Source organism: Cibotium barometz, chromosome 11, assembly GCF_041138505.1.
Source record: "Cibotium barometz isolate CiBa-2024 chromosome 11, ASM4113850v1, whole genome shotgun sequence".
Taxonomy (NCBI): Eukaryota; Viridiplantae; Streptophyta; class Polypodiopsida; order Cyatheales; family Cibotiaceae; genus Cibotium; species Cibotium barometz.
Genome location: NC_141056.1, coordinates 44,142,028 through 44,214,116, shown reverse-complemented (window position 1 = coordinate 44,214,116; position 72,089 = coordinate 44,142,028). Strand labels below are relative to the sequence as shown.

The window sequence follows — 72,089 nt, the reverse complement described above, 5'->3', positions numbered from 1 at the left end:
ATGTAACTATTGACTCTACAAAGTTCTGGCAAATAAAGAAAGATAGGCTCGTATTGCCACAACAATGTGAGCAGGTATGCATTTTTTTACTAATGTGTTTCATGTACATATATATCTAAGCTCGCGTACCCCCCCTTGACTTTTGATATGCTAATTAATTACTGTACTATGTGTATTTGAGTAGGTCATCTATCTACCAATGGTGCATGACATCAAATGGTGGTACGTCATCCCTATTGCACCACGTTCCAAAGTGATGTATAATACATTCACTGATATGGAGCATATGGAGGATGTAACAAGCCGCAATGAAGATGACGTCGAACATGCCATTGAAGATGTTGTGATCGATGATCAAGAAATAAGAGATGATCATGATAATGAGGATGAGCATGCCATTTCTCATGATCATGAGAATGACCCTACCATTGAGGATGATGGTGATGTTGATGAGGATGGTCAGGACATCGATACCATTATCAATGGAGTACAGAATATCGATAGTGGAATAAATTTAATCGTAGCCTTACAAATTGATCAAATGGATATTGATGTTGATCGTTTGGCAAGGATGGATCTTATTGAAGATGAGATCGAACCCTAACCAATCCATCACTGTACGTTCTAAATTGATGACATTTCTATCATCTCATATGCATGATTTATTTTTGAATATATTTCATTGTTGTAAATGCATGTAGTGGGATTGTGTAATGATGTATACTGTAATGTACTATGAGATGGTTTAAAGAAAATAGTTTTTAATTTTGTAAAGGAATTCAGTTTTTCTCTGCCATGCGTGTATTAATCCGTGTATAGTGGCGTGTATTAATCCGTGTATAATAGCGTGTATTAATCCGTGAATATTATCGTGTATAGATATGTGTATTACTGCGTGTATATAAACGCGTTTATACACGCATTGATAAATGCAAATATACACGCGAACTTAAATGCTAAAATACACGCGCCCGATTCTATTCAAACACAGGCGCGACCATACACGCGCTCGTAATTTATCGCGTGTATGACACGCGTGTATGGCAGCATTGTCTTGTAGTGATGGTTAAGTGATTAATGTCAAATTTTTATAATGTTTATCTCAATTAAGTGAAAAAAATACTTACTTTAGGATAATTTCAATATTAGTGTACTTTTAATTAGTTTTAAAGATGTAGAAAATTGAAAAATGGTCAGCCATACAAAGGAGATTATGGCAAAATTTTTAGAAATTAGTAAAAGAAAATTTATCTTTTTTTATTGAATTTCATGCATAGAGGTATGCATAAAAGATGATTATTTTATTATAAAAGCGTTATTTTTAGCATAATTGAATTTCACGCATAGAGGTATGCAAAAAAGATGATTATTTTATTATAAAAGTGTTATTTTTAGCATAATTGAATTTCATGCATAGAGGTATGCATAAAAGATGATTATTTTATTATAAAAGCGTTATTTTTAGCATAATTGAATTTCATTCATAGAGGTATGCATAAAAGATGATTATTTTATCATAAAAGCGTTATTTTTAGCATAATTGAATTTCATGCATAGAGGTATGCATAAAAGATGATTATTTTATTATAAAAGTGTTATTTTTAGCATAATTTAAATTCATGCATGGAGGTATGCATAAAAGATGATTATTTTATTATAAAAGTGTTACTTTTAGCATAATTGAAATTCATGCATAGAGGTATGCATAAAAGATGAATATTTTATTCTAAAAGTGTAATTACTACTAAATTGAATTTATGCATAGGAAGATGCATAAAAGATTGATTCAAAAGTATCTTTCTCATCTAAATTGAATTTATGCAAAGGAAGATGCATAAAAGATTGAATTTTAATTCAAAGTGTCATTCTCATTTAAAATAAATTTATGCATAGGAAGATGCATAAAAGATTGATTTTATTCCAAAATGTTAGTCATCCTTAAACAGAATTTATGCATAAATAGATGCATAAAGAAATCTTATATCAAATATAAGAATTCTCTTGTATTCTATAAATAGATATGGGAAATGATAAGATGTGATAAGATGCATATGAGATGAGTTAGGATAGATATTCTATAAATAGATATGGGAAATGATAAGATGTGATAAGATGCATATGAGATGAGTTAGGATGTGATAAGATGAGTTAAGATGTGATAAGATGTGTATGGGATGAGGTAAGAAGTGTATGTGATGGGATAAGATGTATATGGGTTATGATAGGGCGAGAATGGATGTAATGTAAAAGAATAGATGTGAAGGCGTATGTGGATGCATGGATGTGAATGTGGATGTGTATGTATGGATGTATGCATATAGATGTGGATGTATGAATGTGGATGTGGATGTATGGATATGAATGTGGATGTGTATGTATGAATGTGTATGGAGATATGGATGTATGCATGTAAATGTAGATGTATGGATGTGAATGAGAATGTAGATATGGATGTATACATGGAGATGTGGATGTATGCATGTAAATGTAGATGTATGGATGTGAATGTGGATGTGGATGTGGATGTAGACATGGAGATGTGGACGTATGCATGGAGATGTAGATATATGGATGTGAATGAGAATGTAGATATGGATGTATACATGGAGATGTGGATGTATGCATGTAAATGTAGAGGTATGGATGTGAATGTGAATGTGGATGTGGATGTATACATGGAAATGTGGATGTATGCATGTAGATATAGATGTATGGATGTGAATGTGAATGTGGATGTGGATGTATACATGTAGATGTGGATGTATGGATGTATACATGGAGATGTGGATGTATGCATGTAGATATAGATGTATGGATGTGAATGTGAATGTGAATGTGGATGTGGATGTATACATGGAGATGTGGATGTATGCATGTAGATGTAGATGTATGGATGTGAATGAGAATGTAGATGTAGATGTATGGATGTGAATGAGAATGTGGATGTGGATGTATACATGCGGATATGGGATTAGATGTACGAACACGGATGTGTATATAGAATAATGAATGTGAATGTGTATGTGAATTAATGTATCGTCGATATGAGGGAATGGATGAGAATGAGTACACATTGAATAGAATGTGGAATAAGTAATGTGGATTGAGGAAGGATAATGTGGAAAGAGGAGAGTTCGGATATAGAAACTGTATTTTGTCTGTTTGTAAATGACTGTTTTATGTCAAGAATGCTGGGGAAGCATTTTGACCGTCTTATGGATTAAGGTCATGGAGAACTCTGATAAAGTTGAAACTGCTGGAGTTAATGGAGGACGTCTCGCGTAGCAAGGTCGGCCGAGGTCTTGACCAGCCTCGGTTCGATTTAAACGGTGAGCTTCCGGTACGGTGGATGAGGGACCAAGGAAGTGACCTATGAGTGAAGCGCTAGGTCACCTGCGAAGGATCCTAGAGGGTGCTGACCATACGGTGCTCAGGCTCTGGGTCACCGAAGATACCCACACATGCGTCGTGGAAGATATTGGAACAAGGAATAAGAGTTGTTTTCTGAAACCGGGCATGGATCTGGTTGATTGACCTTGCTGGTCCTCAATGGATGAGTCCATGGCTCTTTTATATGGATCTGTGGGTTGATCTTGCTGATCTTCCACGGAGATTCCATTCTGTTATATGAATATATTGCCGGTTACTATGAGCTAGGAACTATGGAAAAGGCCCCTGAGTGAACAGCTGGTGAGCGTTCTGGTTGCCAATGATGCCATAAGTATACCGATGAATGAATGACTAGAAATAAGGATTCAATCAGAGACTTTGAGGATTGTCATCAGTGACATAATGGTTTCAAGGATTGTTTTAAAATTAACTGATGCTAAGAAAAAGGCAATTTCATATTGGGTGTGTAAGTGGTGTGGCTAGTTTTATGTTTGCATGAACTTCCGGCTAGGGGGCCTTGGAACTCTTTTCCTTGGTACCCGAGACAAAACTTAACCAAATTCTTTAATAGCGTAAAAGCATTAAAAAGCCATTATTTTGGCCTTCAATTAGACAAGCATAGAAATTACTTTTGCATTAGAGAAATGCTTCATGAGAAGCTTCATTTGTATTGAGAATAGGTCATAGGAAGTACCTTTCTTTCGGGGAGAGAGAGAAATGCATAAAAACCATTAAAACTAAGCATAAATGAAAATTTATGTGTTTCTTTATTACAATACATCAAAGAACTTCAATAGTATTAAATTCAGCTTCTCAAGCTTGAGAGGGGTTGAGAAGAGAGAAACATTTAGAAATTATGGAAAAAAGATCATAATCCACTCTTTACCTTCCAAATTGCTTGATTGTTTGATCACGGTAGAGGCCCCCAACCAATCAATTGATTTGGTATGTTGATGGAGTCACCAAGGAAGATTGAAGAGAGAGGGAAGCTCCAATTTGTTCAATTTGGAGAGGATTTTTAGAGGATAGTAAAAATTATCATTATTTCAGCATAATATTGGCATAGTATATTTCTCATATTTTTTTACGACGACTAAGGATCTATTTATAGTAGCTGAGGGAGGCCTCTAACCAAGTCCAACTAATTTCTAGAATTTTCTAGGTTCAGTTTGGTTGAATTTGGACAAAATTTGGACCTAGCTTGCTTCCCTTTTGATTTGGTTTGATCCAAGAGAGAGGAGAGATAAAAATATCACAATATTTTTGAGTTTAAAACTCCACCACACAGGTGAAATAGGCGCCTCCTTGAAGGGACCCCTTTTCCTTACACATGTGTCAAAAATGAATTATTATACCCAAAATATCTCATTTTTTTTAGTAATACTCATAGTTTTTTACTAATAAACCTTGTACATAGTCAACTCTTCATCTTATGTGGGCATTTACTCATTTTTGGGTATCTTTCTTTTACAAATTAGATTTATCTCCTCCCCACACATGGATTTATCCTTTTGGCCCATAGGAACCTTAATTGGACCATAATCCAAAAATTTATGAAAATCTAGACCCTTAGGCTAAGGTCCTTTATACCTATTTCCAATTAATTCCAATTGCACATTGGAAAGTTCTTTTTGAGTTTCTGTTTCAGGGGAACCCATTTTAGACACTAGGAGGATTTTTATATCCAAAAATATCTCAATTTTGGACTACCTCCCTCTAGACATTTTCTCTCTCTAGGACAAAACAGGGTAAAACATAATCTTTCTTTTATTTCAGCGAGGGGCATAATTATAAGATCATTAAGGGAGATTCTTACTCCTATATACCTCAAAAGATGGGAGGGAGGAATCTTACAAGATGTCTTCAAGGAGGAGGAATATCAGTAATATTCACATAGTGGAGGTGTTTAATAGAAGAGATGATGAAGGTAATTGGATCCTTGATCAATACAGTAAGTTAAATTGGAATTTAATGAGACCAAGTAATCATGGGAGTTTCAAGGTCTAGCTCAAAGATATAAGAGACCCCAACAAACAATGGAAAGGTAGAATCTTAGAGTTTTGGGAGACGCACTAATGGTACAATAACAGAGGCACGCACCAATGGTACAATAACAGAGGCTTTCATTCAGCATGTTTATATGCACAAAGAGATTTGAGTGCATCATGACAACTTCAGTGTGCGAGACATAAGCCTAACAGTAAGTTTATATCTCTAACTCAAATTTAGGAATTTTGAGAAATATGCACAATTTTGGGACAATTCTTTGTTAGATCCAATACAATGTTTACTGTGCGATATGCAAGATTTATTATTGGATGTTCTCAACAAGCATTTGAATAATGCAAAATGATTGATGTACTATTGTACATTTGTAACAAGTATATATGATGTTGGTGGGATGTAAATTTGACACACATACATGCACACCAAGAATTAAGTTTGTTTATATCACATAGCCTCAAGTTGACCATCAAACACAGAAACTTTAACAAAGAAAGGATATTCAATGTAACTTTAAGTTGTAAGAAAGACTAGGTGATAGAATTAAAAAGATCACCATCTGTATTGAATCAAAATTCTTGAACAATGGGTGAACCATAAATCTAAAAGCTTAAGAAAGCCTTACAATCTGAATAATGATTGAACTATGAGCTTGGTAGCTTCATACAACATTGTTAAAAGATTACGAAGCTGCTAACAAATCATTCTTGCTCAACTGCACTGACATGTGATGGTGCCTCACTTTCATGTTGATTCAATTGATTCTGTTTGGCCTTGAGTATTATAGCCTTTGGAATCTTGATTTTCTTTAAAAGTCGTCCACCCTTGGGCTTCCATGCCCAAATGATGCAGCTAGTGTCTTCCCAGCGCTGAGGATCATTTCTGTTCTCTCGCCAATACTTGTTCCATCAATCCTTATAAACCTCCACATCACTTGCATTCTTCTTCTTTGAAATCGGTGCCCAATATTGTATCTGACGTTGTAGTAGGTAGTTTATCGAGTTGTTGTTTTGATCAACATCACTTGTTGTCACTCCCAACCATATTGGGTAATTTGCATCACAAGGTTGTACAAACACAAAATCTCCTTTAGACACATCAAGAGTCGGGTTAAACTCTTCAGCAGGTCTGTTGTGCATTGGACCACAATAATGGTCCTCATTTACATTAAACCTTTCATCTACATCATCCTCCACTTAAAGGTTAAGAGGCTCAGCTTTTTTGCATACACTCCTTGGCCAAAAGTCTTGAAATCCAATGTCTTCCCTTGCACTAAGGGTTTGCATGTCTTCCCTTGCACTAAGGGTTTGCATGTTTAGCATAAGATTCTCCCAATAGGCAAGAACCGGATTGATCCACTTAGCATAATCACTTTGGTCTCCTTTCTCTTGCAAGTGCTCTTTCCACAAATTGACATGTTTTTTTAAGCCCTCCCAATAGGCAAGGACTGGATTGATCCACTTAGCATAATCACTTTGGTCTCCTTTCTCTTGCAAGTGCTCTTTCCACCAATTGACATGTTTTTGTAAGCCCTCCACAACCTTCTCATTTTCCTTAACATACTCAAAGGGTGGCAATACTTTTGGAAAACCTTCAGGAAGCTTGGGTCCTCCCTGGTCATTTCTCTTCCATAACTCTATACCGCTTTCTGGTAACCAATCAACATTTTTGGGGTGTACTTTGTATTGCATTAAAGGTATTCCATCACTCATATAAAACCTGAATTGCAATGGCTTTCAATGTCCAATCAAGCTATCGGCTCCATCATGTAAGCATCCCTTGATGACAAAGCCTTTGAAGTCTGCCACCTTTTGTAGGAGAAAGGGTGCTGGATGCATGCTAACACACTCATTAAAGATCTTCATCAAATGTGGAAATGTGAAAATGGTTTGTTTCCTCAACTTCTTAGAGAAGCGACTAAACAATGCATCAATATCTTCATGTGAGTATGACCAACCATAATAAAACCAAGCTACACCATGTCAAACACTCCTCATGGAACCAATAGGGATAGAAAGGCAAATACATAACAATTCTTATTTTCAGAACCACAATTGTCAAGTTGCAACAACAACGTCCTTGGCAACCTCTTGAAAAATGTCCTTGAATTTGATGGCATTAAACTTGAGGCATTGACATTGCCCCTATCCTGCACATGTGTGTTAGTACGAAAGACTGACTGCATATGTGAAGAACAATTTTCCTCTGTATCCACATTTGTTTCTACATGTGTGTCTTTGCATCTGCATCCTCAATGCTCTGCTTTGCAATATGCATTTCTCTCCTTTAGCAGTTCCATATGAAAGACTGACTGCATATGTGAAGAACAATTTCCCTCTGTATCCACATTTGTTTCTACATGTGTCTCTGCATCTACATCCTCAATGCTCTGCTTGCAATATGCGTTTCTCTCCTTTAGCACTTCCATATGCTGATACAGGGCCATAGTAGACAAAACACAATAAAAAAGATCTGTTCGTGGTTCTGCACATCTGAGTTTTGTGAGCTCAAGTCACCATACATGTGTTGCTCTCCTCTTTCTAAGTTTCTTAAACATTTTGAGAGAGATGAAATTGTGAAGTTGGGATCACTTGGCCATAACCCCAAGGCAATGTGACCATAAGCTATTTGTCCATGTCCATGAGTAAGCATTCCTGTTAAGGATAGTGGAAGCCTCTCATTGAGATATTTAGGAACTGATTTAATTTGTGGTATGGCAGTCTTGCTATGGTCCATCTTATCATGTATAATACACAAATACCTCCAACTTCAATGGAAATAACACTTTTATATAAAAGAAAAATCCTTTTATGCATCTATTTATGCATAAAATCAATTTAATAGGAATAACACTTTTAAAATAAAAAGACTTTATTTATGCATCTTTTTATGCATAGAAATTAAATTCAATGAAAATAACACTTTTATAACAATAAAAATTTCTATTATGCACCTTTCTATGCATAGAAATTAAATTCAATAAAAGTAACACTTTTATAATTAAAAAGTTTCTATTATGCATCTTTCCATGCATAGAAATTGAATTCAATGAAAATAACACTTTTATAATTAAAAAAAAATTCTATTATGCATCTTTCCATGCATAAAAATTGAATTCAATAAGCTCGGAGGAGCTCCTCCAAGCATAGTATAGATTTCTACAACAACATGTGTGCCCTTCTTTGTGCCATGTATCTGGCACGCTCCTCTTGATTTTTTGTTGATTCCAACTTAACCTTGATTGCCGTACAAATGTCGCATTTTGAGAAGGTGCTGGTTTTTTATAAACTAACTGTCTTGAACTCTGTGTTCCACAATCTTGAGAATGATGGTTGTGACAGTGGCCGGTATTCGAATGAGACAAGTGTGTCATTCACTTCACGCAATATGTCCACCTGTTTGTACATTGCGGGTAGAACACGTTGGGTCTCGCAGGCTCCATGCATAGTTGTCCTTGACCTATGTGGCATTTGATCAGCATTATTATCTATGAAGCCCTGTATGATTGATTTTGCCATCTTAACATGTCATGCCCTTCTGTATTATCCCACTATTGCCATGACTGACATTACATGCACCATTCAAGAACTTCTTTCTAAGCCTATAGAATGTTGACTTACCAATGCCATGCATTACATACCATGCTTTACTACAAACCTTCTTCCCATCAAATGGGAACTCAAAGCACTCATCATCTTGACCTTGTCTATAGGCCATGCCCATGCAATCCAATACAAATGTGTATCGTGTACTATAGCTCTATCCCCAAAAGTGTATCCTAGCTTGCATGATTTTGGATCTATCTCCAAATTGACAACATCACTTCTCGCAACAATCAATGGTTGTGACATTGTGAATGTTTGCAACATCACATTTTTTGCTAGCTCCATGGGTTTTATCGTAATTTTTCATTATCCTTACCCTATGCACATAGCTCCTTTTCTTATTTGTCCCTTCAATGATATCATAGTTAGTGATCATGGCATCATGGTGTCTTCAGAACTATCGCCATCATTGCCATCTACATCATTATCCTCTTTTTCATCACTTGAATTGTTTAGGCTGTCAATATTTTTTTGCATGAAGTGATCTTGAATACCCTCATCAATAGAAGAAGATTCTGTGTCCTTCACTAATGGTTCACCATTCTCAAATGTGAGTTGCCTGATCGGCCAACTAACCAAATTCAGACTTGAAACACAAGTTGAACTTGGATGCAAAGATCCTTCTATAATGACACCCAAGCTACTCTCCCCTAGTTCTCACCAATTTATGGCCTCGTATGGGTGGACCAGCAATACTACTCCATTGCCAAGTTTTGTAGATCTGTTGTCATCCTAGAGGATGACACTTTTCTCTTTCCAGCTCTCCCTATCTATAAAGTGATCTTCTTGATCAACAAGAAGTTTCGCAAAATTATCCTCTTTGGTATTAGTAATGTCTTTGTCCATAACAAGGTTGACCAATGGCCATTCGATGATGCTTCCAACTGCTTGAGACATTGTTCTTGCATCCATTGTGGCAAATGGAATGAGAAATGTGTCATCAAAGCTTTGTTGAACATGTATTGCTGCACATGTCTCACCAATGAATTGAAAACCACATGTTTCAGATGCATCAATGGAATGAATAACCCCGCATGCCTTCCTTGCAGAACCATCAATGAGAAACACTGAAACACCTTGTTGTAGACACCTTGCAATCCCTGAGAAAATCAAGATCTCAATAAGAAAGATTGAAGCGACGTTTTTACGGTAGTACACAAAACTATAAATGTAATTCAATCTCAACATGAGTTCAGGCTCCAAACAAAGTTTGAATCTCACCTATCAATGCTAGTTTGCTAGGAGGCTAGGCTCCATCTAAAGCTTGAGCCTTGCCTACATATGCTAGCTCGTTAGTAGGAGGATCCATGAGCCTCACCATCATATGTTAGTTTTCTAGGAGACTCCACTTAAAGTTATCATCCTCACTTGCATAATATATTAGTTTGCATATGTTAGCTAGAAGGGTGGGCTCCTCCAACAAGAGTTTGAGCCTCACCCGCGGGGATGCTAGTTTGCTTCTAGGAAGCTGAAAGTAAAGTCATAGGAACCTGAACGTATATTTGGGTGTATGGGGAAAGAGGGAAGAAAAGAATAAATCTCAAGCTCAAGCTCAAGGCTCAAACTTGAGTTTGAGCCTTGTCTATTACACAAGCAAGTAGGAATAGAGAGGGAAGCTAGGATAATCCCAGACAACAAGTGGGGTGTGGGTGAAGAAGGGTATATAAACAAAAGTGAAACTAACTATAATCAAAAAACCTGGGACCTGGGGCCTGGGGCCTGGTCTTGGGCTTGGGCTTGGACTTGGGGAATGAAATCGAAATCAAAATTTCTTTTTGCATAACGACACATGCGCCCCCCCCTCTCTCTCGCCATTCACCCCCCTCTCTTCTCTCGCCATTCACCAGCCCCCTCTCCCTCTGTAGTGTCCCTCTCTCTCTATCGCAGCATCCATCGCTCCCCCTCTCTCTCTCGCGCCATCGCCAGTCCCCCTCTCTCTCGCGCCATCGCCAGTCCCCTCTCTCTCTTGCCAGATTCCTCTCTCTCTCGCCATCGGCCCCCTCTCCCTCTGCAGCGCCCCCCTCTCCTCTCCTCTCGCAGCCGCCCCCCTCTCTCCCTCTCGTGCACAGCCGCCCCCTTCTCTCCTCTCCTTCTCACAGTCGTCCCCCTCTCTCCCTCTCATGCACAGTGGCGCCCCGCCGCCCCTCTCACCCTCCGCCCCCCCCTCGCGTGCAGCCGCAGTGCCGCCCGCCCCCCTCCAAATTCAAATTTCAAATTTCTCCCCAACTATCTGCTCGGTGCCCGTTTTTGAAATTCAAATTTTCCATCCACGTTAAAAAAAAAAGAATGACCGACCTCACACGTCTCTTTCATTAAAAAACCAACCTCGCGTTTGAACCAACCCAAAGGACCTGCGAACTCTAAACGTGATTAACATGATTCTACACCCAAAGCACAAGCGATTTTGTGTGGTGAGCGTACGCTGCTTGTAATCGCCATTGTATGCAATAATCATCTCTTTTTCGTGTCTCTGAAGTACTCGCTGAGCCTTGCGTCCTCTTGCATTTCAAACAGGTTCTTTTCCTCCCACAATCGACACATCTGCATTGGTTCCGACCTCTATTTCCTACAAAACCATCATGCCCATGCGCCATCGAAGACTTCAAGCATCCATCACATCTGTGTGACATCAGAGACTTTCGTGCGCCCATCTGCGTTTCGTGTGTTCCCTCATCTAATTGAATACTTTACGCAACAAGTAAGTCTTTTAATTGATTGTTTATATCAATATAAACACTTACTTGATTGCATGCTAAGTGTGCCATTTGTTAATCGTTGCTTGTCGTAGATTGTTTGCACTTCTTGCTGCTCTCTTTTGTATCTTCACATATGTCGAGAACCTGTAAAACTGATCTTTGTGCACATTATATAATCTAAATGGCAAGGGTTTCCTATATAAACATGGTATATGTGTCACATATCTGAGTACACAACTTGGATATAGACTCTACCTTAAGTTCGAGCCTCCCCCCATTCTCCCCCCTACATAGAACTTATGTGTCAACGCTCGACCTAGATTGAGTCTTTGTTCTCCATGTTAGTGCACCCTGGCCTTAAGGCTCGAACTTGAGTTTGAGCCTTTGCTCTCCATGCTAGTGCACCTTGGCCTTAAGGCTCGAACTTGAGTTTGAGCCTTTCCTCCTTTACTCTCCATGCTAGTACACCCCAGCCTTAAGGCTCAAACTTGAGTTTGAGCCTTTGCTCCTTTGCTCTCCATGCTAGTGCACCCTAGCCTTAAGGCTCGAACTTCAGATTGAGCCTTCGTTCTCCATGCTAGTGCACCCCGGCCTTAAGGCTCGAACTTGAGTTTGAGCCTTTGCTTCTTTACTCTCCATGCTAGTGTACCCTGGCCTTAAGGCTCGAACTTGAGTTTGAGCCTTTGCTCCTTTGCTCTCCATGCTAGTGCACCCCGGCCTTAATGCTCGAACTTCAGATTGAGCCTTCGTTCTCCATGCTAGTGCACCCCGGCCTTAAGGCTCGAACTTGAGTTTGAGTCTTTGCTCTCCATGCTAATGCACCCCGGTCTTAAGGCTCGAACTTGAGTTTGAGCCTTTGCTCTCCATGCTAGTGCACCCCAGCCTTAAGGCTCGAACTTCAGATTAAGCCTTCATTCTCCATGCTAGTGTACCCCGGCCTTAAGGCTCGAACTTGATTTTGAGCCTTTGCTCTCCATGCTAGTGCACCCTGGCCTTAACGCTCAAACTTCATATTGAGCCTTCGTTCTCCATGCTAGTGTACCCCGGCCTTAAGGCTCAAACTTGAGTTGGAGCCTTTGCTCTCGATGCTAGTGTACACCAGTCTTAAGGCTCCAACTTCATATTGAACCTCCCCTACATGGAACTTATGTGTTAAGGCTCATGCTCCATGCTTAACTTTACATGGAACTTGGCCTTAAGGCTCCAACTTGAGTCGAGCCTTGCCTATCTATGCTAGCGTATCCCTAGCATGAGTGCACAACTTCGATCTAGGCTGCTCTAGCTTAAGTTTGAGCCTCTCTTACATAAAACTTGGCCTTAAAGCTCGAACTCGAGCTTGAGCCTTGTCTCTATATGCTGGTGTACCCCTGTCATATGAGTGCACAACTTGGATCTAGGCTCAAGCTTAAGTTCGGGTTTCCCCTATATGGAACTTGGCCTTAAGGCTCCAATATACTAGTGTACCCCTGGCATATGAGTGCACAACTTGGATCTAGACTCCACCTTAAGTTCAAGCCTCCCATACATGGAACTTCGCCTTAAGGCTCAAACTTGACTTTGAGCCTTGCCTCTCTATGCTAGCGCACCCCTGTCATATGAGTGCACAACTTGGATCTAGGCTCCAGCTTAATTTGAGCTTCTGTATGGATTAAGTAAATGCAAGTGAGGCCCCCGCTATTCAAGAAAACTAAGTGAAGCATTAATAATTGTAGCATGCATTAAGTTTCTTAAGTTTGATAGGTTTTGATTTGATATGTAGCATTTAAATCCATTTTTTTCTAAGGTTTTGAAAATTTTTTTGTGCTTCACAGGAATGGAAGCTAGCAGAGTGCCCGCCACCTCGCAACCACATGGTGCACCAATTTTTACTCTAGACGCTCTCGAAATAGCAACTCAAGCTAAAAGTGTCACTCCTAGAATTAAGGTGGAAAAAACCTTCGAATTGAGTAACCAAGAAGGCGTAAAAATGGTTTGTGGATAGCTACGATGCTAGTGCAAACTTCAAAGGAGTCCTCCATTTGTTTCTATCTCAAGGTGATACATCATATGGAGATATGGGGACTATGGTAGGTGCTAAGGATGATGTGGATGCAAGAGCAAACCCATGCTTCACATGCAATGTATTACCAGAAGGAGAAACTACAAAAGCAAAAAAGTTTTGCTTATCATTGGACACTATGACCAGCTGCATGATTGGTTAATCACCATGATGATGTCCTACAAAGAGCAACAACAGAGTGACATGAAAGATAGCGAGATGAGATCCTCACTCACATCCAGGAACTTAAGGCAAGCTCTCTAGGAAGAAGCCAATACTACCCTGGAATTTTTCTTCGAAAAGTCTATTTCCAAAAATCCATCCTTGGAATTCACCTCGTGGAAGGCATGCTTCATCTTCTGCCTTCTGGATCCATTCTTCTACATCAAAGGCCTGAATGTGCCCACCCACTGGATCATTAGTAAAGCCTCTACTAGAAGTCATGGGTAAAACCTCTGCTAACTCTGATCAGAACTCACTTAGAATGCTATGGAGCATCTAACATGATGCCCATCTCTGGGTAATTGCCATCGACAAAATGCTAAGGAGGATCTAACTTTGTGGAAGACTAAATTTTTTGGGTTCAAGTTGTCAGATTAAGAATCTGACCCATCGAGCGTGCCAAGTGTTGGCCATTAGCCAGCCTGTGCCATGGTCCAAAGCCGTAACATTAGGTAGCTTCCCTGCATGTCAGCACCACTAATTGGAGCCAAATGTTAGCTAGAGTACTTTATTACAAGAACAAATCTTCCTTAACACCCATTTGGTGCACCTCAATACTAAGGGAATCACAATACCAACAAATACTCTAAGCCGGCAGTATAAAAGGATGGATCTTGAGCTTTTCAAGGCTGGCTACCAATTCTATCATATTTTTTGTCTGGAATAAAGCAAGATTTTTCTTCTTTTCTATATATGCGCTTTCCCTGATTACGTCTCTGCATATTCATCTCCGTTTATATATATTATTGAGTAAGGTTGTCTTTTAAGTCATCGCGTATTTTTGTGCTTCTTTCAGTATAGGCGATCACCATAGTTTGTGGCCAATGTCTATTTTGTGTTGTGTTCATATCTCCCTGGTGTATGCTACGCACATAACCAGAGAACCTCAACATGTTTCTTGGGGGAATACGCGATCAATTCCCCTGCCAATAATGAGTAAGAAGTATCATCCCCTGTGTGGTCTAGATCAGAGTACGGAGAATCAACATCTAAGAAGAAAGATGGTTCGTCCTTCTGAATCACGAGTACACTATCGTGAGCTCTCAGTGCATGCCAATAGCTCGTTATGCATGCCAGTAGCTACTGGCATGCACGAGGATCTCGCAATGCATGTTGGGTGTTCCCAATGCATGCCACTAGATACTAGCATGCATCAACCATTCTGTTTTTGATATTACAGAGATGACATCTAGAGTAGATACTAGGATGAGTATATCGATTGTGTATACAAGTGAGACGTCATCACCTAAAGAGTTTATACATGGGGGTCCCACTGGGATAGGTCAAAACAGTGAGCAACATGGCAAGCTTACAAAGTAGTGTAGAACACGCAAAGTTGTCATTTTCACCAGGTCTGCACAACTTGAATAGGAGTGCAATTGGTAAGCTAAATTCATGAGCGTCTAGTAAATATATTGGACTATCACCAAGACAAATGCTAGGCAAAATAAAGGTGTCTAGTCCCATCTACACCCATGGTCTAGGTGGCAACATGGACATGAGGGCGGCTGTATTTTACAATAGCTCTGTTTTTAATGTTTTAAATGTTACAGATGACATCAACATGGTCCAGGTGGCAACATGGACATGAGGGCGGCTGTAGTTTACAATAGCTCTAATGTTTTAAATGTTACAGATGACATCAACATGGGTTTTGATAACTGGATGATTATACCCAATGTGTATACATGTGAGCCATAAAGAGTTTGGACTCCCACTGGGACATGCCAAAACATTAAGTAGCAGGGTAGGCTACAAGTAGTGTACAACATGCAAAGTTGTCATTTTCACCAGGTCCACAGCATAGCCAGAATATGAGTGTAATTGGTAAGCTGACATCATGAGCATCATTAGACTATCACCAAGATAAACCCTAAGTAATACCAAGGTGTCTAGGCCCATATACAACCATGGTCTATTTGACAGTAGTAGAGGAACAGGGACTGTAGTTTACAATAGCTTTGTTTTTGTTGTTTTTGTTGTTTTTGTTATTTTTAATGTTATAGATGACATCGACATGGGTTTTGATACTCCGATGAGTATAACCAATATGTATACATGTGAGTCAAATTTTTTTGATGAGTTTGGACGTGTAGGTCCCACTGGGATAGGTAAAAAAAGTGAGCGACAAGGCAAGCTATAAGTAGTATACAACATGCAAAGTTGTCATTTTCAGTAGGTCCACACAACCAGAATAGGACTACAATTGGTAAGTTGACATCATGACCATCTAGTATATATATTATACTATCACCAAGAAAAACCCTAGGCAAAACCAAGGTGTCTAGGCCCGTCTCTACAGCCAATTTCTAGGTGGTAGGAGAGTAGTAGTAACCATGCTTTTAGCTCTTCATCAATGCACCATTCAGTCAAGTGCCAGTACTCTTAATCCACTTGGATAATTTATTAGATAGTTCTTAATCAAAGTTATTAATTTCCATAGGTTTATATTCAATAGCAATAAGGTGCAAGATAGTGCAACGTACTAGTCATAGTTTATTATGTGGGAAAATCCATCAATGCTTATTATGTGGGAAAATCCATCAATGCTTAATCAAAGTAATTAATTTGCACAAGTTTATATTCAATGGCTAGACTCAAGACATTGATAACTATTGTCAATGATATGATGTTGGTGTGAACATATGAAGACAATAACGATGCTTACCGCACAACAATTCTCAAAAAACAATATGTTGCAAACCTTGTTCGGGGCACACTAGTGCATGGCAGGACAACTCTAGTTGACGTGAATAAAGTGAAGATGAAGCTTTCAGAGGCCATCATTGAGTGGAAACAAAATCAGTTAATAGATTCAACTCAATTTGGAGTTGTATTTGAGTATGTTTTATTTTACTTAGAATGTGATGATGGTCATTGTGTGCATCTGTTATCTTAAGTATATGTACTAGTGGATTGTGACTGTAAGCTTATAGGTTTAGATACAATCTCCTTCTTGCATGTGTATAGACATCCATGGCGGACTCAAGGAAGTTAGGTCTCTTGAAAGCCATCAAGAGAGTTGCGAGTCTCAGTTTGAGTAGAGAGGAGATAGAGGAGGAATGGGAGAGTATTTTGAGCGTTGATGAGCTGGAGGCTATCTTCACTCGACTTTCTTTCTCCTTGTGGCCCGTAGTCCCTGATGAGGGCACCTCTAGATCCCTTGGAGGAGGAGGAGGATCTAGATCAAGAGGTTCAAGAGGAGGGTAAAGAGGAGGAGGGTCAGGGTCAGGAGCTGGATCTAACCTTGGAGAATCAAGAGTAGGAGCTGGATATGGTGCTAGAGGATCAGGAGCAGGACATGGCACCAGGTCACCAAATGAGTATGTATAATTTCTATCATTTGTCTCTTTTGAGCTATCATTTGTTTAAAAATTTCTATAATACTTATATTTGGTCAATTGTTCAGGAGACACAGAGGAGAGGTTGAATGGTCCTGGTTATGTCACCAAGGAGCCTAAGTGTAGAAGCATCGTCAACATAGGCATGAAGTATGTCTAATAACTATTTGATTTAATTTCAAGGTCTAATAACTATTTGTTTTAATTTCCTTCTATGAGTGATGAGCAGAGTGTCACAAATCCACTCGAGCAGCCATTCTCAGTGCCATTGATGCCATGATTTTGTATAGGGGATGTGGGCATAGAGTTCTCCATCGACGAGCAAGGACACAGAGTGGACCGAGGCAGAGGAAAGGTTTTCTGTCATCATCGGCTTCAAGATCTCATGGACCTCTATATGCCTAAGGTTCACAAGCTATGGGGGTAAGAGACCTTTGATTATAACATGAGATTGTTGTAAATTGTAAATGAACTCACTAAAAAAAAAGTTTTCATTTAAATGCAGAGACTAGGACGAGTCAGCAAGAAGTTTATCCTCACACAGCTTGTCTCGCGAGAGTTCGGTGCCACAAGGGTGTTGTACAGGAGTGTGCAATTTTACTCAGAAATCGAAGAGATAATTCATGGTATTAATACGCAACCTTGTTTGAAAGACTAAGTGGATAAACATATGTGTTAATTGTCCCCCCCCAAGTAGGGAACCTATAACAATAAGAGACCAACACTTCAAGTGTTGAACATGGGCACATAAAGCCAACTCCATATTCAGAGGATAAATTCTCTGAATCCATAAATCCTTAGTCCAAGCTATGTGCTGCTCATGATTTTAGCACAAAACTACTTCCTTAAGCAAATGTCACGTGCACCCTCTTTAATATTCGAAGTTTCGTGGTCAAATCAGTAACTTCAATGCTTAGAATTCAACAATTATTCACAATGATAATAACACACAAAACTAAAGTAGATGTGCAAAAAATAGAGAGAGAGAGAGAGAGAGAGAGGGGGGGGGGGGAAGCGGATGCAGTATTGGGTCCCAAATACCCTTTGTACGGCACCCACCACGAGTGGTGTATTTGCTTTACTAGAGTGATGCAAATCAATAAATAAAAACTGAATCTTGACCTGCAATGTTCACCTTGATTGGAGATGTCCCCTTTGCTATCCTAGCACTTGGAAGCATCAATTGCTTGTGAATAATGAGGTAATGGATTGAATTCATGTCTGGGCTTTTTAAATGCTGAATATTCCTCTCGACCAGCAGGTTAAAGGGCATTTAATATACCTTTTTGCCATCTTTTCACACTCAACAAAACTTGTTGAGCTCTGCACATGAACAAGGAGGTCTCTAGGCTACTGTGTAGCCATGCAAAAACAGTGTGCGACCTGCCCCACACTCAGCCCACTGGCTGGGTAGGGCCATGGGCCCTATCCAATGCCTGGCTAGTGTGAGGTCCCCCGCCCCTGCTTCGGGGCTCTTGCCGCAGCGGCGGAAGCGGCATTGGCCTCCCACGCACGGGGCAAGGTCCACACACTCAGGGCCTCGCCCGCGGATGTCCGAGGGATGAGAGGCTAGCCTAGGTGGCCCCTCCGAGACCGGGCCTGGAAGACTCCCCTCACCTAGAAGGCATGGGCGATTCCGCCAATTGGGAAAAATCTTTTAACGGGGAAATTACTCTAATGAGTCAAGTCTTAACTAGATAAACTGATCTGACCAAACCTGAAGTCACATGGTCAGATCAAGAAGAGACTTACACTTGGTCCATGGAATCACTACTTTTTTCCTCATTTACGAGACACAACCGATGATCCCCTCCCCCACAGAACAAGGTCTTCTCAGGATTTAAAACTAAATAACGTAACTAATCGTATCTTGTTGTTTCTCAAGAATCCTCCGATCCAGCCTACCCTATCCGGCCCATGGGTTAGCCAACCACCCGACCACTGAATTGGTTGGAATCCTTTATAAAGATTTGGTTGGGTTTTTGCCCGAGTACCGAGAGGAAAAGAGTTCCTAGGCCCCTAGCCGTGGCGATTCATGCAAAAGTCAAGGTAGGCATACCACGTACACACCCAATATGAAATTACCATTTATAACATATTTGGCTGGCTTTAAAAACAATCCTTCAATAGAAATCATAATATTTCTGATCATCATTTTCCAAAATTCTGAGTCCATTGTATTATAAAAATGTATCCTCTGCACTCTCCGTTGAAGACCAGCTGGCCAACCAACGAGATCTAGTATCAAAATTTGGTTCTCAAAAATCTTTCCTTTTTGTCTATCTAAAATCTTTCTCGACGTAGGCATGGGTGTCCTAGCAACCGCGAGCTCGTGCATTGCTTGGTCATCAAAACCCTCTAGGATCCTCCTTAGGTGTCCTAGCACTTCACTCAGGACCGCTTCGTCGGTCCTCACCCATCGTACCGGAAGCGCACCATTTTAACCGTACGAGGTTGGTCAAGACCTTGGCAGGCTTTGCCTACGAGCAATGTCCACGAGACGACTCCCCGCTAGTTGTTCCAAAACAAACCTCCTCTTAGAAAACCATAAGCCAAATGCTTCCTCCAGCATTTTGGTGTAAAACAATCCTTTGAATGAAAAAAACAGAGGTTCCAATACAAGTAAAATTCCAGTTTGAGATTGGTTCCGACAACCCTTTTTCCATAATTCCCATTTTCATAATGAGGATCCTTGATCTCTCATGAGAGTAATCTACCCATCATTTTGTCCATTTGTCCAACTAGATTCTTGGTGAGTTTGGTCAAGGAAAAACTAGATTAGTTTTGATAGTCTATTCTTTGGATTTAGTAACTGGAATTGGTCACGAAGTTTTTGTGTGATTCAGATCGAGAGAAGGACAATTAGGTTTACTGTGCATCCCTCACGTAGTCTAACCAAACTCATTCGGAAATAGTTCTACAAGGATTTCCTTCAACTAAACATCTAGATTTTGGGTAAATATCAATTTAGTGATTTTACCAATTAAAATATCCAAAGATATTCTTTATGCCACCTAATTTCTTAGCCTTAATTCATTAGGTAGAATTATGGTGGAAATTCACCTTTTGACACTAAAATTTAATTCAAATCCATCTTCTCTTAAATATCATAAAAATTCTTCTTTTAACTAAAATATCAATACCTATTTTTTTGAATTTTTCTCATTTCAATGAGTGCAATCCAATTATCATGGGAATTCCTCTTTTACCATAAATTAGATCTACTTAAAATTCTTCTTAAAAATTATATAAAAATTTCCATTAATTCCATTAAGCTAAAAATTCCACTTTTCTCATTTATACATTTGAATTCCAATATGGTGGGAATTCCTCTTTCATCATTTAATCTTATCTATACAAAAAGATAAATTAACTAAATTTTCTCTTAAAATTTAAATCAAAATCTTCATTAATTTCTTTACACTAGGAATTACACTTTCCTCATTTAAATATTTGGATTCCAATATAGTGAAAATTTCTCTTTCATCATTTAAAATTTATCCATGCAAAAAGATAAATTTAACTAAAATCCTTCTTTAATTTTTAAATAAAATATTTATTATTTTAGCATCACAATTTTTCTCTTACTTTATTAGAGTACATGGATTTCCATTGTCATGGGGATTACTCTTTAAACATAAAAATTGGATTACTAGAAATTCCTCTTTTTTGTAATTAAATATTTATGCATAAACATAAAAATTAATTTTCCATGATTATAATGAGAATCATTCAATTAATCTAGGATGATTATTCCCAGAATATGGTAGGAAGTCCTCTTTCATAATATAAATGAAAATGATTTATGTGTTGCCATTATTTTGGCCTCCAATTAGACAAGCATAGAATTACTTTTAGATTAGAGAAATGCTTCATGAGAAGCTTCATTTGAATTGAGAATAGGTCATAGGAATGACCATTCTTTGGGGGAGAGAGAGAAATGCTTAAAAACCATTATAAATTAAGCATAAATAGAAATTAATGTGTTTCTTCATTACAATACATTAAAGAACTTAAATAGTATTCAAAAGCCATTCAAATTAATGCTTCTCAAGCTTGAGAGGGGTTGAGAAGAGAAACATTTGGAGATTTAAGAAAAAGAAGACAATAATCCACACTTTACCTCCTAAATTACTTGATTCTTTGATCACAATAGAGGCCCCCAACCAATCAATTGGTTTGGTATGTTGTTGGAATCTCCAAGGAAGATTGAAGAGAGAGAGAAGCTCCAATCTCTTCAATTTGTAGAGGGTTTTTAGAGGATAATAGAAAATAAGCTTAACTTAGAGTAATACCGGCATAGTTTAGTTCACAGATGAGAATACAAAGGAATGAGGGTCTATTTATAGGTGAGGGAGGCCACTATCTGAGTCCAACTGAGTTCTAGAATTTTCCAGTTTCAGTTTGGCTGAATTTGGACAAGTTTTGGACCAGTTTGGCTCCCTTTTTTATTTGGTTTGATCTAGGAGAGAGGAGAGATAAAAATATCCTATTATTTTTGAGTTCAAAACTCATCTACACATGTGAAATAGGCACCTCCTTGAAGGGCCCCCTTTTCCTTACCCAAGTGTCAAGAATGAATGATTACTCCAAAATATCTCATTTTTTATTAATACTTCATAATTTTTAACTAATAAACCTAGTACTTAGTCAACTCTTCATCTTAGGTGGGCATTTACTCATTTTTGGGTATTTTCTTTTATTCTTTGGATTTATCTTGTCCCAACACTTGGATTAATCTTATTGGTCCATAGGAACCTTAATTGGACCATAATTAAATTTTTTTCAAAATTCTTGACCCTTAGGCTGTCTTCTAAATCAATTTTTATTAATTCCAATTGCACCTTGGAAAATCTATTTTGATTTTCTGTTTCAGGGAAACATTTTTTTGATATCTGTAGAATTTATTTATCCAAAAATATCCCAATATTGATCTACCACTCTCTAGAAATTTTTATCTCACTAGGCAAAGCAAGGAAAAATAATATTTTCTCGTATTCAGAAACATAGAATGATTACAAGGGATTGAAGTAGAGACTTATTAAATATTCCGCTGCCCTAGGAGGAATCTTACAACTAGGGTCCCTAGGGCTGGCCAATAACTTACCTAGCCCATGAAAGGGTTAGTGGGCAGCACAGCTTAGGGCCTTCCTGGTCCCTTGGGGTGGCTCTAAGCTACCCATGCTCATTGCAACAGCCTTACACTCTACTCTGGGCTAGCCCTATGGGCTGGCCCCTTTTCTACATGCAAACCTACATGCACTATAGAACTTTGGCATCCAGTTCCAAATCATATACACAAATCATCTGACTTCATTCTAGAGGGATACTCAGAGTACACGGACTGGGATTGCTTCATGTGCACGACAATGTAGACCTTACCTTAGACGCATAGAGTGGAACCCTAGCTGACTCATCCCTAGACTGGGATCACATGAGACAAGTCCTAGCCCCTTGTCTTTCATGTCCCATGGGAAGCGTCAATCCATTGTGAATAATGAGATCATGGATTGAATTCATAGTTGAGATTTTTTAATGCTGAATATTCATCACGACTAGGTTAAAGGGCATTTAATGCACCTTTTTGCCATCTTTTCACACTGGAGAGAACCTATCCAGTCGTGTGCATGAACAAGGGGGTGTTGAGGCTGCTATAAGCAACCATGCACAAATTGTGTGGGAGTGCCCCACATAACCAATTGACTAGGCAGGGACTTAGGCCCTATCGACTACGTGGCTGGGGCCCCTAGGGCTGGTGTGGCTGATAGCCCCAGCCCATGCAAGGGTTGGTGGGCACAACTTGGGACCTTCCTGGCCCCTTGGGGTGGCTCTAAGCTGCTCCATGCCCATTGTAAGACTTAGGCTCTGGTTTGGGGGGGTAGCCCTATGGGTTGACCCCTTTTCTACATGTAAACCTACATGCACTACAAAAGTCTGGAACCTAGTTACAAACCAGATTCACAGATCATCTGCCATCATTCCAGAGGGAGACTCACAGTATGGACTGGCATTGCTTTGTGTGCAAGACAATGCACACCTGACCTCGGACACATAGAGTGGAACCTTAGCTGACTCATCTTGGATAGGGCTCACATGGGACCATTTTTCCACTCTAGGTCTTGCACCTTCTTGTTCAGATATGTCTACATGGCATGTAAGCGCAAGATGCACGTGACACCCTGCACTGGGATACACAATGAAACATTGGGATGATCATCAATGCAACATTTGTACAAAAGTAGCACCCTTTTGAGGAATATTTGTCATATCTCATGACCACATTGTGAGCCCTCAATCCAAGGACAATCATGCACAAGCTATGTAGGTCAACCTCCGAGCCTTACAGGTCAATCAAGTGTCACTCCTCATAACCCACTTGGAGAATTCATCATGCAGGTGTGCAGGTAGATTTCAGCCATAGCCATAGATGTATGATTAGGAATTTTTAGAACCATTTCTTATAGAAGGGGCCAACTCTAATGTGGGCTAGCCTTGCAAAGGGTATCAAAACCCTTGCAATACACCTAGGGAAATCGGGGCCAGCCCTTTGGTGGGCTTAGGTAACAGTTGGTAAGGCCTGACCATAAGTTGGCCAAGCCAGTTTGGGTCAACTAGGTAAGACAACTAGTCGGCCAGCAAGCCAACTAGCCCTATAGCCCGACCAGCTACCCGACAAAGAGCACCAACAACAGCCCGATAGTAGGTATAAATCAATCGGACATGCCTAAATCAGTTGACTGGGCATTTAATGCCAGTTGTTGGAAAATTCTAGCATGCCCACAACCTTCACAAGTAGCCAACCAACATACTGAGGCCATATAAAGTGTTGGTGAGTGTAGTACCCACTTTTGATCTTCTATCTTTCTCATTTTTGGAAGGAAGCTTCTTGCTTCCGAGAAAGCCTTTGCTCTGATACCAATGTCACAAGTAGGGAACCCGAAACAATAATAGACCAACACTTCAAATACTAGATAGAGCATGGAAGCACAACGGAAGAAACATATATACAATATAAAAACACCACGCTAAGCCGAAACGGCAAGTCTCCCATAGGAACTTCTTTTTGCTCAGAAAAGCTTTTATAATAAACCAAGGTGCACATATTTACATCTAGAATTGAGCAGATAACAAGAGTTGCCAAAGTACCTATGCCAAGAAATATTGAAGGCAAGGATATTTAATCATTTTATTATGATTTCTAGCCATTGTACTTGTTGTACTAGCCCTTGCACTTACTATACTTGCTATACCTATTGTACCAACCATTGTATCGATTGTACCAGCCACTATTCCTCTTGTACCATCCCTTGTACTTGTTGTACCTACTATACCAGCCACTATTCCTCTTGTACCATCCCTTGTACTTGTTGTACCTACTATACCAGCCACTATAACGGTTGTACCAGCCACTATACATGGTGTACTAGCCCTCGTACTTATTATATCAGATGTACCGGTCCCATTGTATGACTATACCAACCCTTTTACTTGCTATACTAGCCATTGTACTTGTTGTACCAGCCATCGTACCTATTGTACCTATTTTGCCAACCATTGTACTTGTTGTACTGGCTAAATAGAGAGTTGTACTTGTTGTACCAGCTCTATTGCATAAAGACCCATGGTTTCTAGGAAAGAATCAGTACCCACATGGAGATATATGGTTTATATTGTTGGCTCAACATTTCTATAGCTATGCGGCTGCATTTTATGGTTACTCATTTGACATCAACTTGGGACGATAGCCCTCTCTTCTCTTCATCACCACCCCTTAGTTATTGTAGCACCCTCGTCCCCCATCTGGATTCTTGTAAAAGAATTTTTGTTCACAATGCATTGGAAGAAGGTAAGGTTCTTTGCTTGCTCGTAGCAACTTGGAGGAGTCAATAGACCAAAAATCCATGGGCTCTCTTTTACGATAGCATCTTTGCCTTTGTATTGTGTACAGAACCAGCGAACCTTCAAAATGACCTATAATAAACATGTTCTCGAATTAGCACCAAATACACCATGTGAGAGAATCAATCAATTTTCTAGAATGGCTATACCTATTTCATAAAATGATAATTAACTTCATATATTCTCTCTAGATCCCCAACGTAATCTAGCTCATCATCGACAAGGTTTGTGTCATGCGTACTTGCACGAGATTGTTGTTGAAATGATGTGCACAACAATGCATGAGTATTGAGTACGACACATAGCATCAATCCTTTTGACTCAAAGATGTTTTCCATAGGCCCACATACTGCTATATGCCCGAACCTAAAATCATAAGTGTATAGAATATTAACATCACAAAAGCACACACATAGAATACTAGAAGTGTGGGCCATGCCATATCTTACCTCCTTGTCACACTCAAGACTGAGCTCAAACTCCTCACAAGAGTAACTTGTGCACCTTCTTCTTGGGCCGTTTTTATTCGCTCTTGTATCCATGTCATTGACATGGTGGGGGTCACCCATTGCGGCCTCTTCGATGTTCTTTGCATATTCTCTTGCCATTCTTTGTCATGCTCTTTGATCCATTTTTACATACATTTTGAATTGTAGATCACAAAAATACTTAAACTCTCTCGCTCATCATCATCAAGATGTACTGGGAGTCCCTTTCCACATAACACCTCTTCTAATAATTTACTTTGTTCTTCTGCCATCCAAATAGGGGGAGCCTCCTCATCAACAAGCTGCAAGTACTCAAAGAGCAATTAATGGGATCGACAGCTCCCTAAGGATGCAGGATTGGGTGTGAGGTCGGGAGGGGGAACCAGGGTCTTGCGAGGGATGTCGCTTAGGATGAGCCACCAAGTGAGTAAAAAAATAGCGTGATGTGTGTGAATAGTGGACTAGCAAAACATAAGGCTTGTGTGCGTGTAGAAGTGAGACGCGAGTGACGGCAGAGCAGAGGACAGTGGAGATGAGTGCAACCCAATAAAAGGGACGAGTGGTGTGAAAAGAGAGAAATGCATCGAATAGGGGGAGGCAAAGTACTCCTCGTCTCGCTGGGGATGAGGGGCAAGCTGTGTGAGGCATCTAGGGAGATGATGCGGGATGACGCGAGTCTGTAGACACGAAGATGCTAGCATCCAGGGAGATGATGGGGGATGCTGGGTCATGACATGATTTCTGCCAAGGAATCATCCCAAGGACTGACCCTTGGAGGTTAAGGACCCAATCATTCTTTGGGATCCCAAAATACCCCATCCCGTTTTAGCAGGATTGCGAGTGGTGGGAAACTGAAAGATCTCGGCTATGTAGGGAGTGGTGAGGGTGGGGATGCGCTTGGTGGCTAGGTCCACCAAGAAGGATCTACATAAGTCCTCGAATGCCGTGGTGAAGTCTAAGGAAGAAAAATGCGCCAACCCTACCAGGGAAAGCTCATGTGACAATAAAACAAGAGATACGGGCGGACCTAGAGGGGGTGTCGAGGGAATGATACCTCAGCTAGTGGCGATGATGGCTTGGTAGTGGTAGTGGCGAGGACTGCCAAAGGAAGCTGCACAAGACGTGATGGTGATGCCAATGGAGGCCACAAGAGAGGTGGACACTAGTAGAATCTGAGAAGTGGAGGCAGTCGGTGGTGGGCCGGAGAAGAGCAACACTCCCGGGGTGGAATTCAACCCATGGGCGCGCCCTACTGCACGAACAGCTGCAAGGGTAGTGGGGTGAGAGCAGTAAAATAAAGAGAGAAAATAAATAAGTTATCTTTTAAATAAAAAAAGGGGTTGGAGAGATGTTTTTGTTTTTTCTTTTTATTTTTTTGCTGTGGTGATGGCCATAAGGGGGGCCGATGGAAGAGAAAGAGAGTTTCTTCTCTCGCCTTTTTTTTTTTGGGGACTATTGGGTGGTGAGAGAGGGTGGTGAGGTTGAGAGGGGGTGGGAGTGGGCTGGTACAAAGGAGAGAGGGGGTTGGGGGGTGGGCGGTGAGAGGGGGGGTGTGAGTGAGCTCCGCGAAAGGGGGGGGGTCCAAGGGTGGTCAGTGAGTGAAGGGGGGGTGAGAGAAGAGAGGGGGTGCGGTCGGGTGAGAGAGAGAGGGGGCGAAGGGGGCGAAGGGGGAGAGAAGATAGGGGGAGGGGTTGTGAGGACAGAGAGGGGGTGGGGTGGCGACTCCGAGAGAGAGAGAGAGAGAGAGAAAAAGAGACGAGTGGGGGGGGTGTGCAGGAGAGAAAGAGAGGGAGAGGGGGGTCGGTGAGAAGGGAGGTGTGGAGTGGGTGCACAGGAGAGAGAGAGAGAGGCAGTGGCAACTATGAGAGAGAGAGAGAAAGAGATGAGTGGGGGGGTGTGCAAGAGAGAAAGTGAGGGGGGTCAGTGAGAAGAGGGGGTGTGGAGTGGGTCAGAGTGAGGGAGAAGGGGTGGCGATTGTGAGAGAGAGATAGAGAGCAAGAGATGAGTAGGGGGGTGCGGAGGAGAGAAAGAGGGGGGGAGGGGGTCGGTTTGAGCAGGGGTGAGTGTGGAGTGGGTGAGAGCGAGGGAGAGAGGGTGGTCATTGAAGGGGGGGGGTGAGAGAGATAACGGGGAGGTGTGGTTAGTGAGAAGGGGGGGTGAGAGTGAGAGAGAGGGGGTGATTGGTGAAAGGCAAGGATGATGGGTGGGGTGAGAGAGATAAGGCACAGTGAGAAGGGGAAGGTGTAGATTGGGTGAGCAAGGGGTGGGGGGTGGCGCTGGTCGGTGTGGCATGAGGAGAGATGGGGCGTGGGGGGTGGTCGGCGAGAGGGGGGTGTGGGTGCAAGGGAGAGAAGGTGGGGTGGCAAGGAGAGGGTGTGGGGTTGAGTGAGAGGGAGGCGGTGAGGCGGTGAAGGGGGAGAGAAGGGAGGGTGGGGGTGGTGAGTGCACACAAGGGGGATTGGGTGGGGGGGTGCTGCGCACAGATAAGAGGGGGGGTATATCTGTGAGTGGGAGTGCTGCAAACAAGTGAGAGGGGAGAAGGTTGGGTGGCGAAGGGGGAGCGAACAAAAGGGAAGGATGATGGGGGTCGTGAGCGAGAGAGGGGGGGTGGGTGAGTGACCAAGGGGGGGGTAGTTGACAATGAAGAAGAGGGGGGCTGGTGGGGTCACAAGAGAGAAGGGAGAGGGTGAGGTGAGGGGGGTTCGTCGGTGAGGGAGGGGGTGAGGTCCAAGGGGAGTAGTTGGTGAAGGGGGCCGAGAGGGTGGGGAGTGGGGGGTCGGTGAGGGGGGGGAGAGAGAGAGAGAGAGAGAGAGAGCAAGAGAGAGAGAGAGAAGGGGGTGGGGGAGTGTGTGGTTGGTGAGGGAGAGGGAGAGAAGGGTGGGGTGAGAGGGTGGTCACTGGGGTTAGGGAGAGAGGGGGGGTGTGAGTGAGTGAGTGAGAGAGAGAGAGAAAGAAAGGGGGACTAGACATGTTTTTTTTCTTTTTGTGGGAAAGAAGAAACAAAAAATGTGACGAGGGGGGTCCTTTTTTTTGTTTTCTTTCTGTTTCTAAATGGAAAAAAAATACTAAGAGGGGGTTTTTTGAGAAAAAAAAACTAAGGATTTTTTTGGAAAAAAACGAAGGGGGGTTTTTTAAAAATAAATAAAATTAAAAACATACAAAATACTAAGGGGGGATTTATTTTATTTGAGTTTTAATCGGTGAGAAGGGGGGGGAGGGGGGATGGTTTGGTCGGTGAGGAAGGCCAAGGGGAGAAGTGAAAGGGAAGGGGGAAGGATGATGGGTGGAGATTGAGGCCACCATGTTACCCATGAGAGAAAAAGAAAGGAGAAAAAGAAATATGCAAAGAAAAACAATAAAGTGGGAAAAAAGTTTTTTAATATAATATGTACAACCCGTGTCATCCCCACGAGCGCTTACTAGCTTGTCACACCTAAGGAGGCCAATACTTCTTCACCCTAGAGCCATTCACCAACGGAAGGGAGGCACCCATGGGAAAGATCTCAACTACCTGAAGGGACTGTGCCAAGCATACACGAACTTCTGAGCCTTTTTAAAATATTTAGAATTGTAGACCAAAGCTAAGTCACCTTCAGAGGATTGGGAAAGTATCAAGTGTCAATCATGACATGCTTTACGTCGAAGTTGCTCCACCTCTATGGCCCTGAGCAAGTTGGTGGGACTCTTCCAATACTTCGAGCTACTCCTACCAAGTGGAGTATGCTGTGAGTGATAGGTGGGAGCCTTGGCTATCCCACTCTTGTGAGACCCTTGTCCCCTCTACGTATCAACACTCTGGAGTGCTGGTAGTAGAAGTAGCAACCTTGCGCGCAGGGCAGAGCTTCCCACTCGGGGCCTCGCCCACAAATGTTCGGATAAGATACTAATCCATCGGTTCTTCCAAAACCAAACCTGGAAAAAACTTCCCTTGCCTAGAAAGCATAGGCAATTCCTTCAAGCAATTCCTCCACCAAGAAAATCTCCTAACATAGTCAAGGGCCTTATCTATCCTTTGTATTCCAACCAAACCTGTGGGTCACATGGCCGAATCAAGGAGGAACTTGCACTTCGTTCATAGAAATCATCGCTTTTTTCCCCTTAAGCGAGGCACATCCGTTGATTCTTTCCCATAGAACAAGAATCTTCCTGGGACTTACTTTAACTACGATAACTTAATCTTAACTGAACTTGGTTGTAGGAATCCACCGATCCAGCCTAACCCCAGCTGGCCCATGGGTTAGCCAACTACCCAACCACTGTATTGGTGGGATTCCTTTTTATAAAAATTTAGTTGTGTTTTATCCCGGGTACTAGGGAAAAGAGTTCTCAGGTCCCCTAGGCGACACTCATGCAAAATACAAAATAGACACACCACTTACGTACCTAATATGAAATTTTCTTTTCTCAGATTCAACTACCTTCAAACAGAATTGGAATAAAACCACAATGTTTCCATCATAATCCTCAAAATTCCAGTTCCATTGTTTTACAATCAAATTGTCATCCGGACTCTCCATATTAAAGACCACCTAGTCAACCAACGAGATCCAATTTCAAGTTTCCAGTTCATTTAGATAATTTCTTGCCAATCCATAAATACCTTCCTCAACATACGCATGGGTGTCCTAGCAGCCAGCGAGCCCGTGCATCGCCCTAGTAAGAACCCTCTAGGATCCTCCTTTAGGTGTCCTAGTACTTCACTTAGGGACCGCTTCGTTGGCTCTCGCAATAACTATGATTTCCAATCATAATGGTAAAACTCCAAAATTATGAAAACTCATTCTTTCTTGGACATATTAGAATTATAAATAATTCTATTCACCATGAATAATGGAATTTAACATGAATATTTCTTTTTCCAATGATCCTTTTTGTGAATATGTATACATCAATTAATTTAAAATGTTCACATAAAATTATACTAAAATTTTCTTTTCTCTATTTGAACCTCGACATTGAATTATATGTCTTTATGAGAGGGAGTAGGTGACTGGGTAAGGAATGATCACCAGATGTCTCGGATTGAGAACCAAGAGGTAATTGGTACACACATGCCTCCATCTATAAGTGAAGAAAAGCTTGACCGTGGTGCAAGCCAGGAAGAATAGATCAATAAAGCCCATGAAAGCCATCGTCATTATCAGAAAGATGTACAACTAGGTTTAGCCACGATGATTGTACCTAGATGCATGTTGTACATCACTTTGTCTATCAAGATCATATAGACTTTGAATGAGTCGGTCTAGAATGCTTAGAAAAAGAAATATCACTTACCATAGGTTGATCTTGTCTCTCTGGTACCAGTGCATCATGACATCTTCCAAACTCTAGCTTGGGGATATGACATTGCCGTCGTGTCTGCTCTGCGGGTAAGTGCCTCGACAATTCACACACTAACATGGAACTGTGCTCTTATTATGCATGTGCCTTATCAGCTTCGCGCTGTACGGATTTAGAGGACATCGCAAAAGATGTCGATGGAGACTGTTTGCCATTGGAACAAAATAAAAAAATATAGCAACTATTTGGTAAATTCAGTTATGAATAGGTTTGCAAGTTAAATAGGTAGTTGACCTAGACTACGTGGAAAGATTCCCTTTCCAAATATTGAAAATATATATCTTTTTTAACACTAGTTTGGTACCAAAACAGGACACTTAAGTGTCCTTTTTTGGGGGTTGCGAAAAAAAATCAAACTCTTAATGTAGGCTTTAAAAACCAAAATGCTTCATTGGGCATGTAGAACATAACCCTATGCTTATGAAAAAAATGCTAAACATATAAAATGCCTTTTTATTTGGAAGTACATAAGCAACAAAGTAGCATGTCTTGAAAATGAACATTTTTCAGGATTTTTTCAAATATGCAAGCATCATTCTCTCAAAAAAAAATCCAATGATATCAATAGCATTTTTCCCAAGATATTTTGATAGCATACATCAGTCCAAGGAGGTAGAAGTTCACCAAAGAAATCATTTTTCTTTGCTAGAATTTTTTCCAAAAAAGTTGCATAAAATCAGCAAAAGTAATGCGTATTATCAAAACTCAATCACACCACTAAAAATAATGTAGCCCTATCAATGAGAATGTTGATTATTGGTTTTCATACTTGAGATGAGATAAATAAGCCATAATTTGATGTGTATGACACTAACTTAGCCTCCACTTAAGTAGGTTCTTATCGCCTAGTTCTAAAAAAATTGTAAAAAATAAAAATGTAAAATTTGATCATCTTTTATCAAAAACTAATCATAACTATGCTTGCACAAGTAGTCTACACTTATAGTTATAACAAATAATGCACTTACACAGCTTTCCCCTTTGATGAAAATCAAAATTAGGCTCATAATTAGACATTTTATGTATTAAAAACAGGTTGTGCAAAAGGCCATGTATGAGAAGAGGTCCAAAAAGTGGCTCTAAAGTTTTGGAAATTTCAAAACAAAGTAGTATTTACCCTATATAACATGGGTGCACCTCAAGTTTTACATTATTAGCTTGCATATGAAAGGAGAAAAATTCATGCTCCACCTGTATAAAAAACGTCATTTCAATATTAGCGAGTCAAAAATTTATCCAATAATTGTCGTTTGATGATTCCAGGATTTAGTTTACATCATGGGCTTTCCATCAAGCCAAGTTTCATGATCAAACTATGTCCCTTTGAAAAGTTATATCCAAATTACTACTGTTTTGAAAACAGCAAAAATCATGCATTTTATCAGCATATGTCTAAGAAAATTAAAATATTGCTTTGCAAAAGCTAAGAAAAGTGCAATTTAAAGAATCTCAAGGATTTTTTGGGTCTTGAGGAACATCTGTGGATATTCAGCATTTTGAAACTCTTAATAGATTGCCCACAAAAATTCAAAAACTTTTCAAGACACTTTAGTGTCTCAGGACACTTAAGTGTCCAATTACAGAACTAGTGTTAAGTATTAGACAAAAATATACAATTTGATTCTCACAAAAGACTAAATTTTAAATTTTCTTAAATTTTAAATAACTTAAAGTAAATCCAAGCACTACCTTCAAAATATATTAATTTTTTTGTACTTGAATCATCTTTAAAATAGCCATGTTTATACAATGTTGTATTTTTTTATTATTACACAAATAGCGGCTTCTAAAGAAACAAAAGTTTGTAAGATTTAAACTACTTGAGTATACATGGCAAGCTAGAAAAAGAATTTATTAGTTTATTTGAAAAAAAACTTCAAGCGATATAATCAGCAAATTTTTTAAGGTAATGAAATTATAAAGCTGGTGTGATGTTACATTCTTTTAATTGTGACAAGAAATTTGTTACCCAGTGGGGGTATTTATAATCCAGTGGGGGATAGTGACAAGAAATTTGCGCGCAGTAGCTTCAGTTCAAAATGGCTGCACGGTAAATTTTTCAAAGTTAGGCTTTGCACACTGTCCTGCCAAATGAGGACACACTTATTCACTTTCTGAGGACCTTTGTCATTAACTATTTCATCACTTTTATTGACACAGCAGCCCCCATTTATGCATTGTAGCATCAGTTTCCCATATCTCTTGATAAACTTTGATCCTCCTTCGGCTACAACTGTAGTCAAGGAGTCACAAATGACTATACAGCCAGTGAGCAGGTTCTCATTTGAGCTGATATCTACTTTGAATCTTGTTTGGGCCTGAGATAAGTCGTTTACTCTATAAATGGATACGACAGTCTCTAGAGTATTTGGATCATCAAAAGCTGTGGCCTTTTTCTTGCGTCTCTCTGCTGGTGTTAGCTTTCGTGCAAGATTTCGGCCTGTATGAGCTTGTTCCCACTCTGCAGCGGCACAGAATTTTCCTTCGAAGGTTCATGGTGCTTCACCCAATCCTAGACTTATGCAATGCAGGAAAAGGAGCATCATGCTGGGCTCATGATAGACCAATAAGTTTCTATCATGCCCAAGCTTAATATCTTGCAAGGAGAGACCCAAGACGAGCCTCACTATGCCGGGATCAAGCATGCCAGATTGCAACACAGGATTTCACTCTTCATTTTGAGACGTGGGAGAGGATTGGGCTGACATAATGATAAAACCAGAAGGGTTGATACATCATTCTGATGAAAGGAAACAAGTACATCGTCGTGCAAGGTTTGAAGCAGACTGAAAGGAAGAGGAATTACAGCACCTTCTTGGTGATTGAGGTCGCCAACCTCTGCAAGGCTCGAATTGCCTTGCTGTGGCATGCTTTTCATACGGCAGCTGCCTTCAGATTCTCCTCCATCTGTTGGTAGGAGCTTTCCGTCCTCTGCTTGTTTGCAGGTCCATATTTTCATCATGTCCATGTTTCAGAGGTTGTCTTCTGCTTCAGCAAGGACGTGCTGCTCAACATCTTCTTGCCTCACACAACTGTGCTGCAGGTCCTTTGTATCTGCATGTTGCAGGTCATCGTCTTGTTGAGGGCGGCTATCAAGAAGCAGCAGAGCAGGGGCGGAAGGCATGGAAGAATTGAACCCCATAGGCCGCTGATAGAGCCCATCTGATGCCATGTAACTCTAGGTTCTCTCAGAGACACACACACAAAGAGTGATGCATGCAGAGGCGATGAGACAGAAGTTACATTCGCTGGAGCTTCTTGTTGTCTTTATTATGAAACATTACATTATTATAGGTAGTGCACGTGCCTTTTCATATCTGAGCGGACACATGCATTAATATCCAACAGAACTTTCATGAGATTGCTCTTCACTTTTGGGGGCAGCACGTGGTTCGATTGGTACAAGATGCTCTACATTTCCATTTTCACATTTGACTCACCTTCAAAAGCATTTGGACAATTGCCAGACGGTAAAACCACGTCCTTGTTAGATATCCAAGAAAGGAAAATCAGATTTGCGAATCAAAGAAAAAAATAAACTGACTTTGTAGTCCCAGATCCAAAAATGCTTACCACCATTCCAAATCAGGTGTATGATCCTTGTGCTTCTCCTTGATAGAAAATCACCTTGAAACCTCAATTTGATTAGGATCAATATCAGCTTTAGCCTCACAACTGTAGCCTGTTTCATATTTATCTCCACCAAAACGACTCTGCAGATGAAGTGAAAGACATAAATTATCCAAATGTTCACATGCAACCCTGTACAAGAAATCAGTGCAACCTCCAACATTCACTGCTTCTCTGGTATGCGACATACAAGTTCAGGTGGAGAATGATACCTCCATTCTTGAGATCTCGGCCTGCTTTGGTAAGCCACCTTCTACTAAAAACTGGAAAGATAGCCTTTTTGGCCTCAAGAGTTTCTTCTCGTCCATCCCCATGCCTGGATCAAAAAACCGATTGTTGATTTGACCTGCTTCAAGCTCTGGATATGGAGTATTTGGAATGATTCCTTTCCATGCTTATTTATATTCACCTACAAGAAGCAATGCATCTGTCAAAGCAAATGGTGAAGGATCCAAACACTCACCATCGTCCAGCACTTTACTGAGCGTGAGAAGTAGGTATACTTCCACCCATATTGTTTGCCAGCGCAATGTTTGAACTGTACTATTATCATGGGCAATAGAAGTTGATAATGAAGAGGAAGGAGATGCTGTCGACCTCTGAGCTGCAGATTAACCAACCTATACGACAAAACACCCAATGATTGTAAACTGCTCAACAAGATAAAAATACTGATAGACTAAGTGAAGATTACTCCAGCTGAAGATGTCTGCTACTACATGATGAATTTTCCTCAGCTTCTCAGCAAGTTTTTTTTTTCCTTGTTTTTCCGACTCCTGATTGGCCTTTGATATAGCCTGCAGTGTATTCAGGCTCCATTTGAATTTGATGTTGAAGTCTCATTCTTTGTCACATTTCCAGCCGCTTGTTGCTTTGTGCAGCCACTTCCGAAGTATTTGCAGTTTTTGTTCCCTAAAATCAAAGTTTACACAGCCATACTGCTAACTCACTTTCCACACTCAGAAGTTTATATCATTCCAAAATCAGCAAGCTTCAACCTTGAGTACAGGTGGTGCAGCAAAGGTGCATCATTTCAAAAAGCTAATTAAAAGAAGAGCAATCAGACAAAACAACTATAAACATACATGTATCTCTCTTAGGCTTAGAACAATATAAAATTGCATTGAAAATAATGAAGAGGAGGGAAAGAATTAATTGGAGAAAAAAACAAGCAACAATAGGGAAATTGAACACATAAAGGTGGCCACTACTCAAACATTGCACCCCATCTATGAGGCAATAGGAGCTTAATACAGGGCAAAGCCGCTCAGACATTCACCCTGTACACGTGAAGAGGAGACAGAAACTTTAAGAAAAGCTAGGAAAAATGAATATAAGTCGTATCATCCCTACCAGACAGTAAAAATCTGATGTATGGCAAAGCTGTTCAGGAATCCACATCTACACTACCCACGTTCTCAAGCAAAAGAAAGAAACTCACAAATCATAGCACGCAAAATAAGAATTTGCAGTCGTTAATACCCCTTCATATTGCCAAAAGATTTTGGACTTGTGGACAATCAAAATGAAGCCAAGAAAGCTATAAACAAGACCAATTCAAGAAACATAAGACACTACAGAAATTGTAACTATTTGGCCCATAGCTGTTTTCTACATAATGGAACTTATGCCCGGACACATGGACATATTGATGAAAGCAGGGAAACAAGGTTTATGACGTTGGCACAGGAAAAAGCACTAGTTTTGGTCAAAAGCGAAGAAAAGTAAAAAAGTTGAATTGAGTTGACCATGAGCCAAGGGCACCATTGGAAAGAGAAGACTGAGTCGAACCAAAAAGCTAAAGGCCGCTTCTCCAAAAAGCAGCTCCATGCCCAAAAAACAGCTCCATGCCCAAAAAGCAAGGCCCTGAAGCTAGAAAAGCATAAATCAAGAACTTTGGCAAAAGATGAGTAATATTTTATTAATATTAACAGTCAAAAAGACAAAAGCAAAGAAAACACAAAGCTTGGCCCGTTATTGGCAAAAAGCAGGGGCCTCCCTCAAGTATAAAAGAAGCATGGATCCCTCTTGAATCCACAGACAAAGAGTGGAGATTATTTTGGAGCTCGTCATCTTCTTCATCATCTTCGTCCACTCGTCGCGGTGCGCCGCCCAGCTCAGCCTTTGCTGGCCAGAGCCGCCCGCTGCCCATCTTTGAGATTCGATATTGGGAGTTTGGACTTAGGATTTGGACTTGGAACTTGGACTTGGGATATGTTGGAGGAGAATGACTCAAACACAAGAGCTTTAGCCAAGGAAGTGCAGAGGAGATAGAGAAGAGTGAGAGTGAGAGAGAGAGAGAGAGAACTCACACAATGCTCAAGAATATCTTGAATGTCTTATTGAGGCTCAAGGGAGACCTCGTATTTATAGTGATACAAGGGTATGGGCGGGCGCCCAACTTATGGGGCGCCCGGCGGACCAAATACAAAGAATGCCGTTACAAGGCCCAAATGGGGGCCAAATGTACAAGTAAATATATGGCCGCGAAGCTCTCGAAAAGAGCTACGCGATGATCAAGGTCCGGAGGCGAAACTGGGACTTTATACCCAACAACCTCCCACTTAAAGGGCCAGTGAAGCTCCTCTAAGCTATGTAACTCCCACCCGCTGTAGACACATATCAAGCTGTGCTTTTGGCAAACTTTTGGTGAGAGCATCTGCAGGGTTCTCATGAGTGCCAATCTTGACCAAACTGACCAAACCATCATCTAGCACCTGTCTGATGAAGTGGTACCGTACATCAATGTGTTTGGTACGAGCATGAAACATGGCATTCTTAGCCAGGTATATGGCACTCTGGCTATCACAACCAAGGACCGGAGCCCTCTCTGGCAATCCAAACTCCGTGACAAGGCGTGCTAACCAAATGGCCTCCTTAGAAGCCTCTGTGACGGAGATGTACTCGGCCTCAGTAGTAGAAAGTGCTACTATCCTCTGGAGTCTAGAGCACCAAGAAACAGCACCACCTGCAAGAGTATAGATGTACCCACTAGTAGACTTGCGGGTATCAGAATCACCTGCCATGTCTGAATCACAATAACCCTGCACCTCAAGTGGACCTTTACCATACATAAGGCATTTCTTCTGTGTCCCCTTCAAGTACCTCAAAATAGACTTTATAGCATCCCAATGTGCTTTGCCAGGGTTGGACATAAAATGACTGACTACTCCCACTGAATGAGCAATGTCTGGCCGTGTAGCAACCATAGCATACATAAGAGATCCACAAGCAGAAGCATAAGGGATCCCATGCATAGTACTGGCTGCATCATCATCTTTTGGGCAATCATCCTTGGATAGTTTAACATAGGGCTGCAATGGAGCACCCAAAGGCTTAGAATCAGCCATGTTAAATCTATCAAGGACTTTCTGGATATACTTCTCCTGTGAGAGGAAAAGCAACTTCTGTGCTCTGTCCCGTCTAATCCGAAGACCCAAAATATGTTCAGCTGAACCCAAGTCCTTCATAGCAAAAGCTCACTTCAGCTGGTCCTTAAGAGCTTCCAAAATGCTCTTATTCTTCCCTGCAAGAAGCATGTCATCAACATACAGCACAAGTATCACTGGGCTGCCATCTGCATCAGTTTTAGTATACAAGCAATGATCTGCATGGCTACGATTAAACTTTTGGTTAAGCATGAAAGCATCAAACTTTTTGTACCACTGCCTCGGGGCTTGTTTCAGCCCATAGAGACTACGCTTCAGCTTACAAACCAGATGTTCTTTGCCAGGAATGACAAAGCCTTCAGGCTGCTTCATATACAGCTCTTCATCTAAATCACCATGTAAGAAAGCTGTCTTTACATCCATCTGATACAGTTCTAAATCCAAAACAGCAGTGAGAGCAAACAAAACACGAAGGGTGGTCATTTTGACCACAGGAGAGAAGACCTCCTGAAAATCAATCCCTTCCTTCTGAGCATAGCCCTTAGCAACAAGGCGGGCTTTATACTTAGGCTGGCCGTCAACTGTCTTGACTTTGTACACCCACTTGTTAGGAATAGCCTTCCTTCCTTTGGGCAACTCAACCAAGTCCCAAGTGTCATTTGCATGTAGAGACTTAATCTCCTCCTGCATAGCATGCTCCCACTTGTTTCGGAGTTCACAAGACTTAGCCTCTTTGAAAGTAAGAGGCTCACCCTCATCTGTAAGCAAAACATGTTGCAAAGAGGGATCAAAACGCTGAGGTTCCCTCCGAAAGCGAGTAGACCTCCGTACCCAATGATCATTGGCTGGTTGGGGGTCAATATCGGGAGGAATCATAATTTCAGCATCAAAAGGCTGCGGGTTTTCACGAACAGCCTGATTTTCAGCATATAGGGGTTGCTGCCCTACACCTCCAGGAGCATGAAGCGGCTGTCCAACCTCTTCTGGCTCAAATATCACGGACTCATTATCTTCAGCCCTTTGTGAAGCATCCTGGGGCTCATTTTCAGCATCAATGGGTGGCTGCCCTTGCTGAAATTTGACCTTTTTCTGATCACCATGAGAGGCACAAACATTACGGAGCAGCTTTGCCTCATAAAATACAACATCCCGGCTGCGAACCACTTTGTTGGTTGATGGCAACCACACACGGTAGCCCATCTCACCTTCATCACCGTAGCCAACGAAGGTGCCCTTCTCGGACTTAGCATCAAGCTTGTTCCGGTCTTCCTTGCGGATATGCACATATGCATCACAACCAAAGATGCGTAAGTGGGCATATGAGGACGGTTTGCCAGACCAAACCTCCTCAGGGATTCCACCTTTCAAAGCTGTGTGTGGAGATCGATTGCAAACATGAACTGCAGTTTTCAAGGCTTCTCCCCAAAAATCCTGAGAGAGATTAGCTGTGGACAGCATGCATCGAATTCTTTCACACAGTGTACGATTATACCTTCCAGCCACACCATTTGAAGAGGGGCTATAGGGGGGTGTAAGTTCCCTCTTAATGCCATTATCATCACAAAATTTTTGAAATTTAGTACTAACAAACTCACCCCCATTGTCAGTGCGTAAGCATTTAATCTTCACTCCTGTTTGAGTATGAACAAATGCATAAAACTTTTGAAATGCAGCAAAAGCATCATCCTTAGATTTCAACAAAGTGATCCATACTTTTCGTGAGTGATCATCCACAAAAGACACAAAGTACTTTGAACCACCTTTAGATTTAATGGGCATGCTGCATATGTCAGAGTGGACCAAGTCCAACTTTTCAGCCTTGCGAGAGGCACGAGAGGAGTAAGAACTCCTATTCTGTTTCCCATACAAGCAATCATTACAAAAATCAAGCTTGCTTCCTTTTGCATCAAATTTGTTCAAAGAGGACAAAATGGAGAGACCCTTTTGGCTCATGTGGCCAAGTCTCTTATGCCAAAGCTCCATGTGTGAGCGTACCTCTGCAAAAGCAATAAACTTACCAGACAAAGCCTGACCATGAAGGCTATATAATGTTCCTTTCTTGCATCCTTTGGAAATCAGCCTTGTGCCTTTGGTCAATTTCCATGTGCCATTTCCAAATATGGCCGTGTATCCCAAGGCATCAAGCTCGCCCACAGACAGGAGACTGGTTTTCAAACCAGGCACATACCTCACATTTGGCAGCACAAACTCACTACCATCCTGCAAAGTCAAATTCACGGTGCCCATACCTTCAATATTGCAAGCATGATCATTCCCCAAGAACACCTTTCCTCGGGAGCCTGCAGTGAAAGTTGCAAAACACTCCTTGATAGGAGTTACATGAAAAGAGGCACCCGTGTCAATAATCCAAGTCTGTGAAAGCACATCAGATTCATACATCAAGGCATGAATAACATCTGGTTCTGTGACATGCAAGTTATGAACATCAAGTGCATTAGCAGAAAAAACACATAGCACATCATCTGAGTCAGACAGTTCTTCTATGACAACACCAGAGGCCACATTGGCCTTGCTCTTGTCCTTTTCGAACTCTTCTGCTTTGCTGGAACTACTCTCTTTTTCCTTCTTTTTGTCATTTGAATGACTGGATTTCTTCTTCCGGTCTTGCTCCATCTTGTAAAACTTGCAATCTGGCTTCTTGTGGCCTTTACGACCACACTGGTAGCATGTAACATCAGATTGCTGGCCCTTGCTCTTGCTTCTACCCTTTGAATTGGTAGTAGTATTTCCCCGCTTGGTCGTCCTCCCTCGTGAGACATTTGCAGAACCGCTAGTCTCTGAGGTCTTCCTCCGGATATCTTCATTGAGAATAGCACCCCTGACTCCATCAAAAGTTAGGTTGGGATTTGTCCCAAGTGACACCACAAGTGTTTCCCAAGAGTCAGGCAAAGTAGTGAGCAAAAAGATAGCTTTCAACTTATCATCAAAAGCAGGAAATCCAGAATCCTGCATCTGATTAAGCACCCCTGTGAAAGTAGTAATATGCTCTACTGCATTCTTAGAATCATCAAGTTGCATATTCATGAGTTTCCTGATGAGATGTACCTGGTTCACTGGCGTGGTGATCTCATAGGTGCTTCTCAGCTTCTCCCAAACGGCATAGGCTGTTGTCAGCCCTTTGAGGTCTACAAGAACCTCATCAGCAACAGCCATCTGGAGATAGGCAACGGCCTTTCTGTTCAGGATTCCCCATTCATCATCTGTCATAGCAGCGGGTTTGAACTGCTCAAGTGCAGTATCACATTCCCGCAGATAGAGGATATTCTGAATCCTCACCTTCCAAAGATCAAACCCAGTGCCTGCAAACTTCTTAATCTCTAGTAGACCCTTAAGATCACTTGTAGACGCCATGACTTATCAAACTGACACTTCAGAAAGTAAGCAATAGCAAGATGTTATGTACCAGATATGGGTTGAATGTAGGATGCTCGTAGATTGATGAAACAACTTCAAGTGAAGGAGACGGCGGAAGAGTATCACCGAATGTCGATGTAAACCCGAGGGGCAGTATGTTGCTGTCTTTTGAGGGTTGCTCGAAGATCCTGGCTGCTGGAGGCGACGACGGCTGCTGCTAGTGGCCGTGGGGTTGCTGGCTGCAGCCCGGACTGCTTGTTGGTGGCCTTGGGGCTGCTGGCTGCAGCGTTGGCTGCTGCTGGTGGTCGTGGGGCTGCTGGCTGCAGCCCTAGCTGCTGCTGGTGGTCGTGGGGCTGCTGGCAGCAGTGTTGGCTGCTGCTGATGGCAGCCGTACAGCAAGGAGAGGACAGAACAGCAAACGCAGCAAAGAGGGGCAGCAGAAACGCAGCAAAGGGGGGAAGCAAGGGAGAGGAAAAAACGCAGCAGAAGGGCAGCAGGGGTGGAGCAGAAAACGCAGGAGAGGGAAGAGCAAGAAAAAACAGCAAAAAACAGTCTCCTGCGTTAAAAAAAAAAAAGAAGAGCAGCACTCTAAAAAAAACGCACCATCTTGATGATAGAAGGGAGGTGTTTGACGATCCCGTAGTCAAGTGGTGGAAGACACCTCTAACTCCATAGCTTCTGCATACAGCTTCCCTCCATAGCTCTGATACCAGTTGTTGGAGGAGAATGACTCAAACACAAGAGCTTTAGCCAAGGAAGTGCAGAGGAGATAGAGAAGAGTGAGAGTGAGAGAGAGAGAGAGAACTCACACAATGCTCAAGAATATCTTGAATGTCTTATTGAGGCTCAAGGGAGACCTCGTATTTATAGTGATACAAGGGTATGGGCGGGCGCCCAACTTATGGGGCGCCCGGCGGACCAAATACAAAGAATGCCGTTACAAGGCCCAAATGGGGGCCAAATGTACAAGTAAATATATGGCCGCGAAGATCTCGAAAAGAGCTACGCGATGATCAAGGTCCGGAGGCGAAACTGGGACTTTATACCCAACAGGATATGGACTTGGAACTTGGACTTGAGCTTGGACTTGGGATTTGGACTTGGAGCTTCGATTTCGAACTTGGACTTGGGATTTGAATTTGGATTTTCGATCTGGTACTAGCCCGGTGAGAGATACTTGTGGGTCATCCCCGTAGTATGCTCGGCATCAGAGATCTTGTGCCGCCTCGACATCGACATCGACTTGGATATCCTACATCGGCATATTTTTTTGTTTTGTAATTGTATTGATCCTAGCCAGCGTGCCTGTGGATTGTTCCTGAATAAATTCCTCAAAAGGAGCAGGGTATGTTCCTCGCTCAGTGTGGTGTACTATGAAAGATCCCTACACCCTTCTTTTCCTCTCTCTCTCTCTCTCTCTCTCTCTATTTCTACATCTTGGACATGTGGTTGAATCTGCAGCATGCCCCGCTAGGCTTATAGTGGCATCAGAGGATTTCTCTCGAAGAAACTTTCTTAGGATGACAGAGCCATGTCAAGAGTAGAGGGAGACCAAGGGCCTAATGAAGGGAACAACTATGAGGCCAATCCAAGACTTCAAGATGGGAACCAAGGCCGACAGTCTATTTCTCATGAGACACCAGCCATGACATCCACAGAGTATCGAGATTTTCAACAATTTAGACACTTTATCCAAGATGAAGAATTCCTACCTTGAAGAGCCAAGAAGGAATAGGACCAAAGAAGGGCTCAAATGTCTGAAGATTTCATCAAGGATCGAGCCGCCGAAGATGAAGGAGTTGAAGCTGCTACATCCTATCTTCAAGCCAAAGGAGTCACCATTACAGAAGGATCCAGAGCTACCTGGTCTATTTCTCATGGAGGAAACATACATGCTATCCCTAGCTGCTAAAGTCTATCTTTGGGCCAAAGGAGTCGTGCCATTGCAGAAGGATCCAGAGCTACCCGGTCTATTTCTTATGGAGGAAATAGGCAGGCTATCCCTAGGCCTGCTAAAGTCTATCTTTGGGCCAAAGGAGTCGTGCCATTGCAGAAGGATCCAGAGCTACCCGGTCTATTTCTTATGGAGGAAATAGGCAGGCTATCCCTAGGCCTGCTCTCTTGAATGCAGCTTCTTTGGGACGAGTAAAGAAAAGAAAGGCAAAGGAGCCTTCATCAACAAACAAGATGGAATTTTAACCAGGAGAGAAGAGCAGCTTCTTTGGGACAGGTAAAGAAAATAAAGGCAAAGGAGCCTTCATCAGCCGACAAGATGGAATTTAAACCAGGAGAGAAGAGTGTCAAGTTTGATGCCACTTTTGGAGGAGATGACTACTCCAAAAAGTCAAAGCTTTGAATGGTTTGTATGCATTTGAAGGATGTGGCCTTGAATTGGTGGCTTAAAGTGGTACAGGAAGGGACCGAGTTGAAGACATCGACCAACTTCAAGACTATGTTCAACAAGAAGTTCCTACCCACAAACTTTGAAGCAGATGTGTAGAAGGAATGGGATGAGATTTAAAAGCATAAAGTTGGTGAAAGTGTGGCATCTTACCTTAACAAATTTTCAACATTTTCTTTGAACTTTACTTCATATAGTCCCATTCCACCACTAATGGAGATGTGTAAGTTTGTGAATGGATTAAAACCTAAGCTTATGCAAGTAGCTTATATGTGACTCGACGACGGAAAACATTTGAAGAAGCCCAAGACAAGGCTTTACAAGCTGAGGACTTGTACATGCCTTGGATGGATGAGACAAGACAAAGAACGACAACCGGGATCCACCTCAAAGGAAGAAGTTTAAAGGAGCGGAGTGAGGACAAACCTCCACTCTTTCGAAGAAGATTGTCCCTCAGGCAAAGTGAGGAATATGCCAATGAAAGGAAGTGTTTCCAATGTGGAAACAAGGAACATATAGCTGCAAATTGCCATCTTGACAAGCTAAAGCAAGAATCCAAACAAATTGAAAAATCATCATATTGACATTCCGCTAGGAAGTTTGTCAAGAGAAGATTGTATTATTGGATAAGTCTTGGACTGTGTGTTTTGGCCTATCAAAGTCTTAGATGAGGATTTCTTGGATTATATTGGAATAGATTTTAGAATAGAAATTTTGTGACTTTTCTTGCCATCAAGAAAGATTCTTTTATGAAGCAAACCCGTTTATGTGAAACAAAGGATTTGAGGCCAAAAGTGAACAAAAAGAAGCCATGCTCCACCTTACGTAGGGAAAAGAAGCATAATGACTACAACTTAAGCTTTGGAAAGCTACTTTTATTGGCCTTATATGAGAAAGAACATTGAGTTATATGTTTGAGAATGTTTAGTTTGTGAGAAGGTCAAGTTTGATTGACAAACACCAACAGGATTATTTCACCCATTGAATGTTCTATGGGAGAGTATTGTTATAGATTTTATCTTTGGATTGCCAAAGTCATAGAATGATGATATTTGGACCTTTTTCAGGACACCAAAAAGATCAACCATGTATGTTATCGGTTGGACCTTTCAAATCATTGGAGGACACATAATGCCTTCCATGATAGTTTATTGAAACCATGTACAGGTTATCCCCAAAGGAGCCTATTTTGGAGGATCCACCAGGGGTGGAAGAGCCAGAATAGACTATGTTCCATCATTCTATGAGAGAAAGAGGAACGAAAGTGGTCGAAAAATTCCTCTTGGAAATGGATGCAAAATGGATGCCAAAGAAGTACTTCAAAGACTACCTAGATATACTACAAGTGTATGAGGAAGTGGTTGGTCTAGATGTATTTAAAGTACGGATATGCCTCTAGTTCTCTTCATTGTATATATATTGGACTGGAATTGATCATTATTTTGCTTAAATAATAGTTTTTTAGACATGCTCTAATTTGGGTGGCAGTGATGCCCGATAGCCCAAGGAGCGACATTTTTATATGAGAGGCAACGATGCCAGAAAAAGATTTGTATATGGGAAGCAACGATGTCATATGACCCATTGGACGACAAGGATGCTAGATATCTTGGACTTCATAGTCAGGCAGTCATTGAGACCAGATGGCTGAGATGACTGTATTGGACTTCATAGTCTCGGGCTCATAGTCGGGCGGTCAATGCGACCAAATGGCCCATATGACTATTGATGGACTCTCGAGCGGTCTTAGATGGCCTTGAGTGAATTCTCGGGTGGTCCTAGTGACCAAATGGCCTTGAGCAAACTCTTGGGCGGTCTTAATGACCAGATGGCCTTGAGCGATAGTCTAAGTGGTGTCCCTCAGGAGCAAGATAGCTTAGCATGGTTTCTGATAAAACCAAACAGGACAATCCATAAACATAAGGATCATTACTTGTGCATTTCATATTGATGTATGTTTGAACTTCTTTGACTTTGTGTGTTGTTTTTGATGTGTGGACAGTGCTTGGATTTATGGCATGTGATAGTCCATTGGGCTCCATAATACCTGGCTAGTACCTGGAGAACCAAGTAGATGTGAATGATGCATACTTGTTTGTTGACTAGGTTATGTCTAGTTTTTGCAGAGGGTAAGTATGCATTTATTATATCTAACACAGGTGATAGGCCCTGAAGAAGTACAATCAAGAACAAAGACATTCGTCAGAGATAAGGCATAGAGATATTGCCAGACAAGTAGATGACACCATAGATATGGGGAAAGACCAGATGCAAAAGCACACCCGACAGGACTAGTACTAGGAAATATTTGAAACATATGGATGTAGTTGTTGTACTTGGAACACATGGAAATACATGGAACATATGGAAATACATGGAACATATGGAAATACATGGAACATATGGAAATACATGGAACATATGAAAAAGCACACCCGATAGGACTAGTACTGGGAAATATTTGAAACATATGGATGTAGTTGTTGTACTTGGAACACATGGAACACATGGAAATACATGGAACATATGGATTTGAAACATATGGATGTAGTTGTTGTACTTGGAACATATGGAACACATGGAAATACATGGAACATATGGATTTGCTTGGAACACTTGCAGTCCACCAGTTGAGGACAACTATGATATCAGAGGGAGGGATGTAACTATTTGGCCCTCCTAGCTCTTTTTCGCATGATGGAACTTATGTGCAAGTAGATGGAAAGATTGATGAAAGCATAGAAATAGGGTTCATGAAGTTGGCACAAGAAAAAGCACTAGTTTTGGTCAAAAGTAGGAAAAAGCAAAAAGTCAAACTAAGTTGACCACAAGACAAGGGCACCATTGGAAAGAGGAGACTACGAACCAAAAAGCTAAAGGCCACTTTTCCAAAAAGCTAAAGACCACTTTTCCAAAAAGGAGCTCCAAGGCCAAAAAGCAAGGCCCTAAAGCTAAAAAAGCAAAAATCAAGAACTTTGGCAAAAGATGAGTAATATTTTATCATTATTAAAAGTCAAAAAGAAAAAAGCAAAGCTTCGCTTGCCGTTGGCAAAAAGCACGCCACCGCCTAGCTCAGGTCAGCCAAAGTGCTGCCACCCAGCTCCATTGCCCATCTTTGAGATTCGAGATTTGGAGTTTGGACTTCGGATTTGGACTTGGAGCTTAGACTTGGAACTTGGCTTGGGATTTGGACTTGGAGCTTGGACTTGGAACTTGGCTGGGAACTTGGACTTCCGATTTGGACTTGGAACTTGGACTTAGGATTGGACTTAGAACTTGGACTTGGGATATGGACTTGGAGCTTGGACTTGGAACTTGGAACTTGGATTTGGGAGTTGGACTTGGGATTTGGACTTGGAACTTGGACTCGGATTTTGGATCTCGTAATAGCCTGGTGAGAAAAACTTGTGGATCATCCCCATGGTGTGCTCGGCATCAAAGATCTTGCGCCTCGACATGGACATCGACTTGGATATCCTAAATTGGCATATCTGTTTGTTTTGTATTCATTGATTGTATTGATCTTGACCAGTGTGCCCGTGGATTGTTCTTGAATAAATTCTTGAAAGAGGGCCGGGCATGTTCCCAACTTAGTGTGGTGTACTATTCAAGATCCCTATACCTCTCTCTCTCCTTCACTCTCTGTCTCTTTCTCTCTCTCGCACATGTGGTTGAATCTGTCACGACACGCCCTGCTAGGCTTATAGAAACGACCTTTGCATCGCCAAAACTTTGAAAAGGATCTCATAGAGGTTGGTTTAGTGTAACAAGAATGCCAATTCTGAACAGTGAGATTCCTCTCACCTGCATTGTTCACGTAGCATATAGCGTAGAACAGCATAAGAAACACACAAAAACATAATAACCCTTCAAGTAAACAAGGCAAATGCCACTTCATTCCTGAAACATCCATGTAAAGTAGATTAATGGTCTCGAACTCGCACGTCTAGAAGAAGCAGTACCTTCAAGTAAACAAGGCAAATGCCACTTCATTCCTGAAACATCCATGTAAAGTAGATTAATGTCTAGAAGAAGCAGTACCTTGCAAAACCTACGCATATACCGTCGATCTTGTCTAGAAGAAGAGGCAAGTACCTTGCGAAAACTAAGCAGTACCTTGCAAAACCTACGCATGACCTTGTCTAGAGAAGAAGCAGCAGTACCTTGCAAAACCTACGCATATACCGCCGATCTTGCTTAGAGGAAGAGGCAAGTGCCTTGCGACAACTAAGCAGGTAAATACTGTCGATCACATCCAGAGAAGTACCTCACAAAAACTACGCAAAACATGTATCCCCAATACCAGGAAAATGGAGCCCTCGCAGTTAGAATCAATCCCATACTTCTCTCACAAGAGAGACTCCTCTCCATTAACATACACTCAGCCTTGGCCTATGCACATGAGTGAATTTCTCCTTACAGGCAAGGTGTTTTGAGCAACGTCATAATGAGAGGCGGCTTGAACTTCCCGTCTCCTTCAAATGCGTATAATTCCTCTGCCCTAAGACAAGAATCTTTGTAAACAGAATATGATTACCAGAAATGCCATAGAATGCTTTGAGCTTCAGCAGATCCGATCCTTGACCTTCTTGCGTGCGTGTGTCTTGGAACAATTGTCCCTTGTACTCCAAAAAGGGGGAGGGATTATCATCAAAAGTATCTATTCTGCACGTGCGTGCGCAGACACACACACACCACAAAGCACAAAACTCATTGCACAAACATCAGAAGCAACCACCCCAAATCATTATGTGATCAACCGTCTTCAAGCATCTCACTTGTGAATCGTCTTGAGGCTTTTCCCTTGTAGCATCAGCCGCAACCAAGAAGAAATCCCACAGACCAAATTTTGTGCGGTGGCCACACCCTCCGTGGTGGCAATTGCACGGTGTCGCACAATGGCCCCCTTATCGTTGTTTGACCATTCCGCACTTTTGAGCTGTCGGGTCGTTGCTCGTTATTGGAATTAAGACCTGATTAAGGTCATGCATTAGAATAATCAACCGTGATGCCAAGGGACACACCCTTTGGTAATCGTCACAACAAGAAGCTATGTAACGCCACAATATCGATCAATACAAAAATCATGATGTATGCGTACTCTGTGTGTATCTTGGAAGACATGGAAGGTCTCTAAACTTCCACATGGTATCAGGCTGGGGATGGCCCAAACCAGCCACGCTCCGTGCGAAAAAGGGCCTTCAAATCCTCCTCCAAACTCAAGGAGATGCTGCAGATCCTATCGTCCTGCAAAGGGGCTCCCTCCAAACTCAAGGAGATCATTGCCTAGAATCGGAGAAGGCAATGATCTCTTGCCAAAAATTGGAGACTTGCAAGCCCCAAAAGGTGGGCAAAATACACCTGCAGAACCCGTCGGCCTGCAGAAAGGACATAAGCAAAAGACATTTCTGCTGCCTGAAACAGCAGAGCACGAAAAGGGCTTGATCAACCTTTCAAACCATAACGATCCGATAGAAGGACCGGCAGAAGGAGCAGTAAAAGGCGCTAAAACACGCCACCTCCAAAATCAGAAGAGGAAAAGATGTGTACCAACACCACCCCCAAAATGAAGGGGAATGACAAAAACGGAAAATTGGATTTCATGCCATGGACATAAATGGAAGAGTCGATGGGGAGGTAAAGAAAAAGAATTCATTGTTTCTTTGCTTAACCATTGGCGCTCCTTTTTCATCCAGGTGAGAAGAAAAATCTCGAAGCAAAAAACGTCGTTCCATCAATATAGTTGCAATCGAGAAAACTTTGAAGAAAGCATCGACCGTGCATGTGGAGATCACTGTGGTGCAACCCAAAGCAATATCGATGAATGGATTGATGCATGTCCAACAAATCTTGGCAAAGATAAACTAGAGGAAGACGTTATGGCAAGGCAGATAAAGATGAAGCACCAGAAGCGGCTGAATCAAAATATCATGTAGAAGCTCTAGAGGACAAATACATCACAAATATTGATGACCAGGGCATCGATTATGAGGATAACGAAGTTTATGAGACTGTTAATGGAGATCAAGCTAATGTTGGTGATAGAGAGGCTTCTATCGATGAAGCCTCCGATGTAGCAGATCCCAGCATTGATGATGAACCGGAGATGGCACAACTCTGACACAGGCAACCAGATGCACTACACGACCTATTTCTTTGTTGTACTAAATGGCAGCTGCGATTCGATAGTGCTAGTAGCTTATCTTCCAATCAAGCCAAACAGTGATGCAGCGGTTACTTCAAAGTTGATTTCATCAATGATCTTCAATTTCTCTCGCTTGAGGGGGAGAGTCACTGAACAAGCTCCAGAAATGAAGATAGTGGATGATACCAGAGTTATCAGAAGAAAACTAAACACAAAATTGATTATGCTGCTCATAATCCATGCTGAACTGGATCCTGGATAGATTAGGAATGCATTGCATATTGTATATACTTATAGCATGTAGAATAAACTGTGAAGCACCACATAATTTGGGGGTGCATCTCAATCAAATAAAATTCCGCTCTATTACTCTTCAAGACCTTAACCAGTCTTAAGGGGGAGTATTGGAATTAAGACCTGATTAAGGTCATGCATTAGAATAATCAACCATGATGCCAAGGGACACACCCTTTGGTAATCGTCAGCTATGTAACGCCACAATATCGATCAATACAACAATCATGATGTATGCGTACTCTGTGTGTTTCTTGGAAGACATGGAAGGTCTCTAAACTTTCACGCTCGTGACCGACATGGGCCGTCCACGCCCCCCCTCAGCCCTAAAGGGCACGGTGAACTAACAAGCCCTGCACCATGGGATCTAGGGTGGGGGACAAGGGACACGAAAATGGGGGTGGCTTAGGTCGTAGGATCGCGCGGAGTGAACTTGGACAAATATAGTAAACTCGGGCGTCATCCTTTCATGGGCTCGCCGATCGAGCATGGGCATGGGCATGGTAAACTCGGCTGGGCATAGGCATGGGAACTTGCCTTGGTTGTTTTTTAATACTTAAAAAAACCAAAAAAGAGGTGTAGTACTGGAGCATCAAACCTGCGACCCACACATGAGGAGGCAAGAACCTAACCGTTACACCATTCTATCTACCGTGCAGAAGAGCTTCTCTTCTAAATAATTTTGAGTCAATTTTTTGGGCCTACCGGCAATCTCCCACTATACCTGTAGCTTCAGAGGCCGAGGTTAGAGACTGCGTGCACCAGCAACCCCACATCCTACCGCCCCTGTAGCCTCAACCTCCTCCACCGTTGATCCCATGGTTAAGGGCTTGTTACTTCACCGTGCCCTTTAGTGCTGAGGCACACCCCCCTTACCCCTTCGTCTTGTGTTCGGGAACCTTACAGGAGGTGCTCCGACTTATTGCCTCATCGACAGCATGGAGTCGGAACAAGCAGCCTTCGGGCTGCTCATGTGACCGAGGATAGCTACTTGGTTGATCCTCCTAGAAGTCATATGCTTGTCTTAAAGATTAAGCCATGCATGTGTAAGTATAAACTCTCTTGTACTGTGAAACTACAAATGACATATTAAATCAGTTATAGTTTCTTCGATGGTACCTTGCTACTCAGATAATCATAATAATTCTAGAGCTAATACGTGCACCAACCCTCGACTTCTACAAGGGATGCATTTATTAGATAAAAGGCTGATGCGGGCTTGCGTGATAGCACAGTGAAGGAATCGTCGGCCTTTAATTTCTGCCTATCAACTTTTAATGGTAGGATAGAGGCCATGACGGTGACACGGGTGACAAAGAGTTAGGGTTCGATTCTGGAAAGGGAGCCTAATAAGTAGCTACCACATCCAAGGAAGGAAAGCATGCAAATTACCATATCCCGACACAAGGAGGTAGTGACAATAAATAAAAATACTGGGCTTTTTCAAGTTTGTTAATTGGAATGAGTATAATCTAAATACTGGGCTTTTTCAAGTTTGGTAATTGGAATGAGTATAATCTAAATCCCTTAACGAGGATCCATTGGAGAGCAAGTCTAGTGCTAGTAGCCGTGGTAACTCCATCTCCAATAGTGTATATTTAAGTTGTTGTAGTTAAAAGAGTTAAAAAGCTCATAGTTGGATCTATGGTTGGCCGAGCAGTCCGCCTCTTTTGGTGTGCACTGGTCACTCCACCCTTTCTATCAAGGATGTGGTCTTAGCCTTAACTAGTTGGGATGTGGATTTGGTGGCTACTTTGAAAAAATTAGGGTTCTCAAAGAAAGCCTATGATCTGAATATATTAGCATGGAATACCACGAGATAGGACTTTGGTCCAATTGTGTTCACTGTTGATCTTTAGGACCAGAGTAATGACTAATAGGGAGAATTGGAGGCATTCGTATTTCATTGTCAGAGGTGAAATTCTTGGATTTATGAAAGACGATCTACTGTGAAAACATTTACCACGGATGCTTTCATTAATTAAGAATGAAAGTTGGGAGCTTGCAAATACTGTCCTAGTCTCAACCATAAACGATGCTGACTGACTAGGGAGTTGGCAAATGTTACTTTGATGTCTCTGCCAGGACCTTATGTGAGAAGTTAAAGTTTTTGGGCTCCAAAGGGAGTATACGCACAAGGCTCAAACTTAAAGAAATTGACGGAAGAGGGAACCACCAGGAGTGGAGTGTGCGGCTTTATTTGACTCAACATGGGGAAACTTACTAGGTCCTAGCATAGCAAGGATTGACAGATTAAGAGCTCTTTCTTGATTCTATGGGTGGTGGTGCATGGCCATTCTTAGTTGGTGGAGCAATTTGTCTAGTTAATTCAATTAATGAACGATACCTCAGCCTACTTACATGAAGGATCTTCTTTGTAGTCAACTTTTTTAGAGGGACTACAGCTGTCTAGGCCATGGAAGTTTGAGGTAATAATAGGTTTGTGATGCCCTTGGATTTTTTGGGCTCCACTCGTGCATTACACTGATGAATTCAATGAGTTTACCACCTCGGCCAATTGTCCCAGGTAATCTCTTGAAATTTCATCTCGTGATGGGGATCATAGATCATTGCAATTATTGATCTTCAATGAGAAATTCCTAGTTAGCCCGAGTCATTGACTACATCCTTGCTCTTTGTACACATAGCCCATTGCTCCTACTGAGATTGAATAGTCCAATGAAGTTTCTGGATCACACTGACGCTGGTGCTTTGCCACTGGTGACGTTGTGAGAAGTTCATTAAGCCTTATCATTTAGAGGAAGGAGAAGTCACCAACAAGGTTTCCATAGGTAAACCTTTGGAAGGATCATTGTGGACACACCACTACAACACAACCCCCCCTTTAACGAGACAAGCCTGAAATGACAAGTTTTTACAAAAGCATCATTTACGTGATGAAAAATGTTGTATATATGTTGTATAAATGACAATTTTTTGAGCTAAAAACACTGCATCGCATGACTCCTTGCATATGCGACGCTTCTTTTTTGCCGTCTCTTGTATGATGTTGCTATGTAAACTACAAAGCATCGCTTAAATGACATTTCTTAAGCATACATTGCTTAAGCGACGGTCTAGGGTATTAAAAAGAAAGCCCAAAACAAATGGCTCCCACGAAATCGTGGGAGCCATCAATCCCAGCCATGCTCGTCCACGCCCGTCTATTGATCGCTCGCCCTAGCCCATTCATGTCAGTCCACACCCTTTCCTTAGCTCGTCCATGCTACCTTCCTGCATGCCAGGTCACTGGATGAGAGAGAGAGAGAGAGAGAGAGAGGTGGGTGTGTGATGTGAGAGAGAGATGTACGTGTGTGCATGTAAGAGAGAGAGGTGTGTGTGTGTGTGAGAGAGAGTGGTAGAGGCATGTGTGTTTGCGTGTGAAAGTGTGAGAGAGAGAGGGAGAGAGGGGTGTGTATGTGATGTGTGTGTGTGTGTGTGTGTGTGTGTGTGCGTGTGTGTGTGAGTGAGTGAGAAAGGGATGTGTGTGTGTGCGAGAGAGAGAGAGAGAGAGGTGATTGAAGGTGGATCCCAAAATAGGATTAACATGGTGGATTAAGCATAATGATAAAAAAACAAGGGGCTTTTACAATATGAAGTGACAGGGAGCTATGGCAAGTCTCCCTAATGGCAAGTGTGTGCTTTTGCCGCACATGTCGTAGCTGGGGACTTGCCGGACACCGTATGCGAGCCACGAATGGCTGCAAGCATACAACCAGGGAAGGAAGCTCAAAATAGAATGCAAAAGGTGTGTCACTCACTGCTTAACTGCCGCCTTGAAGGATTCCGCGTCACAGCCGTGAAGGAGAAGCCGCCGTCGCCGCTCTACCGCCTCGCCGCCGCCGCCGTGCCGCTACACAGTGCGCTCGATCGCTCTCTCACTCTCTCTCTCTCTCTCACACACACACACGCAGGAGAAGGAAACCAAGGAGATAAGGGAAGAGCACTCTTGTATTCACAACACATGAGAATGAAGATTTTAGGGTTACATTTGACTCTTATAGTGACTTGGCCGTTCACACTTGGGCGCCCATACATGGCCAGCCGATCCTAACCCTTATCCTACTAATATTCAAGGTGCGCCTCTCATCGACAATCACCCAATCCCTTCATCCTTAACATATGGTGCCGACAAGCCCGGCCCATGACTCAGAATATTTAAATTAATGACGTAAAACATAGTATGTCTCAATGTCCGTCATAGGTTAACATGCCCCCCTTCCTGATGTAGATTCCGTCCTCGGAAGCTATGGTATGGTAAGCTCAAGAGGGTTGTTGTTGAACGTTTGCAAAACAGGGAAGTAGAGTGAAAGTATGCTGGAATTCAAAAGATATAAAGTGTATAAATTCAAGCATGTTAGACCACAATGGATGTTGCTATGAGAACTTAGTTTAAGGGTCACATGAATGAGCTAGTGTAGCAAATTAACAGGAGTTTAAAATTATTGAAAGTAAATCAAGAGTAAGCAAGGTATCAAAGGTTAATCAAGGTTTATAACTGGCCTAAGTCAAGGAAAATAACCAAGCTTAATAAATAAATAGATGACCACACTGTGTCTACTCTAAGAACAAATTAATACCACAAGCACAAGAAACATCAGAGTTGCAGGAGCTTTTTGCCTTTTTTTTTTAATGCACGTGATAATTTTTACACACAATGGCGACCTTCCTAAGGCAAAACTAACATCATCGATTCTGGTACCATGTTTAACACAAGGCATTATCCAGGGATCTATTAGCTCACTTTAGGCAAGGCTATCCCCTACCAACCAAGGCATCGGTCTGGAGTAGAATACTCCTCGCCTACCAAGTATCAATAAGGCGATAGGCCAACATTAAAGCACATCATAGACTTGTATTGCTATTTATTGTAGGCTTTTTTTAAAAAAAAATCTATTTCTTTTGATCTTCGCTCCTGAACTAAATTTGTCTTGCATCCTTTCGACAAAGGGGTAATAGCTATGTCCTAGAGGTCAACATACACATGGCCCGGTGTCAAACATTAAGATGGTTTGACCCTAGTTCTAAGACAATCATATTCCAAGGTTAACTAAAGACGTCATGCTGCCTAGGAATATTTCCAATAAAGTTAAGCTCATTAATGATTTACACTAGCATGTAAGCAACTTCAAAAACTAAGTAGTACATTGACAATTTCCATGTGGTCATGCATTATAGTTATACAATTAATTGAACAGTAAAAACGAAAGAGAGTGGGTATGGAAGAATTACACCTATAATTGGAGATCTCCTTGATTTGACGAGACAGCTCGCAATTTGATGTAGATATATTTTGATGAACGTTGCGGCAGTCTCAGGACTTGAAAGCGAACCCACCTCAAACTTTTCAACCTGTACAATCAACTAACAAGCACTATACCTTGAGAGGCACATCAGTGTAAAAATTTCAAGACTTGTTTAAGGAATTTAAACTAGAAAAAACTTGAAAACACTAACCTACCTACCAGTCACCACACTACTACGGAGGATACGGTAAGAGGATGTTGTAGAGTCCTGGCTCTAGCCCTAAGGCTAAGCCTCTATCCGCATCATCCAAATAAATAAAGTCAACCTCAGTAGTGCCATGAGTTTCATCCGTCCATTCATCATTGTCAGATATTTCCTTTTCATTTTCCCATCCACATAAACTCATCAAAAATGTAACCATGCGAGGATAGTCATCTTGTGGAAAAGGAAAGCATTGGGCTATCGGGGATATGTCCTCTACGGAGTAGGGGTCAGTCATGGTCAATAGGCGAATTAGCCATTCTAATTCCTCAACATTTTCCTCTCTGGCTAGTACATCTATATGATCCCATTCAGTTTCAATTACACGATAGCACATGTGGAATATCTGAGAAAGGTACAGATGATACCTCTCACCAAAGGTAGGAGTGGATGAAGTGTATGATGATCGAGCATCTGCCATATCTGCAAACACAGATATAGCATCAGTAGGTTTATGAGACAGGTCAATCTAGTTCTTGATTGTATACGGATATTTCTCTTGTTTTTGTGCTCTTGCTCTTTTTACTATTTTTTGTTTTTTTTTTCTTTGTTTTTTTTTAAAAAAAAATGTATGAAGCTATATATATACATCCCCTTGAATTTGGCAATTACATGGTCAGGGGAGAAGGGTAAGGAGGAAGCATTAGAATGTCGAGCGTGAGTACATGCTCCCCCTTTCCTTGGGTAGATCATATTATTTGCAATGATGTTGCAGCCTCTTGGAACCAATTTGTCCAGCGGGTCATAGGTTGTGATGTGGGCAGATAGCTTTTTATGACCCTTGTGGCAAAATCCAATTGCAGAGATGGTAGTGTACGCTCCCATTGACGAATGGAGGAAATGATTTTCGATGATACTATTACAAGGGGAGACGTAGACTCATCGGTTTTTTGTTGGGTGTTGACAAGAGTAGGTGTAGAGCATGTAGAAACTTCTATATGAGTGTGTGCCTGGCATGAGGAGCTAGAAGCTTCATGTGGCTCCCCCCTTCGTGAGCTAGGTGGTAATGATCGATATCGTTTGGGAATCCAAACTAACTCTGGAAGAAGTGGTGCGGAGCACTCTATTACCTTTCCCTTACCACGGTCTTGAATTGTCATTGGGGTGGCAACAATTGGTTTGCAAGGTTTTACAGGTGATGTAGAGGGATTCAACTTATGTTTAGGGACCCAAATCTGGTCATTCCCCTCGTAGTACCCTTGGGCTACTAATAATTTTTTAGGGATCCATCGTGATGTTACATTGCCCTTTCTTGGGTGGGTAGCTGTTTTCTTCCTACGAGGCTTCTTGGTGGCTGAACGAGATTAAGCAGGGGAAGTAGCTGTTAACGAAGCTTTTGGGACCCATTTGTATATACTCTTTGGCATAGTAAGCGGAGCTTTAGAGACCACCCTGCATGTTTCCACTCTTGGCGTTGAAGCATTAGAGGAATGGCAAACAATCAAAGATGGTTTTGCCACTGGACTTTGTGAATTTTCATTATCTAATATTTGAGTGGATGACTTAGGTGCGGGATTTTGAGCGGTCAGACCTAGTGTTGGTTCTTGTGTTGTGACTCGTCTGGTTGCCCAATCGATATTGCATTTGGTGGCCATCATCCATTTGCGCCCTAAGTTTACAGTCCCTTTCATTGTACCAGCAGGCATAACCAAAAAGCTTTGAATTATGGTTCCCTTGTCATAAGCAACTGGAGTGTGCAGAATTCTTGAGACAGGGGTTTTCTTCTTGTTGATTCCTTGAACTTGGATAGAACTCTTGGATAAAGGTGGTTTTCCTAGTTGACACCACACGCCATATGATAGCAAATTGTGTTGAGCTCCTGTATCCAATAATGCATTATACAGCACCTCCCCGTAAGGACTTTGTAACTCAATTGGGTATCTTAGAGGTGGGTCAGATTCCAGTGAATCCTCGTCTGTCTCCTCGAAAAATGCTTGTGTAATCCCCAAGTTGGCTTCTCGTTGTCGCCTAGCATGCTGTTGACATTCTTTGGCTTCGACTCTCGCTTGTATCTTTTTAAGCTCAGCTTGTTCTTTAGCTGCCTTCTTTTGATGGATTGCATGTAACTCCTCCTGGCTCAGGGGGTCATAGTATCTTTTGAATTTACTCCCATTAAGGAATCCAATGGTTTCAACTCCGTCGAGAGTCTCCACTCTAATGGTACCTTGCGGGGTAATTTCACATACTCTATATGGTCCCTTACCAGCATATTTGAGCTTCTTCTTTTCGTTACGCACTCCATACATCAGGAATTTATCCCCAACCTTGATGTCCTTGTCCTTTAGGTGGCGATCAAACCATTTTTTCCTTCTATCCTTCTCCACAAGGGCATTGTACACAGCCAATTGTCTTTCTTCATTTAGCCGCTCAAGGATATACAGACGCTCTGCTAAGGGATTACCATCCCAACCCTCTTGAGTAGCAACACGAAGACTAGGAATGACAAATTCCCACGGCATGACTGCTTCTTGGCCATATACCATTTTGAATGGTGTGCAATTAATAGCCACTTTGTATGCAGTACGATAGGCCCATAAAGCTGTCGTAAGCTTTAGATCCCAATCCGTGCGATGAGTTTCAACTGTCTTTGTCAAAACAGAGATTAAAGTCTTGTTGGTACTCTCAGCTTGGCCATTCGCTTGCGGATAGTAAGGAGTAGATTTATGATGGGATATCATGAAATTTGTTGTGAGCTCCTTAATCACTTCATTTATAAAATGCGTACCATTGTCGCTCACAAGTTCAAAAGGACAACCGAAGCGTGTGATTATATTTTCAAAGAGAAACTTGGCTGTTGTCCTCGCATCTGCCTTACGTGTCGCTTTCGCTTCAGCCCATTTGGTCATATAGTCAGTGGCCACAATAATATAGCGAGATTGTGCGTTTCGGGCCGCTGGGCTAATCGGACCTACAAAGTCTAAACCCCACTTTTCAAATGGTTGGTTTACTTTGATTGGATGTAGGGCATCTGATCTTTTCGTTGGGGTTTCTTGTATCGTTGGCATTCATCGCAACCCTTCACAAAGAGTGATGCATCTTGGAACATAGTGGGCCACCAATACCCTGATTGTAAGATCTTTCGCGCAGTTAAGTCTCCTGAGAAGTGACCACCGGCTACGCCCATATGTGCCTCTTGCAAAATGTATAGATACTTATCCTCTCGGGCACAACGCCTAAGAACGTCATCCTTTCCTCTTTTATAAAGAGTCCCGGCTATCAGGCAATAGGGTTCGCATTCTTTGATCAGCTTTCGAGCTAGATCTTTACGAAGCTCCTTGGGTGGAAAGCCATTAACCAAAAAGTTAACAATCTTCTCACTCCATTCAGGCATTGTCTCTACCATGAACAGGGAAGTGTCAAGTAAGTCATCATCAACCCCTGTAGGAGCCTCACCATTGGGTATGCGAGACAAATGATCAGCCATAACATGTTTCTTGCCAGGTCTCACAACAACCGTGAAATCAAACTCAAGAAGAATCAATAGCCATCGTGTGATTCTTCCTGTGGAGCATGGTTTGTTTACCAGATACAACAATGCTTGATGATCCACATAGAAAACAAACTTGGTGGCAAGGAGGTAATAACGAAATTTCCTTACTGCATATATCATTGCCAACCCTTCTCGCTCCGTAGTGGTGTAGTTCATCTCAGCATCGTTCAACTGGCGACTGGCAAAGCTAATGGGGTAGTCTAGCTTGTGTTCTCCAGGTTGAGTTAACACACACCCAATAGCAAAGTTTGATGCATCAATATGCACATGCAAGAGTAAATCCCAGTTAGGCATTCTCAAGATTGGAGCACTCGCCAAGGCCTTCTTTAATAGCTCATAGGCACGGTCACATTCTTCGGTCCAAATAAACTCGATGAGAAGCTTATACAATGGTCGAGCTATCTCGGCGAAGAAGAGAATAAACCTTCGATAATAACCAACGTGGTCCATAAAGCGTTGGACTCCCTTGTAGTTGGTGGGTGGGGGTAATTCCAAAATGACCTTGATTTTACTCTCGTCAGTGGAAATCCCATTTTTGGACACCATATGCCCTAAGATAACTTCGTGTTTAATCCAGAATTGGCATTTGAAAGGATTCAATGAGATGCGATATAATCTACACCTTTCAAATATTTTTCGTAAACACATCAAGTGCTCGTCCCAAGAGGAATGAACACAAAGATCATCTAAGAAAGCTTCACAGAAGTCCCTTAGATATTCCTTAAAGGCCGTGTTTATCAATCGTTGGAACGTTGCAGGTGAATTGGTCAAGCCAAAAGCCATGACGCGAAAGGTAAACACTCCAAACTCCGTGATAAATGCTGTTTTAGCTTGGTCCTTGATTGCAATTGTGATCTGATTGTAACCCGAGTACCCATCTAAAAAGCTATATGCCTCCTTGCCTGCCACTCTTTCAAGCACATGTTCAGAATATGGCAAGGGGTAATGATCCCTTCTGGTGACTGCATTAACCTTTTTGAGATCAACGCACACTCTGAGTTTCCCATTCTTCTTTGGCACGATGACTATCGGAGAAACCCATTCTGAGTGCTCAATTGGGTATATGAATCCACATTTTACCAGCTTTTCAATTTCCTCTTGTATAATCTTTGCGTACTTAGGATTCATTGGGTAGGGACGTTGCTGGACTGGTTTAGCAGTGCTAAACATTGGAATCGTGTGTTGCACCACCGAGGGTGGAACACCCTTCATATCATGATATGTCTAAGCAAATATGTCCTTGAATTCTTTAAGAAGCTTCGTAAGTGCAGCTTCTTCCGCCTTGGTGAGGTCTTGAGCAATAAAAACTGGTTTAGACTCCTCACCCGGATCTGCTAAGTCTATCTCCTTAACTACCGCAGGGCCATCGTAGACACCGCTACTCCCATTGGTAGGCATTCGTTGGGCTTTTGTGTAGACTACTTTACGTTCCCCTGTGGGTGAATGATTTGAAATGCTCGGGTGTGGGGTGTAAGTCTACTGGTTCTTGTTGTGCCCGGTTTTTTTCTTTTAGTTCCGCCTCCTTTTGTTGTTGAGCCAACTCTTGGTTTTGCCGCCTTCTTGCAGTACGACTTAGTTTCGGCTTCTCTTCGATTTCTAATTGGGCGACATCATGAGGTTGCGGAATACACCACATGACACTTTGGAGGTATTGTCCCCAATTATCTGCTATCTTCCGATGAGCATCAATGGCTCCTACATAGCTGAGCCATTCTGCAGTGGATCTTTCCTTGTTTATTGCAGTGCGTACATTAGCTCGATAGCGTTGGCGCTTATGTCTCGTTTTCTTCTTACCAAGTTTTTGATTTTTGTTTCTATCAGATTCGGACTCACTTGGTCGATCTTCACTTGTGTCCCCCTCACTTTCGGATGAGCTGCAGGAGGTCACTGTCCTAGGCCTTGAGCACCTTGCTTCCACATTTGAGTGATTCATTTTTCCCATCAGGCTCAGGGTCAGTTTCTTCTTGAGATTCATACTCAGAGTTGCATTGGTCAGAGTCTTCGCTACTTTCAGTGGAGTTTGCCACTTTCTTGCCATCAGGAGTCAAGTGCATAACACCTATCATGTTTATTGGCACTAACGGTGGCATATCTTGCCCCTCAGGTGTTACCCAACTTGTGCCTCTATTTTCCCATGTGTCTATGGTTGCCGCTAGGTGTACCCAATCCACGTTATCCGACTCAGTCATACCCAGTAGGACATCCATGTAAGGAGAATCCTTCCCATCATCAGTCTCTTTTTTGCATGTATAGCAATACCTTAATGGGGCGGAGTGAACAGTGGTATCCGATCGATTATCGATGATAACCTTGCTTCCTAAAGGATGCGCACGACCATTCTCAAGATCAACTCGAATGACAGAGTCTTGGAATTGTAGATAGACATGGTTTTTTGACCAGTCATGCACCATTTGTGCTTCCCTCATGAAAGGATGTCCTAAGATTATTTGATATGACATAGGATGCTTGGAGAAATCCATTACAATGAAGGTATGTTTTACCTTGTATCCCAGGACCTTGATCTTAAGGTCCCTTAACATTCCAATAGGTTTAGCTATGGTTCCGTTTGCCATCTTAACCACTATGTTTATGACTTCGAGGTGAGGTCTCCCCATAGATTCCTAACGGTTTTTAGTCACAATGCTCACTCCAGCACCACCATCAAGGATTCCCTTTAGAGTTAATCCCTTGGTAGTAATGGGGAGGGTTGCATTAGATTCGTCACCTTCAAAGTACTGTCCGAACTTGTTCACAGGTATTTCAACGACCGAGTCTTCATCTAGGTTGGGTTGTAGATCCCAATGTTCCCCTTCATCTTGAAGCGTGTCGGGCTCGGGGGGGTCACTATATGTAAAATATCCCTATCGCGTGCGTTCAAGACCTATATTTTAAATCCCTTATTTGTGAATTTTTTAATCTATATAATATCCCCTTTTCTTTATGAATCCGTAAATTTTTTTGAAAAAAATTTAAATCATACCCTTATGTAAATATATTTCTGTAAGTTTCATAAATTAAAATTATGCTTCTGTTGAACGCACGTGATATTCACATTTTTTTGTAAGTGACCCCCCCGAGGTGTCGGGTCTATCCATATTTGCAAATTGTAGTAACCCCGCCTTTAGTTCTCCATTGAGAAATGCCCGAAGATCTAAGAATAGCTCCGGATCTCTGTATAATTTGAATATGATCATGGTTCTGATCTTAGAGGACATGAAATCCATTAGCTTAGACACATTCAACGGTACTTTTTGAGACATCGCCCCTTGACTAGGGATTGGTGAAGATGGAATCACTTCCTCTTCGATGGGGTCAAGCATTCCCTCACTAAACATTCTTTCCAGCAAGAAGGGTGTTTGCCCACTTCCTGATGTCCTATCCTCACTTTCTTCCCGAATGATACTAGGTATAGCTAACGGTTTATGGTTCCTGTAAGGCCGAACTTGCGTAGGAAACACTGTGTCTGGAATTTTGATTTTTCTCGGGTTTGGCTCCAGTTCTCTTTGTGTTTCTTCCACCAAACCCCTTAAGTGTTGCACTTGTTCAATCTCCTCAACTGGGTTTGGGTAAGTTCCAATCTTTTTCTTGAGGGTTTTTGGCCCACGTGGCTTGTCTTGGGGAGTCTCAGTCAGTTTGGGTGGTCGAGAGGGCATTAACTGACTTGGTTGTGGGGTGGAGGAAGTTTCCTTCTGTTTCCCCTTATTTATGTACTTGCTTGATTCTCCTTCATTGAGCTCCCGAGTGGGTTCCTCCCTTAAGGTAGTGGCTTTGGTCCCCATGTTTTCCATTGAATCAGAATCATCTTCAGGATCATTCACATACATGGGGTCGTCTCCTGTCCCTATGTTAGTCTTTGAACTAGGCTTGGAGCTCGTGGCATTAAGCGATCTCTTCTGCCGTGTTTTCTTTTTCTTTGCCTGAGCGATTGATGCAATATCCCTCTCTTCAAGAATGTAGTTTTGATTTTGAAGCATTGACCGTGTAACTACATTCGCGGGTACAACGGGCGTGGTTCCTCGTGCTTGGTTGGTGACCTCAACCAAATTCAATGGCGTAATCTTGGGTGCATTAGGATTATGTGGACATTGAGCAATCAAATGATCTATGCCACAACGATTACATGTAAGTACCGGCATTCTCGATGTGCTCCCTTGATTTGGTTGCATTTGAGTAGCGATCTTCTGTAGCCTATTAGGGCACTCCGCTACACGATGTACAGTCCACCATAATCATAGCATTGAAGAGGTGGTCTCCTTGCCATGGTATTAAGGTTAAATTGCCCTCTTATGGCGAGAGCAGCCGCTTGATATACATGCTTGACTTGCCCGAAATGATCCTCCATGTAGTACTGGGGAATCATTTCAAACGTATCAATCCCGTATGGAGCAGTAGGGTCTATCTCCTCTTCATAATCCCCACATGCACTATGTGACTCACAACCCATCTGGTTTATTGGGGTAATCCTTGGATGTGGAGGTTGTGGTCCTAGCGGCACTGGCGGTGGTAACGGCACACAGACTGGACTACATTCGGATTCCTTGGAACTATGTGCTGTGACGGTTGCTCGATAGGTTGTGCAGGCATTAGCGCGGGTACTTGAGGTGTGTTTGACCAAGCTAGTGGTGCCTGGTTTGCCAACATTCGCTTAAGTACTAGGCAATCTTTAGATTGATGGCCATACATTATGACCTCAATGGAAGGCTTCTTGGGCCCTTTTATTTGGTAGTTTAAGGAGTCAAACCTTTTCTCTTAAGAAGAAACGTTTTCTAATTAGAAGCTTCAAAACGGCTACTTTATTCGAATTTGAATTTTGGAGGAAAAATGGAATTTAAAATCTAGCGGACAAAACCATATCATGTAGCATATCTATGGAAAGCTCTTGATGCGTAGATCACGGATCTATAATCTCCGCTCAAATCGGAGCTTGTATGTAGAAGTTATGGAGGTCCGAAAATTGTAAAATTGCCTCCCCCTTTTTGGGGGAAAAAGTGCACCCTTTGACCTCTCTTACACCTCTCTTACAAACCCAACATTTCAGTCCACATGGCAACCCCCCATTTGGCTATTCATTAATCACCTTGATTAGGCTTGGGCAAATTAAAGGGCCCAAGAAGACCCCATTCACTTCCTAATGACTTACCACATGCATTGCAATTCCCATTGAATTTGACTCTGAATGTGGGACATTCACTCGTGCTATGTGGTCCTAAGCACACCGAACACCATTGTTGCTCTCTTCTTGGGTACATATGGCTATTCTGAGGAGCTCGATTACCCGTAAAGTATTCTTGGAGAGCCTTAGTAAGGTCGGTCATAGACATTTCACATATCTTGGGCTCCTTGGCAATAGGTTTTACTGTCATTGGCTCGTGCCCAGATACTTGCGAACTAACGGATTTTGTTTCTGAAGACACCTTTTTACCTGTAATCATCAAGTTGTCTTCTAACTGGATTGCATTGGCAGTGACTACTTCCCACGTTGTAAGACCTCTGATGACTAGGCCATTGTAAATGTCCTCGTGGCGCAATCCTCGGATGAATCTATCGAGGAGTTGGTTATTATTGAAGCGTTCATCAGGAGTGCAGCGAGAATTTAGATGCTTCAATCGACTTATAAAGTCTCTCACTGACTCCCCTTCCTCGCGTTCAGCTTTTTGGAGTTGAGATGCTACCCCCCAAAGCACACCCTGGCGTATGTATTCTTTTAAGAACAATCTCTTGAGAGTGGGGTAGTGAGTGCGCTCTTCAACCCTTAAGGTTTGATACCAATCTCCGGCCTTCCCACTCAAGGTTAAGCCTAAGGCTTTACACTTATGCAACTCATTGTGCTCTTCCAAGGAATCACACACGTGTTGAAAGACTTCAATGTGCTTCCTAACATCCTCGTTACCACTGAAGTTTTGAGTGAGCTTAGCCACTTGTACTGCCTTGCTTCTAGGTTCTCTCTCAGGCATACCCCGCATGTTTTCCGCAATAGATCGTCCGATCGTCTGAGCAAACACTGCGAGATCACCTAGGTGAGCAGGCATAGCTGGTGGAGGCACTTCTGGGATAGCTTGGCTGATAGGAGTTGGCGTTGGTCTGAGTATGTTAGCAAATGACGTAGGATATGATATGTGACTAGGCCTAGCTCCCCTTGGATAATGGTTATGATAAGGTGGTCATGGAGCATATGCCATTGGCATACTAAGAGGCGTAGGAGCTACATGAGCATGAGTAGCGATAGGTACATATGGTTGATAGGCACTGGCACGCACTGTTGTAGGTACTGTTCCACTAGGTAGCAGTGTCGTACTAACTACAGTGGTAATAGGTGCATTTTCCGCTATGCTCATCATTGGAGTAGGCATTGTGGATTCCTGAATGGAAAGTTGAGCCAAGGTTGGAAAGCTAAAGTTACTACTCGTGGGCTCAACCTGCATTGAGACTCCAGGCGAAACAACATAGGAAGGGTCTATGGGACTCACCGAGGGAGTCTCCAATTGTGATAGGGTTGGTTGTTTGGCCTTGCCCGTATCCAAAAATCTCATAGGGCCAGTGGAAACTAGGTTCACTCCCCTATTTTGCCTCTCAAATTGGATAATTCTATGAATGACCTCACATATCATTTGTTGTTGCTCTTCTAGATTAGTGGCGCTAGATGTAGATCGTAGGACTTCTAACCAACCCACATGGTATGTGTAACCCGTGTATAGGTCCCCGCCGTTAGAGTCTCTGTGTGTAGATCATATTCCCAATTTTCATTGAGAAATATCCCATCTAGATTTGGTGTGCCAAACAGTTCTCTTGAAGTGGACGCAATGTCACTTCTTATGGATTGGCTTCTAGGGACCTCTACTTTAGGAAGAGCATCAGAATGTGGTAGCTCAGTAGGGCCCTCATTAAACAAAGTGGGTAGAATATCCACATGGACACTCTTTGGGAGGGTAGGGTCTACATGAGATGTGAATGGTGAATCCACTACCCCACCTTCTTCATTTACTTCACTTGTCGCATGTTCAGAGCGTGTAGCTCTACTAAAGGTCTCTATTAGACGACTAAACATGCTAGATCCGGGTTGTGGGGCCCAACCTGGCATGTTTTGGCTTGTCTCCTCAGGGTTCTTGGCAGGGTTCCCTTCCATGGCTTCTGAGTCAGAGGACGAGTCACTATCCACTATTCGTGGATCTTGGGTTGCACTCCCTTGGGTTCTAGCCGAAGGCCAAGATGCTAACGTGGAGGGATGGTGTGAGCCTGCATAAACTGAAACACTTTCTAGTGGTTCAGGCTCTAGCACCCGACCAGAACGTAGATGCATGTGACGTGGGTACCCTACGTGCGTTGGTAACTACCCTTGAAACTCACACAAGTGGTTTCTTAGGTGTTTCGCACCCTGTTTTTACTTGTTTTTAGATTGTTTTTAACCCGTTTTTGACCCCTTACTTATGGTCGAACCTGGACTAGGGCATGTGATAGCTCAAAACGAGCGTATCGTTTAAAGGGTCCTAGTGTGCTTTACAGCACTGTGTTCGCCTATCTAGAGCTCCTGTAGTCCTCAAAACAGTCCGTTTCCTTTGGAGGGAAGGGGCGAAAGCCTATTTGCTTGTGGAGGAAAGGGTGAGGGCTTTATCCCACATGCTCACTTTACTCCTTGGGGGGAGTGGGCTACATATAGGGCACAACTTCCCATAAGCTCTCACTTGAGAGAAAGCTATGGAGGCTCACTCTCCTATATATATATATCAAAAGACCGAGACCGAGGCCGAGGTCGTGGGTCGTGGGTCAATTGGGGTTCTTTCTTTTCAATTTTTTTTTCTCCAATTAGAAAATCTTTCCTCTCCACACGTTTGGTTCTTTCTTTAAAAATAAAATTTAAAATTTAATTTTTTATTTTTTTATATTTTTTTAATTTTATTTTCTGTTTTTTTTTAAGATAAGTTTTCTAGGGTTTCTTTAGGGTTCAGCCTTGGCCGCGGCGCAGTTCGCACACAGCACAGATCTGGGGATTCAGAAATCCCCCCCCGCACGCAAATAACCAGATAACAGAACGCACACCCACACGCGGAGCGGAAAAATAACAAAAGAAACAGAAATGCAGAAGACAAATTGCAGAAACAGATTGCAAAACACAGAAACACCTCAATAACAAACACACAGTCGCTTTCCTACAGTGTAGATTAAACTTCACGCAGCAGCCGAGCTGCAAACTGGAGCTTGGTGCAGGGCAACTCCCCGCAGCGGCACCAAAAATGTGCGCTTTTGCCGCACAGGTCGTAGCTGGGGACTTGCCGGACACCGTATGCGAGCCACGAATGGCTGCAAGCATACAACCAGGGAAGGAAGCTCAAAACAGAATGCAAAAGGTGTGTCACTCACCGCTTAACTGCCGCCTTGAAGGATTCCCGCGTCGCAGCCGTGAAGGAGGAGCCGCCGTCCTCGCCGCTCTACCGCCTCGCCGCCGCCGCCGTGCCGCTATAAAGTGCGCTCGATCGCTCTCTCACTCTCTCTCTCTCTCTCACACACACACGCAGGAGAAGGAAACCAAGGAGATAAGGCAAGAGCACTCTTGTATTCACAACACATGAGAATGAAGATTTTAGGGTTACATTTGACTCTTATAGGTGACTTGGCCATTCACACTTGGGCGCCCATACATGGCCGGCCGATCCTAGCCCTTATCCTACTAATATTCAAGGTGCGCCTCTCATCGACAATCACCCAATCCCTTCATCCTTAACATATGGTGCCGACAAGCCCGGCCCATGACTCAGAATATTTAAATTAATGACGTAAAACATAGTACATCTCAATGTCCGTCACATAGGTTAACAGCAAGATTAAACCATCAATTGTGCCCAATGGTTAGGATTAGGGCTAATTAATCCATGATTAGTAAAAATTAATCACTATTTTGGATGCAGTATAGTAGTATGTCTAGTTATGACTAAAGCCTAAAAGCATGAGATTTGATGAGATAATCATGGATTAAGAGCACTTTCACTAAAGTACCTTTTTATGAAGCACACAGGATGAGATTTGATGAGATAATCATGGATTAAGAGCACTTTCACTAAAGTACCTTTTTATGAAGCACACAGGATGAGATCTCTATGCTAGAGGAATAAAATAAAAATATTGAAGTTACCAATTTTTAGAGCACACCAGAAAACCCCCGGGGCCAAGAGGAACTAGAGAGATTTGCACCAGTTGCTTGTAGATCTAGATTTCCCTTTCAAAAAATGGCGTCAGTTAAGTGTGTTGCCCGCCAACAGTCTGGTTTGAAATTTGTTGATTCCTTTGATGTGCTTGTGCCCCAATGACTTGGGAGGAATCCCAAGTAGTTGCTTTCAGCAATTATTAAGTGTATGGAGGGAATCCCCCCATGGCCGCTTCGTCCCTCGCAGAAGCAGCCGAGATTCCATCCCTATGCATTTGTATTACCTCGCCCCGGAGATAGTGCCCCATGTCATAGCCATTCCTTGCCTTAAGGGATACCCCATCATTCAGCGAGTGGAGTACTCAAGCCTTCCCGGCCAGTGTTTCATTTGCAAGAAGATGGGCCACCTTGCCAAAGCTTGCTCTCAGTGCCAAGGAGGCTGCCTCCAGTGGTCCCCCCAGTCCATGTTCAGATCCTCACCAAGGGGTAGAGAGAGAGGCATGTCATTAGGAAGCTAAGCACCACGAACCAACCAAATGGCTATGCTACCAGAGAATGATAGACTGTTGGCCCACGCCAAGGCCGTCCTCAGGCCGTCTCAGTCGACTACCAGAGTTGAGCGCCACTGTCACACACGCCAGGCTGTCAAAGTACAGGAGGATTCATTTCTATTAGAGAACCATTTTGAGCATTTATCGCAGCACCCACCCATTGAGATGATGGTACCCCTCTAGTCACAAGGGTCCCTCCGGCCCTTTTGGTTTGGCAGCCTACCCCGTTGAGACTCCTCCTCTAGTTCTCACTTCTCAGTGAGGCCAGTTGGTCCCATTGAGAACCCCCACCAGGGAGTCCCTCCCAGCACCCTCCCTCTCCGATGGATCACTCCCAACCTCTCCCATCTCCCTCTTCTCCGCCCCTCCTCCTCCCCCATCCTCGCCTCCGACTCTGTCTATAGGAGTTCCCTCTTCCTCTAAGACCGCTGTTAGAATTTGTGCATCTCATGTGTTGTGGGACGTGGTCTTTTATTGAATACATATATATTTCTCATGTTTTGCCTAGTCGTGGGGTAATTTACTGTTGTCGGCCAGCTACATGGGCCAGTCGACCAGTTCCTTGATGGCAGTTGGCCAGTTCCTTGATGGCAGTTGGCCAGTTCCTTGCCTCCTTATATAAGGAACTCTTTTCCACTCACTTGTTATCCAACAATAATTCATAGGCACTTGTACTACACCCATTTTCTTGTTGGTATTTCCATGTAAAGCCTTATGATATAGTAAGATGATATTCATTGTCTGATCTCTCTCTCTCTCTCTCTCTCTCTCTCTCTCTCTCTCTCTCTCCTGTGATATAGTTGGCAAGTTCCTTGCATCCCTATATAAGGAAATCTTTTCCACTCACTTGTTATCCAACACTAAGTCACAAGCACTTGTACTTCACCCATGTGCTGGCTAGTATTGCCATGTAAAGCCTCATGCTATAATAAGATGATGTTCATTGTCTCATCTCTCTCTCTCTCTCTCTCTCTCTGTCTCTGTCTCTGTCTCTCTCTCTTTCTCTCTCTCTCTCTCTCTCTCTCTCTCTCTCTCTCTCTCTCTCTCTCTCTCTCTTCTATATTTTGCTTCCGCATTGTGCAGCTTTATCATGACATCATCGCCCAGGTTCCCTGTTGATCTGGCCCTCCTTCTCATTTCTTGTTGTTGTCCTCTCATTTCTTGTTGACGTCCGTTTGTTGTCCTCTCTCCTCCATCTGTGTTTTTTGCAAATTGGCCCACCCTGAAGGCTTCAAGTGGTTGTCCAACACTTGTGCGTTTTTCTAGTGGAGTTGTTTGCATCTTGCATTTTTTGGTGGATTTTGGAGCAGGTGAAGTGGCTAGTTGCTGTGTTTACAACAGTGTTTTTTGCAAGTTTGGGGCCTCCATGTTCTGAGTGATTTTATCTTTGTGGTATCTGACACCTAGGTACCTTGCTACCCATATGTGCTCTTTTCTACCTCGTGGCACTTCATTTCTAGATCTTGAAGGTGGCTACATTTTCTTCATTTGCTGGATCAACGTTTTCTATAGTGATGCCTCTTCTTCATGAGTGTTTTCTCTTGTGGTGCTCCTACTCTGAGTTTTCCACGTGGAGTTCAAGGTCCAATCTAGAGGGAAGGCTTCGATGGTAATCAATCGGCTATTTTTGCAGCTTGGATTGTAGCCACCAGAGGCATGTTTCTTACTTGTGGTGCAGCGTGAAAAGTGGCTCTCATTGCTATTCATCGTCTTCCCCAACTTCCCTCCCCTCTCAGTGCCTGTTTTTCAGAGGACTTTTGTGCAGAAGTTTTAGAGATTGGTGGTAGAATGCTGAGATCATCTATGGCACAAAGGCTTTCTTGTGGAGGTTTGATATTGCCATGGATATGGGTTTCCTCCTTGGAGGAATCATGTGTCCTTGTTGCTATAGAGAGAAGGTAAGGTTCCCTCCTAGTGGATAGGATCACACACTTGCTACAGTGCAAAAGATAGAACAATGTCACTGGTACTTTTGTGGAAAGCAGGGTCATTTGGTATGGTGCATTAGCTAATGCTAATGTATAAGAACAACCTGTAAAATGTGTCCATTTCCTCTACTCATTGTTCATGAACTATCCAAAGTAAAGGAGGCTCATCCACATAATCAAGAATGTATTTGTTTAGGCCAAGAACATTTTGAATCGTTTGTTCTTGCTCTCTTCTTTTCCTCTCTGTCTCACAATGAGACAAAAATTGTTCAAAGGGTTGTGGAATTTCCTTCAACTTAACACAAGGGTCTCAATTCTGTATTCCACAGATATTAAGTAAGACCTAGGATACTTGAAAATTAAAACAAAATTAAAGAATTTACATTTAAAAATCTAAAACATAACATATGACAAGAATTTAGAATGTTAAGTCTTTAAAAACCAATGTGGATTTTAGAATCTCACACATGACCTTCAGCTAGATTCCAGAAACCAAAGTAAGTCTTGATGAGACTACAAGGTGGATTCTAGAATCCAAAGAGGACCCATGAGACCTTAAGATGGAGACACATTTTTCAAAAAGAAGTAAGAATCTCTCATGCTCCTTTGGGTTACTTGAATCAAGATGGTATTTCCTAACTTCATCCCAATCATTGCAGTTCAGCTTTTCTATCATAATTCTTTGCATGTGCAAATAGGATTTTATTCCTACAAAGACAAAGCTATTTTCGTTAAAAATCTAAAAACAAGTTGTTGAGTGAAAAAGAGAGAAAACAACAAACATATACCTTTCAAATTCTACTCCCATCTCTTCCAAGGAGATGTTTCCGGCCTTCACATGTGCAAGAATTCTCATTATTAGAGATATATCACAGATTCCTTGCAATGATCACAAGGGATTTATCTTCATGTCTTCAGGAAGAGGCTTTATAACTTCATCTACCTTGGGTTTCCCACGAGAGCTTGAATGAGTCTTCAACATCTTTTGACCTTTCAACTTTCCTTTCTCCCATAAATAGAAAATCTATTTTTGCATCTCCCAGATCTCCCCATCATGAAAAGCCAATTGAAAAAAATTATCATAAGGCTTGATGTTTGGCTTTTGGTCAACACCACGTGAGCTCTTTTTCTATACTTGTAGACCACATCTCTTACAAAGTGTAACTCGAAAGTTCTCATCAATGTTTCGGTGTTATTTTTGTTTCTTAACTCACTCTAA

The 72,089-nt window shown here is 42.1% G+C and overlaps 2 pseudogenes; one reads left to right on the top strand and one right to left on the bottom strand.

Moving 5' to 3' along the window:
- Positions 1–33,994: 33,994 nt before the first annotated feature.
- LOC147634212 (uncharacterized) lies at positions 33,995–63,421 on the bottom strand (annotated as a pseudogene).
- Positions 51,246–53,072, top strand: LOC147634213 (18S ribosomal RNA; annotated as a pseudogene).
- Positions 63,422–72,089: the final 8,668 nt, after the last annotated feature.